The 69,858-nt window shown below is 47.4% G+C and overlaps 3 protein-coding genes across 4 annotated transcripts; 1 reads left to right on the forward strand and 2 right to left on the reverse strand.

Annotated features, from left to right (window-relative positions):
* The first annotated feature begins 3,965 nt into the window (after nt 1-3,965).
* On the forward strand, nt 3,966-35,530 carry KAT7 (lysine acetyltransferase 7). Of its 2 annotated transcripts, none has more exons than XM_061176774.1 (15): nt 3,966-4,149; nt 6,656-6,751; nt 9,326-9,502; nt 10,689-10,928; nt 16,425-16,507; nt 19,475-19,564; nt 20,993-21,091; nt 23,665-23,775; nt 25,393-25,584; nt 28,003-28,092; nt 28,388-28,528; nt 29,628-29,721; nt 32,269-32,415; nt 33,113-33,219; nt 33,851-35,530. In XM_061176774.1, exons 4-15 carry the CDS (start codon nt 10,817-10,819, stop codon nt 33,950-33,952), a joined length of 1,368 nt encoding a protein of 455 aa, XP_061032757.1. In that variant the 5' UTR covers nt 3,966-4,149; nt 6,656-6,751; nt 9,326-9,502; nt 10,689-10,816; the 3' UTR covers nt 33,953-35,530. The 2 variants fall into 2 exon arrangements, with proteins under 2 accessions (XP_061032757.1, XP_061032756.1); XM_061176773.1 differs by having other exon boundaries at nt 4,050-4,149; nt 6,604-6,751.
* An 8,775-nt stretch (nt 35,531-44,305) lies between these two features.
* On the reverse strand, nt 44,306-47,964 carry TAC4 (tachykinin precursor 4). Its single transcript, XM_061176346.1, has 2 exons — nt 47,866-47,964; nt 44,306-44,407 (listed from the first exon to the last, which is right to left on the reverse strand). The coding sequence occupies exons 1-2, from the start codon at nt 47,962-47,964 to the stop codon at nt 44,306-44,308; spliced, it is 201 nt and encodes a 66-aa protein (XP_061032329.1).
* A 2,747-nt stretch (nt 47,965-50,711) lies between these two features.
* On the reverse strand, nt 50,712-55,867 carry LOC133080809 (uncharacterized). Its single transcript, XM_061176909.1, has 3 exons — nt 55,732-55,867; nt 51,173-51,262; nt 50,712-51,019 (listed from the first exon to the last, which is right to left on the reverse strand). The coding sequence occupies exons 1-3, from the start codon at nt 55,865-55,867 to the stop codon at nt 50,712-50,714; spliced, it is 534 nt and encodes a 177-aa protein (XP_061032892.1).
* Between the last annotated feature and the right edge of the window lie 13,991 nt (nt 55,868-69,858).

Below are 69,858 nucleotides of genomic sequence, written 5' to 3' on the forward strand. Positions count from 1 at the left end.
CTCCCTGCCACTCTGATCAGTCCCCCTCACAGCTTTCAGAAAGAGATCTCTAAAGTTCAAGTCAATCGTGGGAATCCTCTGATTAAAGTCCTTCAGAGATTCCCCCTCACCTCCAGCCCAGGCTCCTCAGCAGTGCATTCAAGGCTCTGCATGAACTGGTTCCCCAAACCATTCCTGCCTCTTCTTATGTCAACCACTCCAAATCCAGTCATGCCCTTAGTCACCCACACACAGTACTGCGCCACACCTCTGTGCTTTTGCACATGCTGTTCCCTCTGCATAGAAAGCCCTTACTCTCCTTGTCCTCTGGCAAACTTATTCGTCCTATGAAGTTCTACTCGTTTCACCTCCTCTATGCATCTTTTCCTAAACCCTCCTGATAAAACCGTCCACTTCCTCCTCTGTACCACACTTCTGAACCTTGCTCATCTTTCTATTTTTCCATTAATACTCTTATAGTGTTTTGGAAAAACAAGCTTACTGGCCTGGGGAAACACGATGTTTTATCCATCCTGCTTTGACTCAATGCCTGATATATAATGCCTGGGTAATCATCTTGCTCAACAGACAAAAGCAAACAACCATCGAGACCATATAAAGCTATATTCACAAACATTAAGATGTTACTGCCATAACTAGGGTAACTGGAATAATAAATATCAGTAACAACAGCCATTTATTGCCAAAGTAAGAGCACTTACTCTGTCAGGAACTGTGCTAAGCTCTCTATAACAATCATTTCCTTTAATCCTTATAACAACCCTGTGAAGTGGCTATTCACATCTCCACTTCACAGATGAGAAAACTGAGGCACAGGTAAAATTTTATAACTTGTCGAAGAGCAATGCAGACAGAAAGTGACAGAGCTAAAATTCAAATCCAGATCTGACACCAAACCCTGTACTGGACGCTAGAAGAGCTGATGCATAAAACAAATAGGAGTTACGTTCCTCTTACTTTTTAGGGAAGGAGAGAGGGAAACAGAACATCTACCAAACTGTATAAGGAAAAGTACACATAAAGCAGTAAGTGCAAAATAACATAAATCACTATGCCCTAATACCTTAGGAAGAATAAATCAGGAAAGACCTTCTGAAGAAAGTAAATATTAAAGAAGGTTGCGAGATGCATCAAGGCAGGAAGAAAAGCCTGTGTGAAAGCATAAAAGCAGGAAGAGCAGTGGAGCTACCCATGTGAAGTCTGGCGGACGAGTATGGGCAGAGGGCAACTGGTAAAAGGCTTTGAAACGAACATCAGTTCCTGCTTTGAGCAATAACTGTATCATGATGAAAATAAAACTCAAAGTAAAGATTATGTTTGGTTCAAAAAAAGAAAGGAAGGGAGCAAAAAGCTTTTAGGATTTCCCCTTCCCCATTCTAAATATACCTAGCTAAAAAAAAAAAAGGGACTTCCCTGGTGGCGCAGTGGTTAAGAATCCGCCTGCCAATGCAGGGGACACAGGTTCAATCCCTGGTCCAGGAAGATTCCACATGCCAGGGAGCAACTGAGCCCGTGCGCCACAACTACTGAACTACTGAGCCCACGTGCTGCAACTACTGAAGCCCATGCACCTAGAGGCTGTGCTCTGCAAGAGAAGCCACCGCAATGAGAAGCCCACGCACCGCAACTAAGACCCAATGCAGCCAAAAAAAAAAAAAAAAAAAAAAAAAAAAAAAAATATATATATATATATATATATATATATATATATATATATATATATATACACCTAGCTGTTCGACTTTCATCTTCAGTACACACCTTTCTTACGATCACATTTCTACCTTCTTGGTGTTAGTTTTTTCATCTTTCTGCCAGAGGGTACACCTTCCCAGGACAAGAACCATGTCTAAAGGAAACTGTAAATCTTTTAATGCTACCTGCAGTGTTTGAAAGTTCGGTGTAAGGGATTAACTAATGTTGAACATCTGTAATGCTGGTGTTTGTATTTTGAATGGCTAAGTCAGGATTTTATTCTAAAACACTAATTTCTAGGGAGGGATACTTCACCATCTTTGAGTGCTATACATTCAGAGATTGTGAAACAGTAAACATATTCTGATTGACTAGCAAGAATTTACTGTACGTAGAGCATGGTCTGGGTACTATTTATTTATTATTTTTGGATGTGTTGGGTCTTCGTTGCTGCGCGCGGGCTTTTCTCTAGTTGCAGGAAGCCGCGGCTACTCTTCGCTGCGGTGCGAAGATTTCTCATTGCAGTGTCTTCTCTTGTTGCGGAGCACAGGCTCTAGGCGCACGGGTTTCAGTAGCTATGGCGCGTGGGCTCAGTACTTGTGGCTTGCGGGCTCTAGAGCACAGGCTGAGTAGTTGTGGCACACAGGCTTAGTTGCTCCGCGGCATGTGGGATCTTCCCGGAACAGGGCTCGAACCTGTGTCCTCTGCATTGGCACGTGGATTCTTAACCACTGTGCCACCAGGGAAGCCCAGCTCTGCGTAATATTAAGGATGGTATAAAAGAAATGAGATATGCTCTTAACATTAGAGCTCCTTACCAATAGTCGGGGAGCCACAACATCCAAGAGTAACCTCAGGAACACTCCAGTAAGTGCAAAATAACAGTAATAGTGTGAAATTAAACGCTTAAGTCCTGAGGGGATACAAAAGAAGAAACAGGAGCCCTTTCTAAATAAGCTCTTATGTGCAATTCAACCTAAGTAAGTTATTCAAAGGTATTTATAGTAAACACTAAATACTAAAAGCTGCCTGTGTTAACACCAGCCCAGGATATCTCAAAGGAGAGTACTAACCAAGGGTCTGGAACTTCAATTCTTCAGAGTCCTCTGTTCAGCACATTAATCAGATGTTTACCTTCTGCTGCTTTGTTCCTTAGCTCAGCTCCAGGGGGAAATCTCCATCTTAGCTAGCCTCAGGTGAAACTGGGGTCCAGGATCCTAACTTAATGACTGAGCTGGCCTGGATTCCACCCATGCGCTCTGGGCCAAGCCTTGGTCTTCTCAAGGCTTTTCTTCCAGCGAGGCTAAATCCTCAATGCCTGCTGTCCACTTCCCAGCCTTTTCTTATGACTCTTCTAGCCTTACATCTTCCACAACTTCTCCTTTCAAGGCGCTCTCACTATTATTTAAAAATCAACGCCTTTCTGAGCTCCAGCTTTACTAAAAATATTCCTTCCTCTTTCCCCTTCCCCCAACTCCTGGCTCAAGCATCTGCATTTCGAGAGGTCACTTGGGCTAACGGATTCAATGCTTCTCCGGCTCTGGTATGGCGCACACAAGCACCCACACTCTCACCCTGCGGGCCACCCAAGGCTCTCAAACCAATACAGAACGTGCTCACCACAGAACTAAAGTGGCAGTTCTTTGGAGCTACAGCTTCTGGAGAATGGTTCTGTCTCCTTTCGCGAGTGAACGGATTAATTTACTTGCTGTTCGCTAAGGGCAAGGACAATGTCTCCTCTACCAGACAAGAAACTTCCCGATGATAGACGCTACCCTTTCGTTCCTTTCACAAGCCCCCATTCTCACCACTCTGAGACACAGGATGGCTGTTAAAATATAGTTTCTTCCGCAAAATATCCCTTCCCAACTTTGAGTTTATGTCATAAACGGAAACGTCCTTTAGCCAATTCGGCGACGAAGGGGTTAAACCTCAGCAACCTGATGGATTCTGGGGCTTTCCTTCCTCGACTTCTGTAAATTAAAACAACCGAGAAGGGAAATGTTGCCCAAGGTAAAGATGAGAACCGTTAACTTCAACTGTCGGGCCTCTGCCCCGAACAGGAATGGCTACCCACGCCTACAAAGGGTGCCATTCCCCTAACTAAACACGGCTCACCCCGGTTTCCACCATCGGTGTCACTTCCTGACCAAGTCCAAAATGGCGCTCAGTAGCCTCACCAGAGGAACGAACCTCCCAGCATCCTCTCTGACCCGTAACGTCAGGTGACGGGAACCACAGCCGGAAGTAGAGGAAAAAGCGCCTCAGCCCGCGGCGCCTGCGCAGAAGGCTGTAGACGCTGTGAAGCAGGAGGCACTTGGGATCGTACGCAGGATTGGGACTGCTACAGAGGCCGCCACGGAGCCCGCCGGAGCCACCGTTCCTACTGCTGCTGCCGCCGCTGCCCGAATCGGAACCGTCGGGCCGCAGCCGCCGGCAATGCCGCGAAGGAAGGTGAGAGGAACGGGACAGGAGGGATGGCGGGTTTCTAAGGACAGTTTTTTGAGCAACGTGACGCAGTTGGCCACGCCTCACAGTGGTTGGTTTCCAACTTCCCGCTCCCCCGAACCTAGCTCAGCAACCCTCTCTTCTGTCCATACCCAACAGAAAAATGTGGGCCCGACCCTGGCCTCGGCCTATGCTTGCAACTATTCCCGCCCTCTGCTTGCCTGGCTCGGAGGCGTTCTTCTCGTTAATTGGTCGCTGAAACGTCTAGAAGCATATTGATTGGTTGGTGACACCGCCCATTTGGGCTCAACGGTCACCTCCCCGCGTGTGGGGGCGGTGTCTGGGCCCGGCCCCGCCGCTCTCCGATTGGCGGTAGAGAACGATCCCTTTTCTCTTGATTGGCTGGGCTTGGCAGTCTGTCCTGTGGGGGCGCGGTTTAGCGGGTCCGCGATTGGGTGGCACGAATCCCCCTCCCTTCCGTCTGGAGATGCTCATAGGAGGAGAGGCGGGGTTTTGGAGCATCCTTCCTTTCCCCGCGGGGGACACAACAAAGCAGAGGACTGGGTGGTGGAGAACCAGCGCCCACTCCTGAGCGATCTCGCTCTGGCCTTTTGCTCCTAAGCTGTAATTATTCCTTGTTTCCTTAGTTGGACAGCGCCTAGAAAATGCAGTTCGTAAAATCAGAAACTTTGTAGAATTAGATGGGACTTATGAGATCACCTAAGGACACTCCCATCCCTTCTTTTCTCAGCTAAACAGAGGCTTATTGGAGTGCCCCAAGCTCCTCAATTAGGCAATGGCAGAGCCAGGACTACAGAACAAATCTAATTCAGTTCAACAAATGTTTATTGACTACTTGCTACGCGCTGGTTGCTGGGGATTCAGAAATTAATTAGACGTGATCCCTGGCTGAAGGAAATCAGAGTCTGATGGGGAAAACAGACATATAAATAACTGTAGAAGGATCTAGTAAATTCTCTACTTGGCAGTAATATACAAAGCTTAATGTCAGGGAAGTCGGAGAGCAATTAAGTCTGTTCTGGAGTAAGATGGGAAGTAGATTGGTGAAAGCCAGAGAGAAGAACTGAGTTCCACGGTCAAGCCAGGAAGGGATGGTCAGAGAGGATCAGAGATTCAGATATCTGGGTAATTGGACTAGATGACCTTTAAGATTCCCCTTTTATCCTATCAATTTTCTGTGACCCTCTCTGGGGCCTCCACTCATTATCTGGGCAGATTAGACTTGAAATATTTGGAAAGTTGGGTGGTATTCTTGTTCATTTCTGCAGAAATGTTTCTCTTCACAGAGGCTTTCAAATATTTACACTTTTTAATGTCTCCTAAAATGATGTACATTGATAGGTGGTATTTATGTTAAGGCTCACCAAATGCAGGAATAGTACTGGTGCCTTGGAATAGGCCCACAGTCCCCTTTCTGCAATTCCCAAATACAAAGAGCTCTTGAAAATGTAAATTTTTTAGTAACTTATTTGGTGGCAAAACCTGTCCTAAACTGTCCTGAGTTTTCGTGTGTCTCATTTAGTGTGATTGTTTACATATTTTGCTGCAGAAAGGGTGTTATTTGCAGGATATATGCAAATTATTCCCTTTCCAAAAATCTAAAAAGTTATGAATTCTAAACACAGCTGGTCCTAAGGGTTTTGAATAAAGAATTGGGGACTTGTAATTTGAAACTTTGGTGTTTTTTAATTTTTTTAGCAAATACATTTCTTTTTCTGGTTTAGTAAAAGGTATAGTGTTAATGCTCAGTTGATAAAAGTTATCTTTATGGTTAATCATGCCTCAGGAGGCTAACAATTGACAATTATTAATTGAAAAGATGATTTTTTAAAACCTTTTGTTTTTGCATACCTATGAGTCTTCATGTGCAAGCCGCTCCCTCCCCCCCTTTCTTAAAGCACTTTTGCCATTCATGTGGAGAAACTTCAAAAGTAGATAAGAAAGAAGAATGTTACTCTTTTTCTTCTTAAGTTCTTTTGGGATCAGAGTTGTGGACCATGACATTTTGAATTAGTGTGTAGTTTTAAAAAAAGTAATAGCTGTTCATGGAGACTTTGTACAAAAGCTACTCTGAATTTCAATGGGGTCTAGTACTAACATTTTTCTCATTACCCTGGACTTTCTGTAAGGACATGGTTATGTCAACCAGACTATTTTGAGTAGAATACTTTCCAGTTTGTGGTACTGATCTCCAGATGGACTTGTTTCAGAATTAACGATAATACAGTAAGAATTCTCTTTCTGTGTTTATTTAATAAGGGTGCATTATTTGTAGGTTGTTTCATTTAAATGCTCTAAATAAAGGAAAGTTGGCTGTGGAATCCCTTCTTAGGTTTGAACTTGGTGTTTTCAGTATCACAGTTCGTTTTTTTTCCAGTGTTAATTCAAACCCACAGAGTAAATGTTTCTGTGCTAATGTTTGGATCTATGGTGTTACAGAGGAATGCAGGCAGTAGTTCAGATGGAACCGAAGATTCCGATTTTTCTACAGATCTCGAGCACACAGACAGTTCAGAGAGTGATGGCACATCCCGGCGATCTGCCCGAGTCACCCGCTCCTCAGCCCGACTAAGCCAGAGTTCCCAAGGTAAAAGGCGGCTTCCTTCTTCCTGACCACACCTCACAGCTGACTGGACATCACATTATGGTGCTAGTTACTGTGGAAACTGGTCCCATGTCTTGATGTTGATGACAGAATCTGGTAAAATGCAGAGTAAATGACTGCGAAGTATCAGGTTTTAAAAAATGGTTCTGTTGGGGGTACTGTCCAATTTGTAGACCCAAAGGAACTATGTCTGGTTTAATAGGTGTGTGACACATGTATGTCCTGAGTCATTTAATTTTTTATAGATTACAGTTTCCCTATCAGTAAAATGAGAATGCTGTCTTTTCACTTTCGTTAGAATGGTTTAGGCCTAGGGGCTTAAAATAGTCTCTTGAACTTGTTATTATAGGAGGCCCAATACTTTTAAAACTACGTTTAATTCTGTAATATAGTCAGGTACAGGTAATAAATATAAATAGTTGACCTAACTATCAATTGTAAATACCGAGAATTTTGCTTTGGTAGTAAAGAATAGAGAATCTTGGTGTCGGAAGGTTCTCTAGTGCAATTAGCTATCTGGGCTTAGATTTGGAGGGTACCCCTAAACCCTCTTGGCTCTGCTCTGGGATTCCCTGGGGAAGAAAGAAAGTTGTAATGAATACAGAAAGCTGATGATCAACAGGCGATAATAAATTAAGAGGGAAAAATTATATTTAGATTAATTATACTTAGAGCGCTTAAACAGTGTTGATTTGGTTAGTGCTTTGTATAAGCATTTTGCAAAATGAGAGAAAAACATCTCTTTTTTCAAGCAAGAAAGTGGGAACATTCTCAGCAACTGTTCCTTACTTTATTTATTTATTTTTAAAAATTTTTATTTATTTATTTATTTATGGCTGTGTTGGGTCTTCGTTTCTGTGCGAGGGCTTTCTCTAGTTGTGGAAAGTGGGGGCCACTCTTCATCGCGGTGCACGGGCCTCTCACTGTCGCGGCCTCTCTTGTTGCGGAGCACAGGCTCCAGACGCGCAGGCTCAGTAATTGTGGCTCACGGGCCTAGTTGCTCCGCGGCATGTGGGATCTTCCCAGACCAGGGCTCGAACCCGTGTCCCCTGCATTGGCAGGCAGATTCTCAACCACTGCGCCACCAGGGAAGCCCCTTACTTTATTTTTGAATCTAATATTTGAGCTGAAGTATAGATGTTGTCTCTTGATTTCTCAACTTTTAAGTTTTTATCTTTTGGCATAATGGGAATATTGATAAATGGCTACTATAATTCAGGTACTGTGCTATGTACTGGAATACCATGATAGAAAAATCATACTTCCTGCCCTCAAGGAGCTCACAGTTTAGTTCGGGATGTAAACTGGTATGGTAATGCATTGTGGAACGGGCTCTGAGAGAGGTTTGCATAGAGTACTGTGGAAGCCCAGATATGGAAATCTTACGGGATCCAGTAGGAATTTACAAGTTGAAAGATGGGAAAGTGTTATTATAGGAAGAGGGTACAGTATATGCAAAGGAATGGGCATAAGTGTTCTTAGAAAGTATAATTGGTCATGCCCTGGGCACCTGAAAGTTGTAAATATTCAAAATAGCGAGGAATTACATGAGCTCTGGGTCTCTTTCTAGTTATACTTTATGACCACTGAGTCGCACAACTCCATGGGGCACCGTTCACAGTGTGGTCCATGTAAGATGACCCTCTCTAAAGCAAAATGTAGACTATCAATACATTGTGAATGGAGCCCCCTGGAGGTATGCAAACTGAAAACCTAGCTGTGTGCTAACTTCTACACAAGAGTTTGAGAATTTCAGTTTTCTTCTTTGAAGAATCTGTAAGATATACATTTTAGGATTTTTTGTTGATTAAAATATGCTTTAATTTTAGCTCTGAATTTCTTTTATTCCTTTTTTGAGTGTCATCAGAGTGGAGATGAGAAAAGGCTACTGGGTGCTTCAGAATAGATTTCTCTATCCAAAAGAATTTAAAAAGTTGTAGTCTTGCCTTGCCCTTTACGAGTCTAATATTATTTTGCTTTAGGGTATCAGATAGGGTAATCAGGAAGAAAAAAAAGAGATCCTTAAGGAAAGGAAATATTCGTATATTGATATACCTTTAGTAGTAGAACATCTGTTTTCTGGTGGGTTAGAGTAAGGGAAGAAAGAGAGGACGTAGCTAATATTTATAAAGCACTAGATTTAGCTACCTAGGCATCGTGTTAGGTGCCTTACATGAATTATTCCACTTATTCTCACACAAAATGTATGAGGAATATGCTACTAGTTTTTCCCCATTTTTTATAGATCAGGAAACAGGCTTGGAGAGATTAACTTGCCCAAGATGCCACAGCTAGTTAGTATGATGAAGTGGAATTGAATCACGTTCAGTCTTGATTCCAGAGCCTAAACTATTAATTCCTTGCTGTATTGCATCCCTATACCTGATCTATTTTGCTTATATTTAGTTCAATAAAATGGATATTTTGAGGATTTGTTGGATTTTTTGAAATATGAAGAGGAGGGCCTATGTGCTAATAAGTCATACCGCTGGGAAATAAAACAGATTTCCTTCTTTTTTCTTTAATTGTTTTATTGTTTTTAAAAATCGGGATCAGATTCCAGTCCTGTTCGAAATTTGCAGTCTTTTGGCACTGAGGAGCCTGCTTATTCTACCAGGAGAGTGACGCGTAGTCAGCAGCAGCCTACCCCAGTGACTCCGAAAAAATACCCTCTTCGGCAGACTCGTTCATCTGGCTCAGAAACTGAGCAAGTGGTTGACTTTTCAGATAGAGGTGAGTGGGTATGGTATGATTTGGACCCATTACAGAGAGGGTCTAGTCAGTTTCCTCTTAAGGGAGGCTTGGAGCCACTGCAGGTAGATAGATGCCCAATACAAAATTCAGCTAGGTGAATGCTGTTTGTCTGATTCCTTTTTTGTGTCTTGCTGAGGTCAAGTTTGGTACTCTAGTACTCTTGAGGTCCAGAGTAGCTGGAGTATATTTGATTGGACCTGCAGTAGGCAAAAGGGACTGGGTACCTCTTACCCACAGTTGAAGAAGGCTTAAAGCAGATTTTCTTATAGCCATGCTATAAATAAATCTCTGAATTTCTGAAGAGGAGTGACCCATCAGTAATGGAGAATGGTAAGGTATTGAGGTTGTGATTCAGCAGCCCAAATCAGAGGCCTTAGACCAAAGGCTTTAGGCTTTTAGCCTGCCAACACCCCACGGCATGTGTAACTTCCCCAACCAGGGATGGAACCACCGGCCCCTGCAGTGGAAGCGCAGAGTCTTAACCACTAGACCACCAGGGAAGTCTGGTCAACAAAAAAGTTTTGTTGCCAGTATTTGAAAAAACAAAGATTTCATGTAAAAACCTGAGTTATTAGTTTCTTTTAAAAAATGGAAAGCTCTGGGAACATTAGGTGGCCATTCATCACAGTAATAATTGGCTGGAACTGAGTAGTAGTTGTCCCCTTGAGAGGGACAATCAGCTCTCAGTTTGGCCTTGCTCAGCCCCGGTAGGCATTTTGTTTGCAACCCCTGATTTAGAGTTAGTCAGGTCCATTCACACTCTCACACCAAGTCTGTTCAGTGTCATCCAGAAAGAACTATTTTCATTTATCTTCCATCCTGTGTATCTCCTGGAAGGAGAGTGGGGTGGTAATGTTTTTTAAAGATTTATTCCCATCCAGTTTTGATTACCCATGATTTGGGGCTTGGGAGAAACACAGATAAGTAAAATGCATTAGGTAAACTCCAAATGGAATTTTAGTCAGGATTTAAAGTTGCAAAAGAGGAATGATGTTATTAGTTTCTCTTCATTTTCTATTCAGTTTTATGGCAGATAAGTGGCTAAAAGATACTGGTTAAATCGTAGAAAGAGGATCTTGGAAAGCCTATAAGCTCTTCTGAATATAATAATCCTCTAAATAAAATAAACCCCATTCATGAGTTCTACCAATTGCTTTTACTTTAGAAACTAAAAATACAGCTGATCATGATGAGTCTCCACCTCGAACGCCAACTGGAAACGCCCCTTCTTCTGAGTCTGATATAGACATCTCCAGCCCCAACGTTTCTCACGATGAGAGCATTGCCAAGGACATGTCCTTGAAGGACTCGGGCAGTGATCTCTCTCATCGCCCCAAGCGCCGCCGCTTCCATGAAAGCTACAATTTCAATATGAAGTGTCCTACACCAGGCTGTAACTCCCTAGGTAAGTGTGCCCAAGCCTCATGACACCCTGTGATATGTGGTTCTCTCTCCCTCTGGAATTAGGATCACCCAGAAATGTTTAGTGTTCCATCGCGACTTAGCTTCTTAGGCTCTTCAGTGACCATGCCTCAGAATAACTCTGAATTGCCCGCTTGAATAAAAGCATCTCTGGGACTTCCCTAGTGGCGCAGTGGTTAAGAATCCGCCCGCCATTGCAGGGGACACGGGTTGCAGCCCTGGTCCGGGAAGATCCCACATGCCGCGGAGCACCTAAGCCCGTGCGCCACAACTACTGAGCCTGCGCTCTAGAGCCTGCGAGCCGCAACTGCCGAAGCCTGCATGCCTAGAGCCCGTGCTCCGCAACAAGAGAAGCCATTGCAATGAGAAGCCCGCGCACCACAACGAAGAGTAGCCCCCACTCTCTGCATCTAGAGAAAGCCCGCGCGAAGCAATGAAGACCCAATGCAGCCAAAAAAAAAAAAAAGCATCTCTGCTTCTTGGACTCTTATCCATAGTAACAGATTTGGTTACAAGGAAATTAACTGTGATGGGCCATTCAGTTTATTGAGAGCTTTTCCCAGAGAAAAATTCTCTCATTTTTCCAGCGAAAACAAAACAGAAAACCAGTTATCTCTAAATATCTCATTGTGCGGTGCATAGTTCAAGCTTACTGAGGACTAATAGACTGTAAGTTAGTGGTGAATAATGGTTGTATGGCTATAGCTATTAAGGAAATGAGAGAAACAGATTTTTTTTGGTCAAGAGGCTCTGAAGGTAAGGAGTACAGATGAGACCCTGGCCTTTTGTGACTTCTGTAGTTTTAGGTCTTGTGGCTTTGTGTGCTTTAGTAAGTATAAACTAGATAAGCATTTCTTCACAGATAGATGAATATTTCGTTGTTTTCTTATGACTTATTTTTCCCCCTTACTGAGGGATTCTAGTAATGGTTTAAAAACCTTATTTGTGCTCCTTAAGTGAGATTAGGTGCAAATGTTGGGCTAAGCTTTTGTCTAGAGTTGAAAGGTGCTGATTGGAAGATAAGGGGCCTCTCTATCTACAAATTTAGCCTTTGGGGACTTCCCTGGTGGCGCAGTGGTTAAGAATCCGCCTGCCAATTCAGGGGACACGGGTTTGAGCCCTGGTCCGGGAAGATCCCACATGCCGCAGAGCACCTAAGCCTGTGCTCCACAACTACTGAGCCTGCACTCCAGAGCCCGCGAGCCACAACTGCAGAGCCCATGTGCCACAACTACTGAAGCCCGCATGCCTACAGCCCGTGCTCCGCAGCAAGAGAAGCCGCCGCAATGAGAAGCACACACACGGCAACGAAGACCCAACACAGCCAAAAATAAATAAATAAATTTAAAAAAAAAATTTAGCCTTTGAATGTGGCCACCAGGTTCAGAAAAAAAGTAGAACGGAGTAAGTTGCTGCTTTGCAGACCACCAAGTACATTTTCCCTAGTATTTTATTTATTTGGATCCTTTCCTGTTCTTAGCAGCAGTTTCTTAGGTAATTTCAAGCCATCAAAATGCATAAATAAAGCAAAAGTTCCCCTGAACACTATACCAGTTGTTACTCAAGGTAGTTGTTTCAGGCCTAAATCAATTTCCTTGAGATAAATAATGAAAAACTAAGAATAGACAGTATATAAACACTAGTACAAGATATAGCTAATGTGCTTTCAGACGGTAAGAGGATCTCGTTGCCACACAGCAGAAGAAGGAATTTTCCTCAGCTCTGCTTGTTGCTATCCACGCATCCTTAGATTGTTACTTTTATTTTATGTACTATGTGTAACCAGTCATTCAATACTTATTGACTGTTTTAAATTCTGGGGGTGGAGTTGTGAACATGTCAAATTCCCTACACTCATGTAGCTTATAGTCTAACTGGGGAAGGCAAAACAGATGTGTAATACATCAACTGGAGATGTGTGCTGTGAAGGGTAGGATACCGCACATACACACAAGCGTGTGTGAGTTGGGAAAGCCACTCTGATACGCTGATATTTGAGCAGAAACCTGAGATAAGTGAGAGAGTGAACCATTTGAGTATCTGGGGGATAAGCATTATGGGTAGAGGGAACAGCAAGTGCACAGGGTCTGGGGCAGGAGAATGCTTAACCACTTTGAGGAGTATTTTTTTTTGGTGGGGTGGGGGGTGCTGCGCTGTGCAGCATGCAGGGTCTTAGTTTCCTGACCAGGGATCAACCCGTGCCCTCTGCACTGGGAGCACGGAGTCTTAACCACTGGACCGCCAGGGACGTCCCTTTGAGGAATACTTTAGGGGCCAATATGCCTGGAGCAGATAGACCAGAATGGGGAGGAGGAGACAGACCAGAATGAGGTTAGAGTGGGGGACTGATTCTGTGTTATTTATGCCCTGGACTCAGCACCCTTAATGTGGTAGACCAGAGGGTAAATATAAATCTGTTGCATCACAGGAAAGTTTACTTTGACTTTTGGTTTTAATGTATTGGCAAAGTTTGAAAAATATGAACCTGAGCTTCCAAAATTATTCTGGATCCTGTTCCACTCTTCATCTTAGGCAAAACAGTGTCGTTAATTTTTTTTTTTTTTGGTAATTTTGATATGAAAGTAGGATGTGCTTTTGAAAAATTAAAACCGTACAGGAGGTCTTGTGTGCTAAGTAAAAGTTCTCCTTCACTCATATCCCCAGAACCATGCCCTAGATATAAAACTACTATTGGTAGTTTTTTATGAATGCTGATAAGTTTCTATACATATATAGCACACGTGTATATGTACATGTATTTATTTTTTTGTTATTTATAAAAAGGAAAATATACAGTGGTTTGACATCTTAGATATTTTACTTATTGGCACTCACAGGTCCATCTGTTTAAAGGATATAGAGAATTCCATTATGTTGAAAGTTCAGAAATTATTTAAATTGCCCTGTATTGATTGACATTTATATTGTTTCTCATATTTTAACTTTTTTTTCTTAAAGCTATTTTGAACAGTACTGTAATTGATAGCCTTGTATGTATGTATTTTGGTGTCTTTCTAGAAAATCTGTTGGATAAATTCATAGCAGTGGAATTGCTAGGTCAACAGAACAGCTATCATTTTTAAACTTTTAATATAGACATATTGGTTGTAGTTTACATATTATAAAATAAAACAAACTTGAGTAATTTATTCAGAAGTTATAGATGCGTAGTATCTAAAAAGCTTGCTATAGCAGTGATACTTTACATTTTGTACATAGTGTTTGATCAGTGAGGGTAGTTTTTTGTGTCTAAGATAAATGTGTGGATCTCTAAGATTACGTTTTAAATAATATAGTCCTGGAGAAATGGCAGCCTGCATATCATATATTAACTCCCCTCTCCCCCAGTACTTGGACTGTTTTTACCCTTTATTTATTTATTTTTTGGCTGCGCTGCAAGGCTTGTGGGATCTTAGTTCCCCGACCAGAGATCAAACCCAGGCCCTTGGCAGTGAGAGCACGGAGCCCTGACCACTGGGCCACCAGGGAATTCCCTGTTTTTACCCTTTAAAGCTTACTCTGTAAATCTTGTATAATTTTTTTTTTTTTTTAATTTTTTTTTAAATTATTTAATTTATTTATTTATGGCTGTGTTGGGTCTTCGTTTCTGTGCGAGGGCTTTCCCCAGTTGCGGCGAGCGGGGGCCACTCTTCATCGCGGTGCGCGGGCCTCTCACTATCGCGGCCTCTCTTGTTGCGGAGCACAGGCTCCAGACGCGCAGGCTCAGTAGTTGTGGCTCACGGGCCTCGTTGCTCCGCGGCATGTGGGATCTTCCCAGACCAGGGCTCGAACCCGTGTCCCCTGCATTGGCAGGCAGATTCTCAACCACTGCGCCACCAGGGAAGCCTTGTATAATTTTTAAATCCCTTTTAAATGTCTCCTTTACCCCAAGAAAGATAAAGGTTTTTGTAGATTTGCAATTTAGCTTAGATAATTTATCTTTTTATCTCATTAGCCTTGGCTCACCATCCCTCTCAATCTTAGGTGTTTGATAAACCTTTTGATTGAAGGGACATATAAAAATGAAATAATCAATTCTCTGTGTATTTTCACAAACCACATGCGACATAGAAAAATGAAGAGATACCCCTTTAGATAAAATGAGCTTTCTGTATTGTTTTTCCTAATATCTTCATCTTCCCTTCTTAAGAGGGCCTTGTGCAAACTGCCTGTTTAAAAGTTTGATTATGTATTTTATAAATAAATGAATGAATGAATAATATAAAAGTTTGATTATAGAAGAAAGCTAAATCTTTAAACAAAACCAGCCACCCCTCCAAAAGAATGAATGTATTTAATCTGGTCCAAAATTATCAAGGTATGTTTCCTTATATGATAGAAAAGGCCACTTCCTTCTCCATTTTTCATAAGTTTCTTTTGATTTTTGAAAGAAGTTCAGGGGCTTCCCTGGTGGCGCAGTGGTTAAGAATCCGCCTGCCATTGCAGGGGACGCGGGTTCGAGCCCTGGTCCAGGAAGATCCCACATGCCGCGGAGCAACTAAGCCCGTGCGCCACATCTACTGAGCCTGTGCTCTAGAGCCCGCAAGTCACAACTACTGAGCCTTTGTGCCGCAACTGTTGAAGCCCGCACACCTAGAGCCTGTGCTCCACAACAAGAGAAGCCCGTGCACCGCAACGAAGAGTAGCCCCCACTTGCCACAACTAGAGAAAGCCCGTGCGCAGCAATGAAGACCCAACACAGCCAAAAAAAAAAAAAGTTCAATTCAGATTGGATAACATTGCATAACAGAAAGGAAAGTACTTACTATACATATGACTTGATCAATTTAGCATAGGAAAGTTAAATTCCACCAAAAGAAAATATTCTTGCTTGTAACTTTGTGCCTTTTATTTTTATTTATTTATTTAAATTTGTTTATTTTATTTATTTTTGGCTGCATTGGGTCTTCGTTGCTGCGCACGGGCTTTCTCTAGTTGCGGTGAGCAGGGGCTGCTCTTCGTTGTGGTATGCGAGCTTCTCATTGCAGTGGCTTCTCGTTGCGGAGCACAGGCTCTAGGTGCGTGGGCTTCAGTAGTTGTGGCACACGGGCTCAGTTGCTCTGCGGCATGTGGGATCTTCCTGGACCAGGGCTCGAACCCGCGTCCTCTGCATTGGCAGGCGGATTCTTAACCACTGCGCCACCAGGGAAGCCCAACTTTGTGCCTTTTAAATAAGTTTATGGGCTTAATGACATTTTGGAATTTGAGAAATAATTATCAGAAAAGAAGGAACTATAATTTATACTGAATATATGCAAATGTGTTCAAAGATGCTAGGTCCAGCCTGTGGAAGAAAATAATTTATTGTGGGTGCAAGTTATGACCCTAACAGTACTTACCTTTGATGGATTTAATCTGTAATCAGACATGTACGTGATAAAATGATACCGTAAAAAAAGGTAGAGGAAGGTAGAGAAAAATATGACTTTACAAGCTTAAATCTTTCATCTTGAGATTAAGTTTTTTCCTCCTTTAACAGGACACCTTACAGGAAAACACGAGAGACATTTCTCTATATCAGGATGCCCTCTTTATCATAACCTCTCAGCTGATGAATGCAAGGTAATTGTATTGTCATTTATTCAACATATACTTATTGAGTGCTTACCATTTGCCAGGCACTTTGCTAAACAGTAGGGATACAGTGTGAACAAAATGGGCAAGGTCCATGTTCTTACATTCTAGTGGAGGAAACATTATAAAAAACAACTGTGTTTAAAAAGAAAACAACAGACAAATGAATTATTCTACGTAATGAGTGTTTTGAGAGAAATTAACAATGAGATTATCTATGGAATATTTGGAACATCATCCTCTAAGTGCTTTGATATTTTCTGTTGAAAATTATCTTCAAAGATTGCTAGGGACCTTTTCCATAAGGAATAATTTGCATAAATATGTGATCTCAATATTTATGCATTAGTTTCTCTTCTTATAAATCTATGAGGACATTTTGCTTTTTAAAAGTTTTTCAAAATTCTTTTCCTCTTTCTTTGTCTGTTTCTGTGGAATACTTTTCGTTTTGTTACTCTCAATCACACCTACTCTTGGCTAATTCTTGTCTTACATTCTTGAAAAATATAGTTCTAAATAACCTTTGGGATTTGGAATAATGGATTTAGGAGTAGAGCCTAAGATCCTGTTTTGTATGTTTCTGTATGGGTTGTTGCTACCAAGGAGGAACCAAGAAACTAATTATGGGCCAGCAGGAGTTGAAAATGTTACTAATTAAATGCATTGCTCAGGTAGTATTTGGACAGGTCACCCAAGTTGGTTAGACCAAAGTATTAATTGTTGTTTTTGTGGTTGTTATTTTGCTAAGAAGGCCAGGATAACAGGTTTATTCCCGTTTGGGCCGGTTTCCTCCTGAGAAAAATGAGATTCCCCAGGTAACATTAATTCTCCCTGATTCAGGAATGTGTTCTCTTGTTTACAAGTAGACCACAGGAGGGAAAGTTTCGTTCTGTGTTGTGTTTAGTCTTTCAGCAAAGTAGCATACTTTCAATGCTTACGTGGATTTTGAGGTTGTGGATACTTACTCTTATCTTCCTTCATCCCAAATCTCTCATATAAGCAAGGCAGTTTCTTCTGCTCTCTGTAGAAGTGGTAGGTCTTCCCATTATCTTCCCATCAGTGTGAGACCAGAGCAAAACAGGAGCAGCTCTTCCAACATCTGCATCAGAAGCTGACAAGGCATTAGATGCTTCTTTCTCTGAAAATAACTGTGATCTCTGGTTTTTGAGACTTGTCCGTTATCACTTGTCTTTAAATATAACAATCTGATACTATGGATGGTTTTACATAAAAGTCTTCTTAAGGTATAACTTTTTAAATTGTTGGCTAATAGCAGTATGAACATGTTGCCTTAAGCAATTTATTTTTTAAAAAAGAAAAAAAATTTTCAGTGTGGGGAAGAAAATTCTGAAAAAAGGAACGCATTTCCTGAACTTTCCTCTTTTGTGCTCTTTTTTACAAGGGGAATCAGGCTCAGCATAATCCATCTTTACTACTGGACCATGTGCTTGTGAGGATCAGGAGAATTTCTGAAAGATACATGTTTTTATTACATTTAGAATCCCAAATGGAAAGATTAGGCTAATTCCTCACATTTACTAAAAACCCCAGAGTTTTTAAAGTACTTGCATGTACAGAATTACTCTTGAGTTTTCCAGTAAATGATTGCAATCAGTGATATTACCATTTTTATTCAGTCAAAAGACTGAATTCAATGAGTTTACATTTTCATGGGGGAAGGCAAAATCAACATATAAAATTAGTAAGCAATTAAGAATTTCGTGTAGTGGTAATGTTGTGAGAAATGAAAAGGCTAAACAGAGAGTGACTGTTTTGGGGGTGACAGGGTATGGCACTGCTTTTGCTTGGGCTGTGGAGAAAGACATTTTATCTGAGTCATGGGTGACGGCAAAGAGGCAGTTAGTTGTGTCTAGGTCCTGAGTAGAAGGATGGGCAAACACAAAGGCCGTGAGACGGGGATAAATGGTTGCATTTGAAGGGTGGAAAGTAGGCCAGTGTGGCTGGAACGTGATGGGAAATGAAGAAGCAGGATCCATATCATGAAGGACCTGTAGGCCTTGGCAAAAGGAGTATGCTTTTGTTCTGACGGCCGTGGGAGGCATTCGGAGGGCTTTAACAGAGGCGTGGTGTAATATCATAAACACTGTTTAAAAATCACAGCTTGCTGGTATGTGGAGAGTGGACTGGAGGGGGCAGGAGTTGACACAGGGTAGACAGGCTGTGTCTGAGGCTTAGGCAGTAGATGGTGGCCTGGTCTAGTGTCATTGTCAGTGGAGATGGTCAGAATTCGTTGGACTCAGGATATGTTTTGGAGGGGGGCAGCCTGATAGAGTTGCTGATGAATTCATTGTGAGGTGGGAGAGAAAGAGAACAATCAAGCACGACGTTCAAGTATTTGACCTGATCAGTTGTTTAGAAAGTGTTGCTATTTATTGCTACAGGGAAGATTTGGGGTGGAGCAGATTTGTGGGAGAGTGTCAGTCACTCTGTTTTGACCATGCTGAGTTTTAGTGTTGATGTAGAATAGGGAGTTGGATATGAGTCCTCACTGCCCAGAAGATGAATCTGAGACTTGGAGAGCTAATGTGATTTGTCGAAGGTCATAACTACAGAGTTAAGTTTCTCTATAGACTTGATCCCAAGTATCTAACCTTTTCTTTGTACTTCTTTACTCTGTTCTTGCACTTCCTCACACACACTGTTGCACAATGGAAAGAGTACAGAGGCTCAGAGTCATCAGACTTACTTAAAATCTTAGCTTTACCACCACCTAGCTGTAATTATTTCACTTCTCTGATTCTCGGATAATGGCTGAGAAAACAGAATGTGAAGCTTGCCTTATCTATTTCTTATAGAGATTGTGATAATAAATGTGAAGACCCTTTGAAAGTAAAAGTACAGTGTAAATTCAAGGGATTACTGTTGTATTCTTGCACTTTAAGTAAACATAGTCTTAGAGGCAGGTGGATTGATTGACGTTGTTGATGGTTGCAGGTGAGAGCACAGAGCCGGGATAAGCAGATAGAAGAAAGGATGCTGTCCCACAGGCAAGATGACAACAACAGGCATGCAACCAGGCACCAGGTACGGGCCTTGTTAAAGCTCTGGCCATTTACAGTTTGAGAGCCAAGTCTTGGATCTCCTCTGCCCTGTAATGGTCTTTAGGTATATCCATGCCTCGTTTTCTATGCTGTGTCTGGATAACTGGTCTTCGGTCATAAACTTAGAATCATACTTTTTCCAAATAGTGAATTTTCAAGAAAAAAACTTCTACCTCATAAAAGAAGGAATCATGCTACCTAGAATAATAATAATAATGGTAATAATAATATTAGTAATAATAGGTAATCTTGATTATTTGAAAGATTATACTTGCTGCTCTATTTCCTTATTTGCATCCACTTTCTAACCCATTATAATTTACTTTCAGGCCCCTCTGCTCTGGTGGTATGTTTCCAATGTCACCAGTGACTTCCTTAGCATTTGACGCTTGTTTATGTCAGTTTTCTTCTACTTCTCTTTTCTGTTGGATTCCAAGATGGTGCTTCACTCTAATCTTTCTGCCTCTCTGAACATTCATGCCCATTGATTACATTTAATTCCTTGTTCCCTGCTGAATGCCTTTGGTCTTTCTCTTGCTGTTTTTCTCCCTAGAACTCTATACTTATACCAAGAAGAGATTGTGTTTCTCCTTCAAGGCCTTGTGCAACTCTTAGCTGTTGTAGGAATTCTTCCCAAATCTTCTACCATTAATGAATTTCTTCCTCATGTATTCCTATTTGCAGTGTTCTCAGATTGTTAGTTTAGCCTTTGGCACATATTATATACACATAGCTCATCATATGGATGTCTGTTTCTGTGGTTAGATTATAAGTGGATAGCAGAGGAGGCACGGTGATGAGGGAGAAGTTTGACTTTGGAGCCAAACAGATCTGGATTTGAATACGGCGACTCTGTTACTCTAGCTGTGTGGTCTTGGGCAGGTCAGCTAACCTCACTAAACTTTATTTCCTTGAATAATACCTACCTGGCAGTGTAGTCAGCTAAATTATGCATGTAAAGTACCTGTTCCCAGTGCTTGGCAGGTGAAAGCACTTTACACTTGTGTTCATTGTCTATCTTGGATTCTAAATCAGTTTTTAAATTTTCATTCATTTTCGTATCAGTACTTGGAAAACTGTAAGCATTCAATAAATGCCTGTTGAATTGAAATGATCTTTTATTCCTGTTGCTTCCATCCTTAGTTTATATTCTGTTTGGATTAATATTAAAGTATTATACATTTCCTGAGCTCGTATTAACTGATAGGGTAGTGTTCTAGGTGATGAGGGAACCCCATTTGGAGTTTTAAAATTACCGCAGTATTCACAGGGTGCCCGTAACGCATCTGGCGTCCCACCCCGCCCCCCCCCGCCCCCCCCCCACCCCTTCTTTGGTGTATGTTACTTTCATTTAGAAACTTAATTGCATAATGAGTTTTCTAGCTAACCTCAATTTTCTCCTTCTTTTTAGGCACCAACAGAGAGGCAGTTGCGATATAAGGAAAAGGTTGCTGAACTCAGGAAGAAAAGAAATTCTGGGCTGAGCAAAGAACAGAAAGAGAAATATATGGTGAGAAAAAGTTAAATATTTAATTACCATGAACTCTTGCTATCACATTTGATTCCTTTTGGTTACTGAGATTCTGCTTTTCACATTTGCCATTTGGTGTGCTCTGTAAGTAACAGGACTCTTCGCTGGCAGTTAGAGTTCACTATATATACTTCCCCAATACGAGTGGAACTGGGAGTCCTCGAAAAACAAAATACTGTTAGAATTTAGATGAAAAAAAATTGAATCCTTTAGTTTGTAAACCTCACTTAAGGTTTAAAGGTTTAAATTTACCCGCTCGAACAAATTTCATGATGTTGGAGATGTCTGTGTAAGGAAGAATAGTCAAGCTAAGCAGTAGTGCATTTCCTTTAATGGAAGAATAAAACCTACATAATAAAAGGTATTAATTGGGTGATACATTGTATAATAAGTCTTTTTGTAGTATTTTAATTTATTTTTTTAGTTTTAAAAGTAGTGCACGTTTGTAATAAAAAATATAGAACAATTAAGGAAAGTATTCAGAAATAAACACTAATCCTATTACGTAAAAATAACCACAGCTAGCATTTTGGGATATAACTTTCTAGCTTTTTACAATGCCTTATTTACATAGTTTGGATATTACTATAAGTACAGCTTTTAATTCTGTGTTTTCATTTACCTATCTTAAGCTGATTTCCCCATTTTATTAAAAATTCTTCCAAAAAGTTTTTGCACAAAATATTAATTTTTAAGTAAAGATTTATTATAAATATCTTCATAGCATTTACTTTGAAAATACCAACTATAGGAAAGAAAAATTTTAAAAAAAAATCACCCTCCCAGATATAAACCACTGTTAACGTTTTGGCATCTTCTTCTGATGTGTATTTTTATTTTTCCATGGAATTGGACTCTTTGTTTATTTAGTCATTAGAATAGATTATTAAAAGTATGGTTTGTGAATACTTAGCATGGCTTCATTAAGACAGAAATATGCCCAACTATGTATTTGCTTTTGTGGTAGTCATCACTGTCTTAAAAATGATACCCTTACGAGTAAATGGAGATGGTCCAGTTTGAGATGTGTGGAGGCTGTGGGGTGAGTTTGTAGCTAAACACCTGCTCCAGACTGTGCTGGGTTTGTAGAGAGAGGGAAGGCTCTAGAAGTGGGCTGTGGGGGGGAAGTTGTATGCTTCCCCTCTGTCTTGTTCAGTTTTTTTATCTACAAGTTGGGTAGAGGTGTAATAATACGATAATACCATTTATTGAGTGCTTATGTGCTAGGTAGGCTCTGTGGTTATGTTGCTCCCATAATCTTTGTTACAAAGATGGATGGTATTTCATCTGTTTTATAGATGGGGAACTGAGATTTAGAGAGGTAATTTTCCCAGAATCATACAGGTAGAGAGAGTGTCTGAAGTAAAAGCTCCTGAAATTTACCTTACATTTGCTTTCCACTAGTTTAGGCTAGGTTATTTGGACTGAACCTTCCTGGTAAAAATGCTGGATAGGATTTTTTAAAGCTTTTTAAAAAAAATTCATGAAACTGGAAGAAATAACTTATACTTAAAACCCAAGTATTAGACAACAGCCCAAATTAAAAAAGATATCCATCAGATGGGCCCAGATTAAGCGGAAGAAATTTTAATAGGGGTAAAGACGCTGGTGAGTGGTTTCTTCATATGATAATATATGAGCGAAGTCTACAGAGTCCTTCCTGGGATGAGCCATCTGCTCCTCTAAACAACCATTATCTTCTATTCTCTGGGTAGGAGGTGGAGTCTAGGACAGAGTGGGAAGGGCTAGAATCAAAGGTTAAAAGCCAAGTTTCCCCTGTGGAATTTCTTGTGAAAGGATATTTGTGTAGTGACTGCCATGGTAAGATTTGTTACTTATTTAAAACTGGATTATTTCTATGATTCTAATTTTCTCTGTCTGTTCTGTCCCTTGTTCTTGCTTAATATTGAGTAAAACATTTCTCAGAGGCCAGCCTTTTTTCCAGTGCACTTGGGCTGGAGTTCTAAAGTGGGAGCATTATGGTACCTTTGGTGGATCATGTAGTGGTGGGTGCTGCAGCAGTTCAAGTGAAAGAGTTTACAAAAGACTGCTTAGTCCAACTGCCCTTTCCTACCTGCAGATTTTATTCAGTCTAAAATCTTAGACTCGAAGGCTTAGAGATTCTAGTTTTTATTTGGTTTTGTTTTTAAATGGGGAGTATCCACCAAGGTTCCTTCCAGATCTCAGGATTCTAGGAATTGGTAGTGCCTTTGGGTTTGTTATATTTTATTTCTTTGTATTGTCACGCACATTTTCAGAGAAAGAAATGGAAGCATAGAGTTCCAAAGAATGAAACTCACTTTTGGAGAGATTATAAGAGCATTTCCTTTCCAGGTTCACTAGGGTGGGTAGTGTGTGTCTTCTGGAATTAACCTGTCTGATAAATAGTTTATTTTGTACTCAATCCCTAGTGCCTAGTATAATGCCTAGCAAATAGTAGGCACTAAATAAATAGCTTATGGTTGTTCTTGGCCCTCTGGTTGGCATCCATTGAAATGCAATAGATTAAGTTCTTAGAAGCAGAGAGTATCACGCTCTGGTTATTTTCCTAGGAACACAGGCAGACCTATGGGAACACTCGGGAACCTCTTTTGGAAAACCTGACTAGCGAGTATGACTTGGATCTTTTCCGAAGAGCACAAGCCCGGGCTTCAGAGGATCTGGTGAGTAGTAAAACCTCCAAGCTGAGGACCACTTGGGAGGGGCACTTGGAACTGCCAAGAAAAATGATTAGCAGTCAGTTTGATGGGGATTAAATATACCTTGCTGGTTGACTCTTTCCCCTTCCCCCAGCCATCCTTATTTGAGACTTTCTTCCTTCCCATTCATATTTAAAATTAATTACCCCTCCTCCCTTCCCTTGTCCCTTAAAGTTTTTCCTCCCCACCTCAACTCCTGGAAGGACCTGTTTGGTGGAGGTGCTTAGCTGGGTAAAACAACAGGTATCCCTTTGTGTCAGGTGGGTAATTTGCAATTCCGAAAACCTGTAGACTGGGAGATAACCCCTCTCTGTTGTCCTCTTAACCGAAACAGGAACTCCCTTTTGCAGGGTTGCCTCAGCCCTTCATTACAGCTATAAAAGAATAAAAAGAACGGTGAAGAGGAATAATGGACACAGTTGTTGTCAGATATTTTAGAATTATTCTTTGACACAGCCTAGTTTCATGTATTAAGATGGTTTCCTCTTCTGATTTTTATTTATAGTTACCATTTAGTTTTGATTCCCTAGGCAGAATTTTCAACAATTTTGCTTTAAGAAAATTGTGATTGAGGGGTCTTCCCTGGTGATCTAGTGGTTAAGACTCTGTGCTTCCACTGCAGGGGGCATGGGTTTGATCCCTGGTCTGGGAACTAAGATCCCGCATGATGCACGGTGCGGCCAAAAAAAAGAAAATTGTGATTGAGTTTACCTCGGATTTAATGAATTAAATGTCTTCAAGGAAATTTAGCTTGTAAAGTGAATTTCATCTTCCTCTTTAAAAAAATTATATTGAATACTTTATTTAAAAATTCTCGAATAGACTTGTTGGAAGTTTTGTGGGAGACAGGGTTTGATAGCTGCCCTTGGCTAGGCTGGGTTGCTGCTGCTGGTTTTCTCTATCCTACCCTGGAACAGAGCATTTCCTAGGCCAGCTTTTCACAACTCTTTACCTGGTTATTCAAAATTATTTCTGTAGCCAACTCATAGCCGCTGAGTGGGGACAGGCATCCAAAAATATCTTCTACTTTCTAGCTTTAGATTCCAGAATTAAAGCATCATCCCTCTTTCAAAAATATTTTTTAAAGGACCTAAGTTGAGAAGATGGCTGCCATGGGTGTATGTCATGCAGATCCTCGCAGCTGTATAAAAGCTGCAGATATGTAAAGCACATTCTAGAGAATCTTTTGTTTAGTTTTAGAATGTTTCATAAAGGTGTAGGGAGTATTTGTCATAGATTGCCTTTTATAATTCAGTTTGGTTCTGGCTGGTAAAAATAAAATTTTACCGAGGACTTGTTCTGATGTTCAGGAGATGAGGCCCAAAGTGTGGTAGGGAGCAGAGAAAAGCCACTGTTGAGATCTGTGCTCTGGGCAGTGCAGGTAGTACATTTTCTATAAGCTTCGTGGTTCTGGTTATCTGTGCTCCTGTAGTTCTCTTCAGTGCAAGTTTCTCATGAGATAGAAGCCAAATGTGATTTTTTTTTTTTCTCATAGCCTAGCATGGTGGCGTGCACACAGCTTAAAACAACAGAAATGATCAATTCTAATCCTCCTTTGACTTAATTTCTTGTCTACAATAGGAGAAGTTAAGGCTGCAAGGCCAAATCACAGAGGGGAGCAACATGATTAAAACAATTGCTTTTGGTCGCTATGAGCTTGATACGTGGTACCATTCTCCCTATCCTGAGGAATATGCACGACTGGGACGTCTTTACATGTGTGAATTCTGTTTAAAATACATGAAGAGCCAAACAATACTCCGCCGACACATGGTAAGTTGTTTGGGGGTCCATGACCATGGTGGTGATAAGCTATGGGATCTCTAGATTTAGACATCTATCTAAGCATCTCTAAGTGGTCCACAGAAATGGGACGAAGGCACAGGAAATTGAAAGCCACATTTCAGAGTCGGGATATACAGCCTGTGGCAAGCCTGGGTGGCCCTTAACCACATCCTGTCCTACTCATCTCCCTGTCTTTTCTCTTGCTGCCTGCTCTTGTCTGTTTCTCCCTTGGGATATGAATTACCTCTGCCCACAGTTTTTCTATGTCTCAACTAGATGAAAATAAATGGACTTCATTAGATAGACCTTCATTAGACAGAACTGGGACGCGACTCACCTTTTGTATCCCTAGCAGCTAGCATGGGCAGTTAATGCCCCATAAATGTGTGTTAAATGAACACTTGCTTAAGAAAGACAAATTACGAAATTAACAGAATGGGTCCTTAGGTCAGCCTCTCCCTTGAGTTGCTTAGTGTTTTCTGGTTTCTGAACGGTCTTATTCCTGTGAAAATAGGAATAAACACTTGAATCTGATTTTATTGTTGACAAATCTGCTCACTAGGTATTTTGCAGTTTTAAGCCATTTTTCTTTCCCTAGTTATGGAATGAAAAGTCTTGTCTTAAAGGGAATTTCTGCCATGGAGCAGGGATGGGGAAGGGTCAGGGGTGGAGGTTAGTCTGTCAGGCGGGGAAACCTATCTTTTTTCTTATTTCCATAGTCACAATGTAATTGTGGCTCTTAGGCCTTTTAGGGTGTCTCTTTTCCCTTCCCCTTCCGTCTTTATTTCCCAGGATTTCCACATGCTGAGAATCTATAACCCAGACTTCCTGTGATTTCTGTCATAACACTCTTCTCCCCAGTTTGGTGATAACTGCTTTTTTGTGTTCCCAACTCTGGAGTACGTAGTGGCCCAGAACTGCCACTGCTAATTAAGCCCTCTAGACTCCAGCCCACTAGGCTCCCACTAGACTGGGTGGGGAAGGATGTGGGGAGGGGGGAGGGGAGGGAGGGCAGGTGGGTGATGAGTGAGGACTGGATTCCATGATTGAAGACCATGGAGATAACCTAATTTAGGGTTTGCTATGTGAAAGACTGGTATTTTTATTGATATGAACTGCTTACTATTTATGCCCTTTTTCTTTTTGTTTCTGTTTATTTAGTGGCACTAACCAATGAAGTAGCTAAAAGGCAAGAAATAGTAGGGGGAGAAAACAAAGGGCCTAGATAAATCTGAGGATCAAGTAAACATTCTGAATATTTGAGGTTCTCTACTGTATTATATGAGTTATAAAAATTGAATTTCAGGAAATAAAAACATTTTAATTCACACCTCTGAAGATTCCTATTGCTTTAGGCATAATCACAGAAATGGGCTTTCTTTGGCCATTTGGCCAACAGTTTGGCTTCTGTTTCTGAACAGATAATTGTTGTTAGTTTGCTTATTGTTGGGAAAAGCCAACATGAGTAAAAGGGTGGAGATAGGAACAAACTACAGGTGGAGCTTTCTTGAAACAAGACCAGTTACTGAATATGTGGCCTTACATGTGACAAATTGGGGCATGATTCTTGAGTTGACCAAAAGAGTCACAATAAAATTTAATAAAAAATATTCCATATACATATGCCTTTTAAATGATATTTTAAAAAGTATTTTACATAAAACCTTTTTAAAATTCACCTATTTACAGCAGTGGCTTCCCGGCTGCATTAAATCTATTAGCAATTGAGGGTGAGGAAAGGAGTACCTTGTGCCCCCTTGTGGCCAAGTCAGTGTCCGTTGTCCTGTCTTCCTCCGTCCTCCGCTCCGCCTGCTTCCTGCTGCTCAACCAGGCTTCCTTGCCTTTTTTTTTTAAGCCGCAGAAGGACATGCTCCTATTTCATTATAGTATAACAAAGTGAACACTTGGAGGAGGGGGGCATGGTTTTTATCACTGGATCTGTTTTCTAATCTGAAAAAAAGAAGACCATAATGGTTTAGGTGGTAATGAGAAGTTTCTGGTAAAGGTGAGAGTACCTTTACTTAGCAACTCTCAGCTGCTGGAAATAAGCTGCTTAAGAATTTCCTGTTGGCACAAGGCATTTTATAATAAGCTAGGGGTATTTTTTTTTTATTTATCTTGCTTTTACGTGGTAGATGATTTTAATCTCCTGGGTTAGAACAGTGCCAGAATATAATCCAGAAAACCTGTTCCAAACTGCTATAAAAATACCATAAATATATTGCCGTGACTTTAGAAGCCTTTATTTGTTTCACTAAAAAGAAAATCTGTTTTGCTGTACGTTCTCAAGTTTGTCCAACTGTCCATCTCAGCTGACTAAATTTGACCTGTGATTCCTTTTCCCTTTTGAGTGGCAGTCTTACTGGGAAGGTTTGTTTCTCTGATGTGAATTCCATTCTCTTGCAGGCTAAGTGTGTGTGGAAACACCCACCCGGAGATGAGATATATCGCAAAGGTTCAATCTCTGTGTTTGAAGTGGATGGCAAGAAAAACAAGGTAAAAAGTGCTGACATCAGAAAAAGGGGTGAAAGTGTTGTACATTCACAGGTTTCAGAAATTTGTTTTATGTGCTGACATCAGAAAAAGGGGTGAAAGTGTTGTACATTCACAGGTTTCAGAAATTTGTTTTATCTCCATCTCACCTTGTAAAGAAGATAGAACTCTTCTATTGGCCAAAATACACAATTTCTGCTTCATTAACAATAATGGTATGATCTTTAAATTTTAGGCCTTTATCTGATAAGTATAAGAATCACTGACCCACATATAAACGTTGTTTCTCTACTTCCAGATCTACTGCCAAAACCTGTGCCTGTTGGCCAAGCTTTTTCTGGACCACAAGACATTATATTATGATGTGGAGCCCTTCCTGTTCTATGTTATGACAGAAGCAGACAACACTGGTTGTCACCTGATTGGATATTTTTCCAAGGTCAGCAGGATCTGGAGATTAAGAAGCTGATGACCAGAGCAGGGTGATTGATGTTGGTATATGGTGACTCAGATCACTGACGGAAAGAGGCAGTTCCCTGGGCAATGATGACAGCCCTTCTCTTAAAGGGTGGCGGGGGGTGGGGTGGAAATACACGTATCAAAGATTATTCAATGAAAATGTGCAATTCTTTATTAAAAGCTTCTGATTTATTCATTTCTGGACTTGTGGATTGAAGCTGCCCATTAATTACTGGCCAGGGCCCTGCCTACTAACCCACGAGCCCACATCTTGTAGTCAAGCCAACCAACTCTCCTGGCTTTGCTCTCCTCTGTGTTATTAGCTTAAAACCAGGAATACGTTCCTTTTGCCTGGTTTTCTAGCTGGGCTCCTTCAGTTGATAACGCCACTGTGCCTTTAAAGACTCAAGGCCAGATTTTGCTTATGACTTTTTAATATAACAACTTTATTGAAATATAATTCCCCTACCATACAATTCACTCATTTAAAGTGTATGGTGTAGTGGTTTTTAGCATATTCACAGAGTTGTGCAACCACCTGGCAGTCACCACAATCAGTTTTTGTTACCCTAATAAGAAACCCCATACCCGTAAGTAGTCACTCCTCATTTCCACTCATTCCCTCCCAGCCCCACTGTCTCTATAAGTTTGCCTGTTCTGGACATTTCACATAAATGGAATCATGCAATATGTGATTTAATTGTGTTTTGACCCCTTTCCAGAATGGGGACTTACTGTTTGGATTCCCTCCCTTCTCCAGTAGGCAACAGTCTTTTGAAATACTGCTTTTAAAGAGGGCTGCTCTAGACTGACTCAGCGTTCTAAACCTTCTTGCCTTGCTCTGTGCCTGTAAGGAACCCATAGTCAGCCCCCTTAAGATGAGACTGGAAATCTTAGAGCTAGGGAAACCCTGGGATCATCATAAAGGGTGTGGATGTACCAGCTGTGAGCCTGACAGCCACTCCTCAGGACTAGTTAGCATATATTTTGCAAGCAACCTTGTTTTGTATCTGTGGGACTGCTGACACCTTTGGTTCCAGATTCTCATGACCCGCTCATCTGTTTGCTCTTGATTTTAGGAAAAGAATTCATTCCTCAACTACAATGTATCCTGTATCCTTACCATGCCTCAGTACATGAGACAGGGCTATGGCAAGATGCTCATTGATTTCAGTAAGTGAAACAGGAAAGTCATAAGTTCCACAAGCAGGGACCATGTGAATATTGTTGTTTGTCTTTTTGTCCTGTGATCTGTCTATACAATTCCTGGCACGTAGTGGAATTACACTGGTATTAAGTGAATGAGTAAGTGGAAGAAATCTGAACATTGTCAGTTGGCCTGATACACATTGAACACTCAAATGAATACAGGACCCTGAGTTGGTACTTAACGGTGGGAGATAATAGAGGATAGTAAAGTAAGCTCTTTAGGATTACCCCAGTTTGAGACTTATGAACAGCACATACATGCATAAGGCTTCAAATTTGTTCTTGGGTGTTAGGAATTTTAGTTTTGTAAGCTTTTGTCTAGAGGCAGTCGTCTTATTAATCATGGATTCTGTATTTGGGAATTTGCCTACTCGTTAAAATTTATTCAGAAGCCCAAAATCAACCAACATGCCCATGTCAGCCAAAAAAAAAAAAAGTCACCACGCATTCCCAGATGAGGTTAAACAAGGTGCCTTGTTCCGGCTCTCTGTGTTAAAGCAAGTGTCCTTTTCATGGTCTATTAGTACCATGTCATTCATATTTTTGTGCCTTTTTTTTTAATCTTTATTTATGTGGCTGCACCAGGTCTTAGTTGTGCGGGATCTTCGTTGCCTCGTGCGAGATCTTCGTTGTGGTGTGCGGGACCTTTAGTTGCGGCATGCATGCGGGATCTAGTTCCCTGACCAGGAATCAAACCTGGGCCCCCTGCATTGGGAGCGCGGAGTCTTAACCACTGGACCACCAGGGAAGTCCCCATATTTTTGTGCTTTTCGTTATTGATTTTCTTTTCTTTTTTTTTTTTTGGCCGCGCCGCACAGCGTGTGGGATCTTAGTTCCCCGATAAGGGATTGAACCTGGACCCTTGGCAGTGAAAGCGTGGAGTCCCAACTACTGGACCGCCAGGGAATTCACTGTTGCTGATTTTAAATGGTCCCTAAGCGTAGTGCTGAAGTACTGTCTAGGAAGGCTGTGATGTGCCTTACAGAGAAAGTGTGTTTTATAGATAGGTTTTATTCAGGCATACATTATTGTGCTGTTGGCTGTTAGTTCACTGTTAATGAATCAATGATATGTATTAAATAGATGTTTTTAAACAGAAGCACATAAAACGAGGTTATGTATTGATTGGTTGACAAAAATGTGACCAGCAGCCCACAGGAACCTAACCCTGTATCTCCCCTAAGAGCAGTGGTTCAATATTCGCTAATTCATTGTTCACTGTGACTTTGTAGAATATAACTACTGTAAATAATGAGATTCAACCATGTTTTATTCGCTATTCACTGTAACGTGACATATTTTAGTCAAATTAGAATTCTTAGAAACAGCTTTGTGATCCTTTTTTTTTTAAGCCATCTGGTAAGAGATGAATCAGGAAATGGCATAATCCACTAAGGGTGTGAGAGGATTGTGTATCTTTGAACAGGTAACACCTATTTTATAAACTTAACTTTGTGGAAATTTTCAAACATATACAAAAGTAGCATAATAGTATAATAAACTCCCCTGTAATGATTACCATTTTATGGCCAATCTTGTTTTACCTATAGTCCCACCCTCAACTATTTTGGTATCTCTAAAAGAATAAGGTCTGTTATACTTAAAAAATACCAAAAAACCAAAAAATTCCTTAATGTCGTAAATTATACTATTCAAATTTTCCTTATTTTGTGATTTTGTTCTTTTAAAAAAAAATTATTTTTACTCAAATCCAGATAGAACTGATATTGGGATTGATAGGTGTAGCTTATAAATCACTTTTAGTCTAAAAGTTCCTACTCCATCTCTTTCTTTTTTTTCTTTGCTATTTATTTGTTGAAGAAAGCAGGTTAATTATCCAGTAGAGTTTCCTGGGGTATGAATCTTGCTGACTGCATCCCCATGGTGTTGAAAGTTAGACGTTTAGATGTTAAAACTAGCGACTTAGTGAAATTCAGATAGTATCCATCCCCGTCCCCCTCCCCGCCCCCCACCAATGTTTCATAGGCAGTACTGAGATAACCCATTCTTAAAGTTCAAAAATTTGAAAAAGATTAATAGCTATATAGTGAAATGGCTTCCCAATCTCTGTTCCCATCTACCCTGTTTTTTGTTTTCGTTTTTGCTTTTGCTTTTCGGCTTTTTTTTTTTTTTGGCTGCACCACTCGGCTTGTGGGATCTTAGTTCCCCGACCAGGGATCGAACCCAGGCCCCAGGCAGTGAAAATGCTGAGTCCTAACCACTGGACTGCCAGGGATTTCCTCATCTACCGTGTTCTTAACACATACCTACAGATAACCATTGATAAGTTTCTAGTGAAGCCTTCCAGAGTTTTTTTAATGTCTATTATAAGTAAATGTAAATACACATTCATCCCCTTTTGTTTGTACAAAGGCAGCCAACATAGTATTGCATTAAATGACTGAACCCTAATTGATACTGCAAAGCAGACTCTGCTCCTTAAATCTTTTTCCACGTTGGTACATTGTTCTTACTAGGGTGAGACACAGTGTCTGTATTGTTCCCTGGCAGGTTATTTGCTTTCCAAAGTGGAAGAAAAAGTTGGCTCCCCAGAGCGTCCACTCTCAGATCTGGGGCTCATAAGCTACCGCAGTTACTGGAAAGAAGTGCTTCTTCGTTACCTGCATAATTTCCAAGGCAAAGAGATTTCTATCAAAGGTTGGTTTTTGACTCTTAGAAAATGGTTGTTACTCAAGATGTTAGCTCCACTGAATATTCTGACTTTTCTATTTGGCCCTGTTCATGCTTTGTAACCTGCAAAGAAAATGCCCCATTCTGTGTTTCATCTGAATATGAGAGCAGAAGACCCACTAACGTGGACCACTCACTAAAGGTGCCTAAGGATTCCAGAGTGTTTGGCCCTTGGGACTGGTTATATGATTTGGTTTCTTGGGACTGGTTATATGATTTGGTTTCTTACAGAGAAAATGTGTTTTATAGATAGGTTTTATTCAGGCATACGTTATTGCGTCTCAAATCTCAGGTTGCTGACACTTCAATTCTCAACAAAAGTCAAGAAAGAAGAAAAACTTCAAGTCTTTTGGCACACACAGGAACTTCTAACATCCCTGAATATTTGTGTGAGGATGGAAGAATTTAGTTTGGTCTGTCTTTGACCTTGATTTCTATAGGGGCCAAGTGGTTTCCTGCTGTAATATCTGTCTTCTGTAGTTATTTTAACTGGTCAAATGAATGCTTTGTAAATTTCTTCTGAACAGCTTGGGTCAAGTAGTGAAGATTCCAAACATTTGGAGTCTGCATCTAGATTTCCTCCAAGGGAAAGGGGACCTTGGTGTGGCGGGGCGGGGGTGGTGTCTGCATTTTGGCCAAGTTCTCAGTAGCTCTTCTGTTTCAGAAATTAGCCAGGAGACAGCTGTGAATCCTGTGGACATTGTCAGCACTCTGCAAGCCCTTCAGATGCTCAAATATTGGAAAGGAAAACACCTAGTTTTGAAGAGACAGGTAAAGTTACTATCAGCCTCTTGCTCATTGCTTAATGTCCCTTGAGGCCTAGCAGAGCAAAGTGGGGCCTTTACACCTTACAGGTAACCTTCCCTTCGTCAAGGAGTCTGACTCTATGCATCCTTTACTTGGTCTCATTGTTAGGCTTATCTTAAGCTCCTGTCTCAGATTTGAATGACAGACGTGTAAGCAGCTCCAGTTAAGCAGCTTTATGTTGCACAGTCGTACTTCTATCCTTTGATGATTTTCTTAGATCGGATGAAGAGTGCCTATCTGTGGAGGAGAATCTTCATAAACTCCAGGTCCTGTGGAAGTGGTTTTAAATTCCTTTAACAAATGCCATCTCAACTCATGCCAATTTAAAATTTTTTTAAGTTGACTTATAACGTTTAATGATGGAAGACGAATAATGATTTTCAGGTCTTACCGAGGGCATAGTAGGAAGAAATGGATTCGGTAGGAGAGCACTAGGTAAATCAAAAGATAATTTTTTTTTATATACCTGTCTCACACCTTAGTATATTATTAAATCTTTGGCCATTTCTTCTTTGCTAATAATCATTTTGGAATCCACTTATAAACATGTATAAGTTGAATGTATATAATAATTTTTCCCATTGTTCTCCCTCAGGACCTGATTGATGAGTGGATAGCCAAAGAGGCCAAAAGATCCAACTCCAATAAAACCATGGATCCAAGCTGTTTAAAATGGACCCCTCCCAAGGGCACTTAAAGTGACCGGTTACTCCGAGCCAGCGAACCCCAGCAGTAGGAATCCGTACCCTAGGGATCTGTCTGTCATTTCTGTTGCTCTTGTGATTGGCAAGTACAGTATCCTTTGGGAAGGCCATCCCCCTCAGGACTGTCCTGGCTCCGACCCTCGTGTACACTGCAGACGCTGGTTCTGAGGAACTGTTGTTTCGGCCTCAGTGAGGTTGCCTGGATGGGATCTGTATTAGACTTGCGTGCAGATCCCTCGTAGCACTGACCCAAGGTGTTCTGTTTTGGTACTGTACCTGTCCAGTCACTGGTTCTCTCCTCTGGCCCCATGAGGTTGTGTCGTGTCTTCTAAACTTTGTAATAGTGCTTCTTCTTGCCGCCCAGTCACCAGACCACCAACTACGGTTACCGCCACCAGGACCTTCCCAGTTACTCCTTACCTGTGTTCTTGGAGGGGCAGGGAAGAGGTAACACTTCTGAGTGTGTGTGTGTGCTGGGAGGGGTCCCTTCCCTTTGGGTTTCATCTCACTTTAAGTTTTTTCCTCCATTTTTACTGAAAGACCTGTTCTTGATCAGTATCAGGCTGACCAGAGCCAAATACTTTTGAAGACTCGCAGGGATTAGTCTTGGTTACAGCACATTATCTGAATGAGATGGAGAAAAGAATTGAGAAGTGGTGATTCTGTATTTGGATTTGAGTTCACCTGTGGGCAGTGGGCAACGTCTTGGTGGAAGGGAATGGAATACTACTTTTTGCCTCACCAGAAAGTGCCCAGTAGTAAACATTTTCTTCTCTTTACTCCCTGCCTGTCTTTACGTTTGCAGGTGCCAAAATAATTTCCAGTTCTCCCTTTCATGCTGCATGTTAAATGGTTAATTATACTGCAGAAACCTTTTCACCAGTATCAGTCTGATATAGCATACCTATACTTCCACATAAGTTACACTGCTTTTGTCTGAACATCCTTGGAGAAGTGATTGAAAATGACTTCCGTGTCTCAGCCCATGACTCAGCAAGGCAGAATGGCCACCCCTGCCAAGGTTTGCTTCCCTTTTCAACAGTGCCTCACCCTCCCTCTAAGACTAAAGTGCTTATGCCCTTCCAAGAACTCCTCCTCCATTTCCTTTTTGGGATTTACCACCATCTCCCCATTCTCTGGTCTCCTATTTTTGGTGTTGTTTAAGTGAAGGAAGAGATGCTCCCTCTAATTTCTCTCTAGCCCATTATAACCTGCTATCTTGGGGCAGCTTTTGATGTATGACATGTCACCCTTTCCAACTTGGTCTCCTACAACACCGCTGTCTTCATGTGGAACCCTCACCACAATCCCAACTCTGGTCATTTGTGCCTTTCTCTTGTCATCTTTGTACACTACTTATATTCACTGTGGGTTGGGGGGAGCTAATTTTAAGCATGTTCAGTGGCAGCTCCCTGCCAGTTTCAGTGTCACTGTTAAAATTTATCCAAAAGCAACTTCACTGGGGGTTTTCTTAAGGGGTAAAGGCCTTTTACAGAAGCTAATCCTTCCCCACATGTGGTAGAATGTGCTGTTCTATATCTACTCCTCAATAAAGCATGTTCTCTGCTCAAGTCTGTTTCACCCAGGAGCTCTCATTTGAGTACAGAATGGTGCCACTGGCCTGCTGCTAATAGATAATGCACTTGGGATTTATTTTCCTAGCAGTAAACTGACTGTTGAGGGATGTGGTTTGTGGCTGGGGAAGGTTGTTTCTTCCTCTGTGATGCAGGGTATCTGTGGAGGGAGTGCTTACTCTGAGCTTGTTTAGTTGATGGGAGAAACTCTCCCTGCCACACTCTGGTTCCAGATAATAGGTATGCATAGCAATAAGTAGTCTGTATTATCCATTCTTCCATTAAGTTCATTAAGTTCAAGGACAGAAAACCCAGCAGGAAGTTAGGATACGTGGGGTACAATCGATAGCTGTGGGAGGTGGGAAAAGGTGGGTCCCTTCTTGTCTCCAGGCTTATTTGCCAGTAGTGAGCAGTGCCACCTCTAATCATTGTCTCTCTCAGGTTGAGATGATTTCTTAAAGGAGCTGCATTTTCCTGTAGCATTTACCTAGAGCAGGAAGAGGGTGGCCGGGCACTTGGCTAGATGGTGGAGAGGAGGAGGGTGGAAATTGTACTTGCTGGGGTGGTTTTGCCCGCTGTGGCCGGCATGCTGAGAACTCCTCCTGGCAGACGAGCTAAGGGTCCTCCTCGCTAAGGTTAGAATCCAGTGTGTCACTTGACTGGGGGTAGGGGATGGGATGGAGAGAAGCTCAAGCTTATACAAAGACCCTTCTTACACATCTTAGAAAGATGTGCGCCCACATCTCCCTGTTCTAGGTATTCGCATCAAAGGGAAATTCTGCTCTCTCTCCCATTTTGAAAAAATTGAGGTAGGTAATATGGACCACGAGAATGGATGCTGAGAGGTCAAGGCACTTGAAGTTTTGTGCCCAGTGCGGATCCCAAGCCTCCACTGATTGCCACCCCCTTTCCCTCACCTAGAAATCAAAGGAAGATTTCTCTGGTTTAAATCCTTAGAGGTATGGGAACAGACCGTTCACTTCCTTGGCTACTTTGAGTCAGCCTGTCCCCTCTGACTCCTTTTTACCTGCACAAAAGAAGCTCAGCTGCTTAGGCTCCTTCATTAGAAGAGCAAAAGTCTGGAGTCATTCCTGGATCTAGCTCCTGGAACTCTCTAAATGGAAGCACCTCCTCTATTTCTGGAGGGAGGAAGAGAGCCCTAGCACGTGCTGGTTGCTTCCTGTCTGCTCAGCACTGTGCTGGGTACCTTCACACTGCCTTGTTTGACCCTCACGTTAGCTCAGTGCCATGGAAATTCACACCGGTTTTGCAGAAGGGAACCTAGAGCACAGGGTGACGCAGGAAGCGTTAAAGACAAATATTTTGGTCTGTCCAGCTTGAGAACCTATATCATTTGCTTTCTTGGCTTTTTTGATACCTTAATGATTTATCATCTCCCTTCTAGTTAGATTTCCTTGCTTCAACTGTAGACCCCCATGCTTCTAGTGGCTTCCATTGCCAGAAAAATGACAACACTGGTGAAAACTTTAAGATGAAAGAATTGATTTTAGTTGCTCCTATAGGCAGCATTTGGAGGCCAGAGACCTAAACCAGGAAACAAAGATGTGCTTCATTCTGGCTCTGCTTCCGATTTAGGAATAAACTGTTTAGCAAGCACTGTCTGTCCCTTTACTTACATGGTTTCCTTCAGTCCTTACCACGCCACCACTGTAAGGTGAGTATTGTAGCCCTTTTCCACATGAGAAAATGCGAGGCTCAGAGGTCTTGCTGCTGGGTTATAGAAACAGAATGAGAGCCTTGCTCCTCTGATTCCAAATCCCATGCTTCTGACAACGCTATTGTGAGTCATCTGATGCCTCTGTGCCTGCTTTCCCATTTCTTACAGGGGGAACAGTGAGTCATATTAAGTAACTTTTAAGAATATGGTGTGCCCTTTATAGGGAAGATGATGCTTTTGACGTGTCCTCAGCTTTGGTTTGTCCTTGTAGTTCTGGGCAGGTTGCCTCGCTGGGGTTAGGAATGGCCTCTAATGGAGTTCATGTGAAGCCAGTATAGAAAAATACCACAGCTTGCTTACAGCACACATTCCTTCTGGAATATGAAACCAATGAAAAGCAGCTTTTTGAATGTATATTAGTAACTGTAGTCATAAACATGGCTGCCTTTTCCTCCTCTGAAGAGCAATTGATATGCCAAACATTGAAGAAGCGAAGTTTGTATGAAAGGTGCTAGGATCAAGCAGTGTAGCTCTCAGTGATCCTTACCCTTTTTACTTTCCTTCTGACCTTTTGAGAATCTAATCAAAGCATCAAGTCTTTTTTAAAAAATGTACATAAATGCAAATATGCACACATTTGTCTACAGTTCAGGAAATTGAGCCTTTGAAGTCCATTTCTGAACTGGGGTTAATACATAAGAAACCCTGGTTTGAGAAAGCTCCAGTGAAAAGGCAGGAACCCCACCTACCTGCCTTCACTCCCAGCCCACGACTAGTTCTTTGTGTAAGATGACAGGTCCCGTTAAGTGAGGTACAGTGATGACAGAGGGAGAAGGCCTGGCTCACTGGCTCAGCGTTAGGATCCTCACAGGTGCGCATATATACACAGTGCTATACAGGGTTTTGCATGTTCAGAGAATAAGGTGAAAACTCTTTTGCTAAATATATATGATGTATGCTAGGAATTCTAGAAACTACTTTTTGCTATTCGTTGATATGGAATTGTAGAATTGGACCTCCTCTGGGTTTGCTCCAGCACTTTCTGCTATAAACTTGTATGACTGTCTCTTCCAGACTGTCTCCTGCTGATGGGGGCAGTTTAATTGCCCACTTCCTTTGTGGTATCTTCAACAAAATGCCAATGAATGTCACTAAGAAGAAAAAAAAAAAGACTGCCCAGTGGTGAAAAATGCCCCTTGCTGGAATATCAGTTTGTCTCTTCCGTCTTGTGCAACACGTGTAGATGCAGGTCATGCTGCTACCATTTTGGGGTTTGGGGGGTTGTTTATTTGTGCCCAAGAGTGGAGAAAATAACCTGTGCTGTTGCACAACTTTGGCTCCATTGCTCCTCCCAGATGTTCTATGTGAGATGTAAACACCTTTATCCTTGATAAGTCATGTCCATTCCAAGAAGTCAGTCTTTCTCAACTGGGTATTTGTTTCTGGAAACCACTCGCCTTATGTTTAATCAGTTCCAAAGTTTTTAGGAACCTATACCCTTATCTGACAAAAAAGGTGTGGTAGATCACCTCCAGAGATGGCCACCAACAATTTCTCCCATCTCTGGATGTGTGTGCTGCTCCTTCCAGTAAGAGCCAATTTTCCTTTGGAGTGTGAGCTGGACTTTTTTTGGGGCGGGTGCTGGACCCTGGGAGGCCTGCTGTCAGGAGAAGGCTTGCATCGCCCCCTACTCCCATATTTCTGGACACGGGTAAGGTGTGAGAATGAGGAAGAGAGACGCCTCATGATGAACAGTCAGTCTTGAGATGGAGACTATTTCACTACAGGTCAAACAGAAGAATCTTACTGGTTGTGCAGACCGTCTGGCCTCTCAGGGCCTCTGCTGTCACTAAAACCTTCCCTGGCACCCAGATGAAGGGCCTGGCCTCTCCACCAATGCCTTCTTCCCCTCCTTTTAAACAGCCTAACCACCCCACCCCCAAAGAATCAGGCGCCCCCCCAAGCCCCTAACCCATTTTCTTTTTGGAAAGAGGGACACAGAGAAGCTGAATGTTATGCAGCCCAGTGAATTAATGAATCGCCCTTTACCGCTGAACCCACACAACTCCCAGCTCAGTCTTTTGTTCACCTTTATGCTTATTACCTAGGTTTGGCCCCTAGGATTTCATTCTAGCTCTTTCTAAGCATCCTGGGGTCCTTTGTGTCCCACCTGCCTATGAACCACTGGGGCAGGACAATGGTCTCCCCATCAGAAGCGGGGGCGGGGGGGGGCGGTGGCGGCTCCCTGAGGTGGGACCTGTTTCCTTCCTCTAGAGCTCTTCCCAGTGCTGGGAGCATGACTAGCTGCCTGTGTCCCCAAAGCAGAGCAGTCAGTTGATGGGCCACCTCATACACAAGAATTGATGAAGGACCTGGGACCCAATTCTCCTTGAGGTTATGATGGTGGGTAGGGAGCGGGTGTCTGCTTTCAGGCAGGGGCTGTCACCTTTACCTGTGTCCCAAGCCTGTTTTCCCACCTCGGGTGGGGAGCACGACTGTTTAGTATTTCCCTTTACGACTCTGGAAAAGGTCTCCCAACTGCTGACATGCCAGGCCACTGGGCAGGGTGCAGAGCCCAGGCCATCCCTGCCCTCTGCCCTGCACCGGAGAAGAAACCATCCACTGTTCATTGGTTTATTGAGCCCCTGCTGTGTTCTGGGCACAGGAGATAGAGGAGCGGGGGAGACTCATCCTGCTGTGCAGTGAGGTCCAAGTGAGGGGGGGGTGCGGGCAGGGTCACTAGCTCACAATGGTGACAATAGTGCACTTATGCACGACTGCTGCTTGAGACCGAGAGTCCTGGGAGGAGACCCAGTGAGTTCAGTGAGGGCCTGGTGGGAGGGACATGCCGGCGATGAGCACAGGAGACACGGAGGCTGGCTGGTTGGCTGTCACGTCCAGGTGGGGAGAAGGGGTTTCATCCTCTGGGAAGCACGTGGCGGGGGCTCTCACTCTGACCAGTGGTCCTCATCCTCTCGGCCTGGGAAGAGTGCTGCACGTGGCCGGTGGTTAGGGGAGACTGGTCTGCCTCCTCCACCCTTGGAGGCCTTCCCTAGTCATCCACCCAAGGCCCTCCGCATCCCTAACTCGCGTTTCTCCAGCTGCAGATATCTAAGGCAAATTACAGGTTCATCTGGCATAGCTTCCATTTTTCAACCATAAACGCCTCCAGAGCATGGACGAGCCAACCCTCACTAATCCTCTCTAAAGAAAGGGAGTGGTAATCCACCACTCAAAATTCCAAAGGCCCTCCTGGGGCCACGGGAAGTGCCCTGGCCTAGGGAGCAGGAGACACAGTGTTTAGTCCTGGCTCTGTTACCAGTTCAGTGTGTGACTTTGGGCAAATTGTTTCCATCCCTGAAAAATGATTTCGAAGGCTCCTGCCGACACTCTGCATGGAGGGACATTCATTTCCATATTGGCATTGGGTTGGGTTGACTTCCATGGCCCTTCAAGTGGAATGGCTCAAACACTTAGGAAAAACTCTTGGGGGAACATAGAGGACTTTCCCATCTTTATTCCCAAGAGCCTATGTTGGAAGGAGTAGGTATCAGGGAAGCTAGCGAGGGGTCCACAGGTCTGCAGCTCTGGGGGGAGAGGTCAGGATTAGGAAAGCAGACTTGAGGTTGGCGTCTTTGATCAGCTGCGACACCCCCTGCCCTTCCTCTTGAGCTGACTGGCTTGAACTATGGATCCTTCCCCAGCTCGATTTACTTATCTACTTTCATGCCTGTTCATTTATTGAGCGTCCCCTTGAACCCCTTTGGGGTTGTGGTCCCTGCCAGAAGGCGTTAGCTGATAACTACTTAGGGTGTTACCCCTCCCAGGGCGATTTGCCTTTATTTATAATTGTTGAAGACAGAAAATACCTTAAGACTTTCTAACAACGATTAGTAAGGGAATAAGGGGGATGTTCCAGGGTCTGAAAAACCACACACTACTCTGTAGCTTCAACTGGCCCTGAGAGCGGGGAGCAGAGTGTGCCTGGGTGTGTTGGGGGTGGAGAGGGTGCAGCTTCAGGGCTACGGCTGTTACAGGCCTGGATCATCAAAGGGATCATGATCTCCCTGCACCTCGACTGCTCTCTTCCATGGGGCCTCTGCCTAATAGCTTGTGGGGAGCCTGTTCTGTCTGGCCAGCTGCCTGGCCCCCACCGTGGAGACTGGCAGCAAAGTGTCTGGTCACTTTCTCATTATGCCCTTGCAATCCAGTAGAAGCTCTCATCTACCTTCTGTAGATGGTCCTCCCCTGCGCAGGTGGCCCTGGACTACTGGTCCTCGCTGATACCCTGGTGGTGAAGAGAGGAGATAGAGAAGAAAAAGAGAGAGTGCAGCAGAGGAAGGCTGTCTTGGGAACCAAGAAAGACAGGGCCAGAGCTGGGGCCTCATGAATGGAGTCATTTCTCAATCAACCTAGGAGCTGAGGTTCATTCATTCACTGATTCATTCACTGATTCCTTCCTCTTTCTCCTCCATTCTCCCTCCCTTCTCCCCTTCCTTCCACAAACACCTCGTGGGCACCTCTAATAGAAACTGTGGGGACAGAGGAGATGGCAGACCTCTACCTGCCTGTGGGGTAGTTCCCGCTCTGGGGACACCAGCCATGTGACCCAGCAGAACAGTACAAGGCAGTGTGCCAAGGAGGGCACCGTGCCCAGGCTATGGAGACAAGCTCTGGGTAAGGCAGGCAGGCAGGGAAGGAGAGGAGCTAGGAGTTCTGTCAGTGAGGACGCCCGGGAGGATGTGGTGAGTCTTAGGGCGTTAGGTGTGCTCCTGAGAGCACTGAAGGGTGGTGGGTAAAGGTTGGTTTGTTTTCTTTTGATATTGTTTTTCCCTTTTCACCAAAAGGACAGCTTTTCACTTTTAAGGTCCTTCTGGATTGATTAGTTTCTCCAACTCCAGGCTTTAGACCCAAGGTAATTTTGGACCTTTGGCGGAACTAGATTCATCCCTGTCTTTTCCATATCCCTGCAGCTACTCCCCAGGTATGCACAGACCGCCTCTCTAAGGAAACAACCAGGGAGCCTAGCATGCGGCCAAACCATGCTGCCCCGGTCCTCCACAATGCCAGCCTGGTGCGCCCTGGCCAGAGCATCTCTCCCGCCTCCCTGGACAACTCGGTTCTCCCCAGGGAGCATGCTGGGGGAAGGTCTGGACAACACTTACCTGTTCTCTCTGGCTGGATGGGAGGTATTCCTGGGGGAAAGAGAGAGAAGGAATGAGGGCTGCACCGCTTCCCTGGGGGCCCAGTGAGGTGAAAGGGCTCATGGCTCTTTGGGATCCCGCACCTTTGGTGGGTCTTCAGTGGAACTCCAGTCCCTCCCTGTGGTCCTCGTGTGGCTGGGCCGCACAAGGTACACTCTGGGTAAGAGGCAGTGTGGGGTAGTAGGAAGTGCGCATACTTTGGAGTCATTGCGCCTGGCACCAGCTGGGCATCCTTGGGAAAGTATTTAGCCTATCTGAGCTTTAGCTTCCCTGCTGGTGGTAAAGCGGATATTGTGAGATTTAATCACATGCGAGCACAGTGTTCAATAAAATTTTTTTTTTTTTTTTTGGCCGCGCCACGCATCACGCGGGATCTTAGTTCCCCGACCAGGGATCAAACCTGTGCCCCCTGCAGTGGGAGCACGGAGTCCTAACCACTGGACTGCCAGGGAAGTCCTCAGTAAATATTTCTCTTATAATCCCTTCCCCTGCTTCCTCATGGGTTGCTGGATTTGGAAGAGAGCTCTGAAATGGCCCAGTCCACTTGTGCTTCCACTGCAGCGGGCACGGGTTCGATCCCTGGTCGATCCCATGCCATGTGGCACGCCCCCCCCCCCACAAAAAAGAAAAGAATAAAAAAGCAGTCTCTGAAAAAATGCCCACTATAAAATGGTAATGTAGAGGATAGTGTAGTAAAAGTCCCTCTTAGCTCTCTCCCTCACCTCCACTTCCCATCCTAGGCATAAACACTGTTGACAGTTTGATATTTATCCTTCTGGAACTCTCCCTATGTTTTCATATATGTATCTGTGTAAGTATGTAGTGTTTCTTTTTAAACAGGTAAACTCCTCTCTTACATATTGTTATATAACTTGCTTTTTCCACTTAACCAGTGTCTTGGAGATCTTTCTCTATCTTTCCACAGATCTGCCTTATCCATTTTAATGGCCATAAAGGGTATGGATGTGCCCAATATATATATATATATATATTTTTTTTTAATATAAATTTATTTATTTATTTATTTTTGGCTGCGTTGGGTCTTTGTTGCTGTGAGCAGGCTTTCTGTACTTGCGGCGAGCGGGGGCTACTCTTCGTTGCAGTGCGCGGGCTTCTCATTGCGGTGGCTTCTCTTGTTGCGGAGCATGGGCTCTAGGCGCGCGGGCTTCAGTAGTTGTGGCACACAGGCTCTAGAGCACAGGCTCAGTAGTTGTGGCACACGGGCTTAGCTGCTCTGTGGCATGTGGGATCTTCCCGGGCCAGGGCTCAAACCCGTGTCCCCTGCATTGGCAGGTGGATGCTTAACCACTGCGCCACCAGGGAAGCCCAAAGTGCCAGTTCTTTCATATCCTCACCAACACTACTTTAAAAAATATACAATATTGGCAATAAGAAAAAGAAAACGGCTCTCTGTTCAGACTGTTTTCTCCTTGTCCCCCCAGGACATGAATCACGCGTCAAGCGTGCCCTCAGGGAACATAGGTTCATTTTAATAATTCTATTTGAGCCAAACAGAATCAACTAGAAAGCTTAGCCCATGCCTTTACTCACATCTAGAGGCTGATCTTGAGCACCACCACCTCTCTCCACAGTCATCCATTGTATTGAAGGAAGCATACCAGCAGGATGCAAAGCATTTGTCCCCACCCTTAGGGTGACTGCACTCCCCGGATGCTGGAGACAGCCCTGGTTTGCACCTGTTGCCTGGCATAATTACCACTCTCTGAAGTATCCTGGTTTGGATGATAATTGACATGGACACTCTATCCCATCCCATCACGTGAGCGACCCCTACTGGACTGGAGTAAGAGCTGCTGTAAGCTAGGGTCTCTGCTTGGTGTAACAGAACCCACCCAGAAGCCCTCCTCACTGGGCACCCGCCCACTTTTGTCACTCACCTCCCACCTGCTTCCCCATCAGTCCAAAGAACTGGCTCGCTTTGCCCCTCTTCACTTCCCAGAGCTGGAGCTGAATGCTGGGGACAACATCTTCCTGAAGAAGCAGAGAGTTCCTTAGAGTTCGGGCAAGGAGACAGCCTGAGCAATAACAATCTCAATAACACGAGCTCTGTGCTGGCACTCAGCTCTTTTGCACATTTTACACAATACTGTAAATAATAATAATTAATAGCTAACATTTTACCATGTTCCTAAGCACTTGCATATATTAATTCACTTAATCCTCGCCAAAACCACATGAAGTAAGTACTACTACTGTCACCATTTTACAGATGGAAACACTGAAGCACAGAGCAATTACCAGCAAGGATGCGAGATGAAGCCAGAACTCAAATCCATGTCATCTGGCTCAAAGCTCAAACACTCCGGTCATAATCTCATTTACTCTTCACAACAACCATATGAAGTAGGGACGGTGGTTTATCCCTGTTTTACAGGTAGGGAAACTGAGACTTTTGGAGGTTAAGTGACTTGTTCAAGGTCACACAGGAAGTGGTAGAGCCAGTAGAGCCAGTAGAGCCACTCAGGAAGTCTGACTCCAGAGCACAGGTTCTGCTCCATCTTGGGAAATGTCTCCAATATAGACAAGGAGGGGGCAGCTGATGAACTTGGGGTGGGCACCCAGTTGGCGAGATGAGACTGCTTCCCCTCCAACCACCTCTCTAACTCCTGTTTTCCTCTCTTCCCCCGGCACTACCACCACTGTCCTGGATTTATCCTGACCTAGAACCTGGGTCTCCCATGAGGATCATGGCATGTGGCCTGGGGTGGAGGCCACTCCCCTGGGCAAAGACATTTGCATCCTTGAGCTGATGGGGTGAAAGTTCTGGACCAAGGACTATAGATTTAAGTTCTCATTCCTCCATTAACCTTTGTGACCTTGGCCGAAGTCCTCTCCTTCTCTGGCCTTAACTGCAGCCTCTGATGAAGGCCCTGCTTAGCTCTGCTGAGAGGGAGAGATGCTCACTAGTGGAGGAATGACAGTGGGTGACGTTCATTAGACCGTCTTCACATCTCTGTATCCCCAGTACCTGGCACAGTGCCTGGTACACACAGCAGCTCAGCATGTGTGGGATACAGGATGCTGAATGAAAGGCCCTTTCTCTGATAGTCTGGGAATAGGGAAGAGGATGGGGTCTCCTTTTCCAGGAAGGCTGAGACAGGTGAACAGAGCCCTAGAGTAACACAAGCCACCTGCCAGGAGGCTGGCAGCTGGGGTTGGGTCAGGGACTTGCTCTTCCATTCCCAGTTTCCCCAGGGGCAGAACTGGAGCTTCGGGGACCAGCAGGGACCTGGCTGGGGTGCAGTGGAGACCCCTTCGCTTCTCACAGTTCATCCCAACTTTTGGGATCAGGAGTGAATTGTTTTCTAAGCTTTTGACGAATTCAGTCACTTCCAATCTGTCTCCTCCCCAGGACATCAATGCCTGGGGCCGCTGTCTCGGCCTGGAGTCGCCTAGCCTGGCCAGGAACCGGAAAAGTGTCTTTGGACCCATTTCTGAAAATCTTATGAAAAGCACTTTGCCTTGGTAAAAGGCAGTCTTCAAATGCAGGCTGGAGAGAATGGCTTTTCATGAATTAAATAAGACTCACCTTTCTCCCACCCACTGGGTTTCTGGGGGGCCTTTAGGAGGCATCTTTCACTCAGGAAGGACTCTTGCCCTCACTGGAAGCCCTCCTTATCCATTTAACCCAAATCCCCAGCTCCAGGGCTAACTGCAGGCCAGGAGACCTGAGAGCTAGGGAGGCGGTCGGATCATCCCTGACAGAGGCACTGTTCCTCCCGTCACCTCACTTGGATTAATGGTTCCTGTATCCCAAGCCCTGTGTCTCTGGAAGCAGAGGGATGTTAAATGAGAGTGAGCAGAGAAGAAGCATTAGCCCCAGCTGCAGGGTGAGGTGCTTGCAGGTGCCCAGCAATACTAGTTGAAGTTGATGATGATGTTTCCCATGTGGCCATGTAGAGAGGCCACCATCACACAGCTTCCCTGGGCCTGGGCACAGACTCCATGTCAAAGCTGGAAAAAAAACCTTGGGGATCATCTTCTCCCCCTTGCCCCCATTTTACAAGTGAGGAAACTGATGTGACCTTCCCCAGTTCGCACAGAGTCAGTGGAGAAGCTGAGACTTGAACCTGGGTCTCTCCAGCCTGCTGTCTTCTCAATGGCACACACTTCCACATTCAGACAAACCAGGAAGGAAACCTGCCATGAAGGAAACCCACCAGGAATGGCTGTTATTCGATGGCTCGTCCTGTGGCCCCAGTGTCCTCACCATCCCAGGACTTGGAGGAGCCAGGCCCAGCCCAGTCCCATCTGCCCTCCTGGAGGCCTTCCCTGAGCACTGGGCCTGTTTGTCTCTGATCCACTGGCCTTGCTCCCCTGTCTGACTGGAACTCCCCAAGGTCAGGATCTTTGTCTCCCTGACCAGACAGGGTGGGGCGCAGATGCTGTGTCTCTAACTTTGAGATTTATTCCCAGTGACAGCACTCAGGTCAGTTTAGTAGGAGAGACTGGCAATCAAAGCAGTACTTGTCAGGAAATAGGAGTTTCTACATGTGAGACAAAACAGTGATCCCGCCCCAAGCTGACCCCCTTGAAACGAAATGCTGGACAATGTCCTCTGAGGCACAAATACACAGAATCAGACCTTGGGCAAGGTGTACAGTTGTGTCTTTTTTTAAAAAATTAATTAATTAATTAATTTATTCTTGGCTGCGTTGGGTCTTTGTTGCTGCGTGTGGCTTTCTCTAATTGCTGTGAGCGGGGGCTATACTTCGTTGCGGTGCGTGGGTTTCTCATTGCGGTGGCTTCTCTTGTTGTGGAGCACGGGCTCTAGGCGTGCGGGCTTCAGGAGTTGTGGCACGTAGGCTCAGGAGTTGTGGCTCACGGGCTCTAGAACGCAGACTCAGTAGTTGCGGCGCATGGGTTTAGTGGCTCCGCGGAATGTGGGATCTTCCCGGACCAGGGCTCGAACCTGTGTCCCCTGCATTGGCAGGCAGATTCTTAACCACTGCGCCACCAGGGAAGTCCCTGTACAGTTGTGCTTTTGAAGCTGCATAACCTTGGACAAACTGCTTGACCTTTCTGTGCCTCAGTTTCCTTATCTGTGAAATGGGGATAGTAATGGTACCATCCCCACCAGCTGATATGAGGATTACATGGGTTAATATTTATGAAGCATTTAGGACAGTGCCAGGAACATAATATATGTTAAATAAGTGTTTGTTAAATGAAGCGTGAGTGCGTGCGCGCACGCGCGCACACACACACACACACACACACACTGTTGCTTCCATATGCATGCCCCTCTTTGGAGGTCTGCCAGGCCAGGGGCCATGACCTTGAACCTGCCCAGAGAGGGGAGGCAGACACCCTGCCTTGCAGTGTACAACCTGCTCTCCTGGCAGCCATAAAGGGGATCTTCTGCCCCCTCCACCATGTATCATCCCCTGCTTCTCCCCAAAGGTACCTACCTCCAGGGTCACGGTCACCCAGGACCCAGCTTCAGCATCAAGTGCCAGTTCCTCGTCACCTGCCACAGTGCAAGCAGACAGCCCCATCAGGAGAAGCAGGGTGAGGCAGAGCAGCATGGTGAGCACCGCTCTGTCCTGGGACCCTCGGGGAGCCCCTCTCAGTCCACAGACCGTCACTAGCAGGCTCCGTCCTCTCTCTCTGGCTCCTCTCGGCAGGTGGGGGAAACTCCACCTGTTCTGTCCTCCCAGCTACTCGGCTTCTTTCTTCAGCTTATCTGACCCCCCGGGCCATTTCCTGTGACTCCCCCCCACCCCCACCAGCTGGAAAAGCCAATGATACCACGAGCTGCCCAGAGAAGGGACCAGGTCTCCTCCACTGCCGCCCCCCAGCAGTTGATCTCTGTTGCAACACCGCCTCACCGTTGGCTGCATTCCCCTTGGGAGGCAGGTGCACAATGAAGCAGTGTGTGGGGCCTGGTGCTTCCGGCTTCCTGACTGGAAGCCCCGAGCCGGGCCACGTCGTCTTGGAAATGGGAAGGGGGAACTGCCTGGCTTCTCCCTTGCCCTGTAAGAGAGGCCTCTCCCCAGAGCTTAGTATTCTACCACTAGTCTCCCCTTCTGGTCACTGCACCCCGTCCTCGGCATTCCCCGCCATCAGTAGTCCTCGTGTGAACATGGTAGCACACGTCTTGCCCTAAGAGGTAAGGCAATACCTAAAGAAATAAGGCTCCTCACAGGCAGGAATTGGGATTTGCCAGAAAAATGGCCTCCTGCTCAAGTGTCATCAGCTCTAAAATATCTTCCCACTGCTGGGATCTTTTCAAAGCCCTAACCTGACCTATCTCTCCCTGCTTACAACCTTCCAGTGTCTCCCCACTGCCCGTGGCGTAAAGTTCAAGCTCCCTGGCATGGCATTCAGGGCGCTTCTCCACTTAGTTCCTCCCTGTCTCCCATCCATCCATCTGTCCATCTGTTAGTGTAGAACAAGGGTCCTGTGGTCAGAGAGCCCTGAATTCCATTCCTAGCTCCCCCACTAAATAGCTATGTGAACTTAGGCATGTTACTTAACCTTTCTAAACCTTGGAATCCTCATCAGTAAAATGAGATTATTAATAGCACTTATTTCCAAAGTTGAGGATGAAATGGGATAATGCATGTGGAGCACTTAGCACAGTACATGATGGTAAATATTTAATACCCATTAACTATCATTCCTGTTACTATTATTGACACTGGGTGAGGCACTGGGCCACAGAAGATGAATAAGACACTGTCCCTGTCCCTGTCCTACAGCATCTCACAGTCTCTAGGAAAGGAGACCTCTGGTTGGCAGATAAGCTGTGTTCAGTTTGCTCTGTGCTGGCACAGAGGTGGGGGCAGGAGAAGGCCGTGCCCCCCCCCCGCTTCCTAGTCTGCCCATTTCCTGCCCCCAGACAGCTTCACCACCTGCTCCCAGACAGGACAAGTTTCCCTGCTTCTATGCTTTGTCCTCAGCTGTTGCCTCTGCCTAGACTTCCTTTTCTACCTGGTGAACTCCCACTCATCCTTAAAGGTCTGCTTAACGATCACCCCCAGTAGAGTTTCTCTGTCTCTTTTCTGACTCCAGCAAGAATTAGTTGGCTCCTTTCCTAGGCTTTCCCAATATCTCCTACTCATATCTCTTGCAGCTCTGCACAGGCTGTGGTCAGAGGCTGTGCAGGTTGTGTCCTGCACAGAGGAGGCTGCCGACGGGGGAGTGAAGGTGGAAACCTGCCCTCGCTCTGCTCACTGCGCCACACAGCCTGGCGAGAGGATTCACTCCCTGCAAGAAGGTGCCTGGCTCCATTTCTGCCAGAGGGGCCAGCTGGGCTGAGGACAGCCCTGCTAGGCTGCCGTATTATGTCACAAATGCTTTGAGAGCGGGGCTGTGATATATGTGTGCTTAGCACACAGTGGGTCCTTAAGAAACGTGCAATTACTCTTGAGTCCAGGCCAGTGAAGGCAGAGATGAATAAGGACAAGTGTGGAGGTTTGGGGGAGGACAGCTTCATACACACCACGTCCACTCCTTTCCAGGAATCTCTTTGGTGAATCCCGACCTGATGGTTTCAGAATACCTGCATTTGCTAAAATGCAGGTTCCCCAGCTCAGCCCTTTTTGACACAGCCAACCCTAGTCTGTGGGTCTGAATCTACACAGCCCCTGGCTGAACTTTCCCAAGGGCAGGGCACTTAATAGCTCACAATCCACTTTGTTTTTCCACGGTTGTTAACAAGTTCTTCCTTACAGGGATGAACGGCCCCTTCACTTTACAGATGTGGAAACTGGCACTGGGTTTCACAAGCCAGCAGGTTGGGCTTGCTCTAGGTTACACTGAGAATTTGTGGCGGACTAGCATCCTGGGTCCCCAGTCAGCTGCTTCCCACTTTCCCACAAGGGCAAGCAGCACATGGGTGGAGGCAGAGTAACAGCATGGCCCTCTGGATAGGGGTGATGCCTTCCCATTCTGCAGATCCAAACCAGGTGACCTTAGGAGCCAAGGACCCTCTCTGAGCCTCAGTTTCTCCATCTGGAAGTTGGAGCCACCCCTTATCTGGTGGTGGTAAAGGTTTCATAAATGCCCACCCTTAAAGAGCTCAGCAAAGTGCCTGGCACATAGTATGTGCTCAATTAATCCGAACTTAAGTTTTGTGATTATTCGACCTCTGGAACCCTGGACCTCAGCGCTGGTCTCCTGGCCCCAGCTGCGCGGGACAAGGTGTGGGGGGTGCACAGCGGGGAGGGGGCGGGGCCACGGGGCAGAGGAGAGGGCGGCGGGAAGGGAGAGAAAATCCCAAAGGCCCGGAAGGCCGGGAGGGAGGCCGGGCACCGGCTGGAAACCGCGGCTATTTGCAGCTTTGCCCTTGGGCTGAGGTCGGGCTGGCGCTCGCGGGCCCGGCTGCCGAGCCCGCCGCCCCGCCCTGTGCCCTCGGCCACCCGGGCTCGGCCTTGGCCGGCGGGTCCGGCCTCGCCCGGTCCTCGAGGCCCGGCGGGGTGTCGGGACGCCGCAGCCGAGCGGTGACAAGGCCGCGGGAGCGGATGGCGCGCGGGGCTGGGGCGCGGGCGGCGGGCGGGCCGCAGGGTGAGTCGCGGCCGCGGCGAGGCTGCCCGGGCGCCGGGTGGGCGCGCACGATTGCTAAAGGCTGCGGTTTGGCTAAGATTGCGGAGCCGAGAGGAGAAAGGGCGCAGGAGGGAGGAGAGCGGGGAAGAGGGAAACACAAGCCGAGGGCGGGATGAGGGCGGGAAGCTGACGTTTCCTGAGCGCCGACTGCGTCCAAAGGAGGTGGGATGACTGGCCCCACTTTACCGGCCGGCTCGGGGAGGCTGGGTGCCTCGGACGAGGCGTCCAGCTGTGAAGTAGCAGAGTCGGGAGCCTGATCAGCCTCTTTCCCCACGACTGAGAACGCAAACGCGAGCGGGGGAGGGGCGGGGCGGGCCGGAGCCGGAAGGGGAGCCGGGGGCGCTGGCCTTCTGGGTTTCCCCGCCCCAGGTGACGCCGCGGGGACCCTGCGTCCGTCTTCCCCGCGCCCTTCCAGCGCCCCCGTGCGGAAGCTCCTTCTGAAGCCCCATCTACCCCGCCCTCCCCGCCTCTGCGCGCCCCTTCCTAGAACTCGGAGTTGGCTGACCCGGGAGGGGCAAGAGCGGGGTCCGGTCTCACGGCCTGCCCCTTGGATAGAGACCGGAGGTAAAGGGGAGTCTGGGCCCCCAGAGGAGGTGAGCCTCCTTCGGGTGGGCAACGCGGTCCTTCCAACGGAGGGGGCAGGGTGGTGGGTAAAAGTAGCTCGGAGTGTGTAAGTGGGGCAATAGTCTTTGCACCCTGTGCTAGGACCCTTTCGGTGGCAATGGCTTAATTCTACTGCGAATCTTTGAGGTTACATTCATGCATTCATTCATTGATTCTGGATTTGCTGAGACCTTACAACATGGGAGTTGCCCCAGAACACAGGTGAAAGAAACAGACAAACATTATAACACTTTTAATAGTGTGGAAAGTGCCATGGCGGGGGTATCTGGGGAGAGAAGAAGAATCCTGGGCCCCCTTTACCCACATTTACAGTGTGGGTACACTTCAGACACTTGTCCTAGACAGAACACTTTGGGTTGGAAAAGTGGGTCTCTACACACAGATTGCAGATGGAGCAAACGGAGCCGTAATCCTCTGTGCCCACAGGTTGTGTAGGTATGGCAGACAATTTGGCTCAAGCCTGCCTTGCTTTTGGCATTTCTAGCCTCTTAATAATATCCCAAGTATCTCTGGGAGGGCCTGAAGACATAGGTAGCCCAGTTTCAGAAATTCTCAGAGTCCTGAGGATGATTCCAAACAGTCCCTGTCCTTGCCCTTTTCATCGGGCCCCTCCCCCCCCACCAAAGGTGCATCTTGTCCCAGGCCTATGGCCCTAGGAGGTTCTCACGCCATCTCCCTTCCTTCTCCATCACCTTTCTTCCCAGGGCCCTGGCCCCCACCTACCTACATCCTTTTTGCAGTTAGATTCTATAAGGAAAGACAAATGTGCATGGTGGGGGGTTGTTTGTCCATAAGAAGGATTTAAGTCAAGAGTAGAAGCAAAGTGTAGTGTCTAAAGGTAAGACTCTAGGTTCGAATTCTGACCCCACCACTTACCAGTGTGTGACCTCAGGCACCTAACCTTTCTGATTTTCACCATAAGATAGGGATAATAATATACTTTCTTAAAAAGGTTGTTGAGACGTTTAAATGAGATAATGCATAAAAGAACTTCATGCGGCCTCAGGCACATTGTAGGTCTTAGTAAATGGTAGCAATTATTATTGCTGTTAATAATATAATTAAACAATAACACTCATCCCTATTTTACAGGAAAGCCAGATTAAGAAAAATCATTTTCGGCATTCCCTGATATTTTGTCATCAGGTGAAGAGTTTCCTAAGGACAAGAACTGGGTCTCTCCCATCAGACTAGGAGCTCCCTGCAGCCAGGTCTCTCAGACAAGGTTCAGTGAGCCCAACCTTAAAGTTAGGGTTCAGAAGCTTCAGGCCTGGGTGCTGAGGGAGGCCTGTGGAGCCCCCCTTGTTAAGGGGATGTGGGTTCTGTCCGGCCCTTGCCTCATGTGTGGCGGTGAAGTCTCGCCTGTGTGCCTGTGTCTCCCAGAGCCTCTGTGCAATAAAGGCCGCCAGAGTCTGACCCCATTAGTGGGAGAGGTGAAGCTCATGATTCCAATCAGCCTTTTCTTCCTGGATCTTGGTTAGCGAGTGTGGCAGAAAAGTGAATGACTAATTGAAAATATAGTTATAAGGCACTGTCCTTTGTCTACCAAGTGGTGCCTCCAGACCCCACTGTCTGAAGAATAGTTTGTTTCTCAAGTCAGGGAGGACACCAGAGCCGGCCACTCAGAGATGGAGATGGTACCCACGGGTGGGGTAACTTGGCTGGTGGGGGCAGGGCACGAGACTCAGCATTGACTCCTGTCCTGCTCTCCCTGACTGTGGTCTGGAACACCTGGGCTCTCAGAGGATTGCTGAGTTCAGTGAGACTCTGTACAGGCTGACTGGGGACTGGAGAACAAAGAGATGAGGCCTTGAATGCCAGGCTGGGGAGTGTGGCTTTTACCCGGCAGACACTGGGGAGTCACTGAAGGTTTTAGAACAAAGGCGTTATGTGGGATTCTGTTTTTTTCCCTTCATGGGTTCCCAAATCCTCCTTACCTCAAACATGTGTATGTTAACGCCTAGAAAAAGGGCTGGCAGAATACACATAGGTGGTTGTGGTGCTAACTTTTGAGGTGGACAAGTAAGTAAAGGGAGGTGTCCATCATCTATTCAGTACCCTATATGAGTTGAATATTTTACGATAAGAATATACCTTTACAATCTAAAACAAGATGAGAAATAATCTAAATGTCCGTTAACAGGAAAATGGATAAGTCCATTGTGGCAGTGGAATACTACACAGCAGTGAAAACGAATGAATTAGAGTGTGTCTATCAACGTGGATAAAACTCATAGAATGTCGAGCTAATAAAAGCAAGTTGCAGCAGGATTCCTAGAGTATGAGTCCATCTATGTAGAATTGAAAAACATGAAAAACATATATCCATATTATAAATGGGTATATACACGTAGTGAAAATATACATGGGGAGGAGGTTGGGGAGAGAACACAGGTGGCTTCAATTTTCTCTGTAATGATTCCTCTCTTAAACTAGATAGTGGGCTTCCCTGGTGGCGCAGTGGTTGAGAGTCTGCCTGCCAATGCAGGGGACACGGGTTCGGGCCCTGGTCTGGGAGAATCCCACATGCCGCGGAGCAACTGAGCCCGTGAGCCACGACTACTGAGCCTGCGCGTCTGGAGCCTGTGCTCCGCAGCAAGAGAGGCCGCGATAGTGAGAGGCCCGTGCACCGCGATGAAGAGTGGCCCCCGCTCGCCGCAACTAGAGAAAGCCCTCGCACAGAAAAGAAGACCCAACACAGCCATAAATAAATAAATTAAAAAAAACAAAAAACAAAACAAAACCAAAAAACAGTTGCTAAGTTACTTAACTTGGTTTTAAAAAAAACAAAAAACAAAAAAAAACTAGGTAGTGAGGGAATTCCCTGGTAGTCCAGTGGTTAGGACTCTGCGCTCTCACTGCCAAGGGCTGGGTTTAATCCCTGGTCGGGGAACTAAGATCCCACAAGCCACGCAGCCAAACAAACAAAAAAACTAGGTAATGAGCATTCAGGTTTGCTGTAGTATTATGTATACATTTTTATGTTCCTGATATAATTAACACATTTTGAAAAAGGCAGATTAGAAGAGAAATATAAAAATATGGGGAGAGGGGTTATAAGAAAGAGGGAAGGGTCAACAGTATGAAATGCAGAGCAAGTCCTGCAGTGAAAGAGTTGGGGGCAGAGCCTGGACTGGCCTGAGGTAGGCAAGCTCCCACCAGTGTTTTGGGCCCGTAGGCTCAGGGTCTGCTTTCGGTTTCCTGTTAAGAGTCCTGACAAGAGGGACCTGAAGCCCATCGTCAGCCAGTGGTCCACCTGGGGACTTCCCACTGTGGTCTCAGCCCTGCCGCCTCTGGGACACACGAGGAGCCTTCGATGTTGCTGCTGACGATACAGTGAAGCTGTCCTCGTCTCTTACCCAAGAGTAAATGGAGTCATCACTCTGGGAGAGATTTGTTTGAGGACCCAAAGGGGTGACAGTGGCCAGGCCAGGCAGTTCTGCTGGAGGTGTAGGTTGGCCCCGAGGCAGGGGGATGACCATGCTGACTTTGGCAGGAGTCAGCAAGTCTCTGGTGCCCAGTGGGTGGGGGGGTGAGGATAGTGTTGAGGCCTGAAGGTTTGGGGAGGCAAAAGCCAAATCCTGGTGCCCAGGCATGGAGAGCGGGCGATGCCCAGGCTTGGCAGACAGCAGGCTGAAAGATGCCATGCCAAGCTGGGGCTAGGGGCTGCCAGGGTTGGAGATCAGAGGAGCGGATGGGGGAGGGCCGGGGCGCTGTCGGGGCTTGAAGCAGGAGGCCGCCAGGGGCAGGGTGGCAGTGGGTGGAGTGTGGAGATCAGTGAAGACAGAGGGTCACCGGGGGGAAGTGGGCAGTGCCAAAGGAGCAATGGGAAAGGGTCAGTGCCAACTTGGGGCTGGGGGGCAGGGGGAGGGAGCCCTCAAACTTATTCTTTCCCCAGGTCTCATTCACTTTGCAATAAAAACAGAGGCCTTTATTGGTGAGTTATAAACCCTAGAGTTCAGGTTCAGAGGGGCCTCTGGGGTCATCTTTTCCAATTCGTTCTTTGTACAGATGGGGACAGCGATGCCCACAGTGGGGCACTGGCCTTTCTAGGACTACCCAGTGAGTCTAGAGACATGAACTGGACGGAACCTGCCTGTGTGTCCAAGTCTGTGCCACACCTGTGTGGTGTAGGGTGGGGAGCTGGAAGGTGAGGGGTGCCGAGAGTGAAGGGCTCCAGTCTTGACCAAGGAGACCAGTGGTCCTTGGGGAGATGAGGCCAAACACATCCAAACCCAGGCAGCAGAGGAAGGCCATGTGCGCCTCTGGGGAAATGTTCTGGGTCAATAGTGGAGCACACCTCCTGTGAGCTGGGACCTTTGGGAGGGATTCCATGGAAATTGTAGTTTTGGTGGAACTCCAAAAAATAGGGAGGTATTTAAAACCATTAGGAATTTATGTTCAATGGAGCTCAAATATCCCACAGTACTAGAAAGGATTTTACAAGACAAAAATACATCGTGAAGGTGAGTGCTAAGTACCTGGAGCTGACCTTGGTTACTCTGCTGTCCAGGGGGGCCAGGCTGTGGGTCCCTCCTATTGGCAGATAATCCCAAGGCCTGCAGGTCTGTTGGGGGACAGAGCTGAGGGCTGTGTCATTAGCTGGAGGCCCAGGAACACGTACTGCAGGCCAAGGCTGAGGTCAGTTGGGAAGTGCCCCTGGGTGACATTGATCCCCCTCCTCTCATTTCACAGTGGAGCAGACTGAGGTCCAGGAAGAAGTAACATATTCTCCAGCATGACCATTTTTGCAACATTCCATTTATTTCTGAGATGTGTTTGGGAGTGCTTGGCATTCTGGGAGGGCGTTGGCCTGAACCAGGATGCCCCAGAGGACGGCGCTGCTCCTGGATGGGTGCTCAGAGGACTGGGCCTGGCTAGGCAGAGATGGAGGGGGCCATCTGCCCTGTTGTCCTCTGGTCAGGGGAGGGGCCGGTTGGGGCCTGAACCTCAGGATCCACCACCCCTCCCCCCATCCTGTTTGCCTGGGAGTGCCTGATTGCTTTGGAAGGGCAGCCCACCGTCGGGGGTAGGGTGGGGCTTCCAGCAGCTCCTGAGGGCTGCAGGATCGGACCCGTTTAGCCTCCGCAGTCATCTGACCCCCATGACTCAGGCCTGGCCCTGCCCTTGGAGGGCAATGGGCCAGTCTGAGCTCATCACCACTGCCCGGAGCAGAAGTGGTAAACAAGTTTGCCCTCTGCCTCCCACCCCTGAGAGGAAGCAAGGAAGAGGGTGAGGTGGGGGCCCACAAGCACTCCACCAGGCCCAAGCCATCTGCATAACACAGGTGCGTGTCATGGGTGTCCGCGGGGCCTGTAGGATGTGTGCTGGGCTCTTGCATGTGGGCGACATGTACAGAAGCTTGTTTGCTTTCACATGCGTCCTTGGGGGAGCTGTGGCCAACCTTTTCCAGGGACCAAGTTGGCCACGGAGCAAGGGACCTTTCACCCCATCCCTGGTGTCTGGGGGCCAACAGCTGAAGGCTCATGAGGCTAGGCCTTAGAACTGGGGGTCCCTGTGGAGTAACACCTCGTTTGACCTACTGGTTCTCAGCCTCCTGACTTTCAGGTCTCATGGATCAGACTCAGGTGCTGGGGGTGGAGCTGGGGCTCTATGGCCCCTGGGAGCCTCTGAGAGACTGCAAATCTTCTTGGGCTGCTGTTCTGGGCTGCCGGAGCCCACGGCAACATCTGAGAGTCCTTGGCGTCCCCCCTCTTGCTGTGGGCCCCTGGCCCCATCTTCTCTCCTTCCATCTCAGTCCCTCCTCCCCTCTCTCTCCCTGATGCCTGTCTCTGTCTCCCTCCTTTCCTTTTACACCCACTTTTCTGCCCTCCCGTCCCTCCTCCCTCTCTTCTCTCAACCCAGTAACTAGCATTGCTATTTGTAGCCACCAGATGGCACCAGTGCACCATGTGTCCCATCCTAGATGAGAGTACCACTCCCCCCTCCCCCCAGCCCAGGGTGATTAAACACCCTTAACCCTTCACAACATCCACACCCTGCCCAACGCCTTCCTGGGGCTTTAAACGTGGAGGAAAACAGATGCAACAAAATATGGGCAGGGCCAGGGTGGGGGCCCAGAGCTGGAGAGGCTCTAATGCCCCTCAGGGTAACACATACCTCACAAAGGGTGTTCGCACACATCACAGCATTTCTACCTCAAACCCGTGAGGTCCTGGGTAGTGTGCACTGTGCACATGAAGAGAGTGAAACCCAAAGGAATGAAGTCAGTCGCCCAGGGTGGGACATCAAATGTGTAGTGGGAGGGAACTTGAACCCCAGCTTTGCAGGTTCCCAAAACCTGGGGTTCTTGGGCTGGCAGGAGTGGGTGGAAATGGATGGTGCGAGGGTCCCCAGAGCAGGTGAGGCCCTTGAGCACTTTCTCCCATGCTAAGGCCCCGTTACTGTCCCTTTAGTGTCTCTTGGTTTGTTTCTTTCAAACCTGACACAGAATGATCCTTCACCCAGGGAAGTGCCTGCTATTATCTTAGCCTCTGGGTCTTCTCAGAATTGAGGCATCTTTACACTAACCATTTTCTCCTTTTCCTTTTTGTCTCTCTATGTATATTCATGCTCTGTCTTTTCTAATAAGGCTGAAATGTAGAAGAGGCAGCCCCTCTCTGCCTTCTGGGGAGCCCCCAGGATAGTGGGAAACACAACCCTGCCCCAGAAGCCTATTGAAAGGGGGACACAGAGGTGTAGCTTTCTGGGAGCCCCTACTGGTATAGAGCCAGAGCCAGGTGAAGGTATTCAAGGGAGACTTCCTGGAAGAAGCAGGGGCCAGGACTAGGGAAAGGTAGGCTGAGTGAGGGCAATGCCCTCCATGGCAGCTGCTGAGTGATCCTCATGTATGGGGAGCAGAGGGGGTGGGCTGTCACAGCCCTGGAGTCAGGGGAAGGGCCCACGTTGGCCCTAACTTGGGCTAAACTCCCCGACTGGCCCATCCCCCCGCCCCACCCCTCACCCCCTGTCCCACTGGGAGGCCTGCTGTGGGCTGGGACAGGAGGCCCAGGGTGGGGTCCCTTCCCCAGGGCCGGAGCAGGATCCTGGGCCGGCTGTGGCAGTGCCCAGGAGCCAGAGAGGAGCCGCCGCCCCCCACCCCCTTGGGCCCCTCTGTAATTAGGGCTATTTTTAGCCCCCTCTTCCTTCCTATTTCAGGCCTCTGGACTGGGCCGGAGAGTGGGCTGTCCTGGGGCCGAGGGCTGGAGCCGCTAAACTGGGCCTCAGCGTGGGAGCTGCAGCCACAGCACAGACCACAGCCTGGGGCGGAGTCCTGGCAGGGGGAGGGGAACGGGGACGTGGCCAGGCCTGGGGCAGGGCCCGGTGGGGGCGTGTCCTTGGGTCATCTGACCCCTCCCTGGGCCCCTCACTGATCTGCCCCCTGGGCCCATCCCTCTGCACCCTCCCTGTAGCGCTGCTGATTTGAGGCAGTTAGCCCTGGGCCTGCATCTGTGTGTGTCCAAGAAGGTGCGGCCAGAGCACCTTCAGGACAGTGTCGTCCCAGAGGGGTGCCCAGAGTGTTTATAACCATTTATTAAGTGCTTACTGTGCCAGGTACCGACCCAGCACTTTACCTGTATTAATTCATTTACTGTGTACAATGACACTACGAGGTCCGTGCTATTTTATCCCTATTTCACAAATAGAAAAACTGAGGCTTGGAAGGAGCCCATTTTTCGTGTGCCAGGCTCAGGGAGCATCCTGATCTTTTCCGATGGTGGTTTGGGGGCGGGGTGCTGAGAGACACGGCTTTCTTCTTCATCTACTTCCAGGCTCCACTCCTTGGATCCCAACACTCTATCCGGTGTGGCTCCTGGGCAGCAGCCTGTCAATCTGCCTGTCCCTGGTCTGATGGCCCATGGCCTGTCCTGCAGGCGGAAGGGTGGGTCTTGCCCAGCTGGTTCCAGTTAGGCACAAGAAAGCTGGCGAGGGGTATATTTAGCCCTGGTTTCTGGAGGAGCCAGAGGTCTTTCATTGTCGGAGGCGCTGGCCACAGCCGGACTCAGCTTGCCAACGCTGGGCTCTTGGGCTGCAGGGCAGACAGGCTTCGGGCAGGGAGTGGGGTCAGGGAGGAGAAGGGGCAAATGTGGCCGTGCCCAGCTTTGGGGCTGGGGTCGGGGGAGTGTCAACGCCAGTCAGGACCACTCAGTTCTGAATGCCACGCTCAGGATGTGTCTGTAGGTTTGAAGGCTCCTACAGGCATTGGAGGGCAGGCCTGGGAGAAGACCTGCTGCCTGCCCCGGTGAGCCCAGGCCCAGCCGAGGCCTAGCGTGTCTGTGGCACGGGGCTTAGCTGGGCCTGGGAGTCTGGGGGCCTGTTCTTAATCAGGGAGGTGGGCAGGGGGCAGAGTTCCAGGGACAGGAAGGCGGTGGCCTTTCCATTCTCTCTAAGGAGACTGACATGTTTGGGCATCAATGTTTGGAGAAGGTGAGGGTGGGGGGCAGGGATACTGTGCAAGAGGGAAAGAGAGGCGCACAGAGAGGCAGCCTCCTGGTGCCAAGTGGTGCTGGGTGCTGGGGGTGCTGGGCGTGCGGAAGGCACACAGGTGTTTGCCTCATTGCTGCGGGTTTCAGGGTGGTGGGCACTCACTGTGTGCTGGGGTCGGTGGGCTGGGACCCGTGTGGTGTGGGTGCCTGCATGGCTGGGCTCTGGTGGCACATGGGTGTGAGACGACCCACTGGTGGCTATGGCATTGCTCCACTGTAGGTGACTAGGACAGCATGTGACCCCATCATGATGTTTCTGTGGGGCAGCCTAGGAGTATGGCGGTAGATGAGGGACTAGGGCTGTTTTAAACTGTCCAGCTCTGATCTTGTGGGGCTGTGTAATTATCCCCCTGGATGTTGGTCTCTGTGTGTGAGCCTGGGAGTAAACGCATGTGTGGATGCAGAGTTTGGGACTCAGGCTGTGTGTGTGTGCGTGCGTGTGTGTATTGTTATTCTGGGTGTGACTGGGTATGTGAATGTGCAGCGGGGCTACCAGTCAGTCACCCGCCAGCTTCCCACTGCAAATGAGTCCTGTTCCCACTGAGGGTCATGCCCCACTGCCCTTCTGGGGACTCCTACCCCAAAGCCACAGGCCCTCTGGGCCTGAGGGAGGGAACCCTACAAGTCGTAAGCGCCTGTCTCTCTCCTAATCCTCTCACCCCCCGCTCCCTCCGACCATCCCCACAGACGGCAGGCTTCTACCTGCCCCCGGGCGTGAGGCAGGGGAGAGAAAGAGGAGCCAGCCCGCCTGCCCGCCGCCCCTCTGTCGTCTCTGCATTCAGACAAAGAGCTCACCCTGGTCTCTGTGGGCGTCTGGGAGACGCTGGGGGGATTAGCTGCCCGCGCCGCCCTCTCCCCACCTCATGCCAGCCCACCCGGCTGGCACCGACACCTCTGAGCCCAGGGGCGGTGCCCTCACCGCAGCCTCTCCAGCCCCGGAGGGTGTGTGTGTGTGTCCGTCCCCTGCCCCCACACCTTGGTGCCCCCATGAGAAGTGGGTCCTGGGGTACACACACTGCTGGCGGGGCCGTGTCTCCCCTGGGTTTCTACTTCTCTGTCACTCAGCACGTGCTCGGCAGGCCTACATGTGTGTCGGCACCCCTCTGTCTTTGAACCTCTCATTCCTGGTCCTTGCACCCCTCCCCCACAGTTGACTGCAGCTCCGACCTCCCATCCTTCCCCTTGCATTCCTGGGGGAAGGCGTGATCCGGCCAGCAAGCACTGCGAGCGAGAGAAGGCAGTGGGCGCCCCTCTGGTGAGGGCTCGGCGCACCCTAGCGAGGCGAAGCTGTCTGTTTCGGTGTGGGGTCAAAGGAGCTCGATGCAGGAGACTTGGGAATGACATCGGGTCTCGTGCTTCTGTGGCTTCTCCATCGGGAGCGTGACTAGTCTGTTAGTCGTGCCTCCTGACGTTGAGGCTTTAAGTCTAGCCTTTTCTTTGTATTGTGCAAAACCAGAAGTGATTTTCAAAGTTCTTTCACGTTTACTCCCATGGATTTTCTCAACAGGTGGGGCAGGTATTGCTATGTTTCCTATTTCAGAGGTGTTTAGATCAAGGCTCTGAGAAGTTAAAGAATTTACTCAAAATCACACAACTGGTGAGCAACAGAGCCAGGACGGAGCCCAGGGTCTTGCTCTGTAAGTGTCAAGGGAGACCCTTTGGACCCCTCCTAATCCCCATGGCTGGGCCTCTGCCTCCTCAGTACCCTGTCCCTGCCACCCTCGAAGAGTCTGCTGTTTCAGGAAACTATGGAATGGAGACAGGCCAGTGGGAGCTGGGTGAGATGACCTGGCCCCGCCTTGAGTCACACCCCATCCTGAAGCAATCAGGGCCCCATGGCATGGACAGTCCTTGCATCCATCCTGTGTTTTTGCAGGTATTTATGGATGCTCTATCAAAATATTATTCTGAGGTTTAGTCCCCTCCTGTCTCCTTTTATTTGGTCTTCAGTGGAGGCAATGAGGCACCAACCCCATTCCTTCCATTGAAGGGAAGCTGCCAAGCATGCCAAGAAGGAAGCTGGGCTTTCCCAATGACTGGGAAAGGGCATGGAGGTTAGGGATCTGGCTCCGTGCCTTCGGTATAAGAGATGATCAATATACGAAGATGGACATATAGTGGTGAGCGGGTGGATGAATATATAGAAGAGGGTGAATGCACAGGTGAGTTGGGTGGGGGATGCATGTGTCAGCTGGCAGGTGAATGGATGGATGGATAAATGAGCAGGTGGAATATGTGGATGGGTGAGTGGGTGGTGTTAGGATGGATGGGTGGGTGGGTATTTAGATAAATGGATATATGAGTGAATGGTTGAACGGATGGATTATTAGGTGTGTGGAGGATGTTGGATGGATAGATGGATGGAAGAGTAGGTGAATGGATGGATGCATGGAAGGATGGATAAATGGATGGAAGATTGAATGGATGGATGGACAGATGGATAGATGGATGTATGGAAGGGTAGAGATGGGAAAGTGGGTAGATAGGTGTGTGAGTGGATTTGTGGTAGAGATTTGGGAGCCTGGAGGAGCCTTTGAAAGACAGGCTATACACAGGGAATGAATTTTTCACAAGTATCTTGGTTTTGGTCAGCCCTCAATTCATCTGAACTGATGGAGAGAAACCATGTTATGGAAAAATCTAGAAGATGCTGGTTGGTTGCAACCTGATTTATATCACACTCAGGGGTGGGTTTTGGCTCTCCCCTATGAAGTCTGAGGGTCTGAACATTGTGTATGACGTGTCAGTCATACGCATAGGTATGGCTCATCTTGGGAGTCCAGCTCCTGCTTTCCTCTCAGCCTGCCATCATCTTTCTCCCTCCCATGCTGGGCAGGACGGCGTCTCCTCTCAGACAGTTACAGAGTGCAGTCAGTGTGCTGTGATTCTCCTGTAGCTCTCTGGTGGGCTCACTCCTTCTCTAGGGTCAGGGACAGTGGCTGGACTTCCTGAGGGTCTAGGGCTGTTCCTTCAGGTTTCTCTGAGGCTTAGTCAGCACTGGAGGAGTCCAGGACCACAGAGATTAGCCTGGCATCGGCCAGGTGGTGGGATGCTGACATAAACTTGATAGCGGCAGTGCTGCCCTGACAACAGAAAGTGGACACTGACCTGCTTTCCCGAATGAGAGGAGGCAAACGGAAGCTGTAACAAGACACATGGAGGTTAAATGCCAGGAGGGGGTGTGCTTGGCTGGGACATGGGGGGGGTGGGCTGTGGAATCATTTCTCTGTCTCCTCCCAGGTATCAGGCCTATTCTTGGCTTTAAGAGGAGTCTCTTTTGCCCTTCTCTTGGGGAAAATCTTCCCTTGGGGACTCTGGATGGCCTGGCTTCCATGACAATTATAGGAGCCTCACGCATTGAGAACCTGCTGGATGCCAGGCACTTTACATACATCATCATGTTTAATTCTCACAATATCCTTTCAAGGCAGGGCATATTTCTCCCATTTTACAGATGAGGAAACTGAGGCCCAGAATGATTAAAGAATGTGCCTGGTATTACCCATCAAGGAGGTCATAAAATCAGGATTCCTATTCAAGTCGACCTGACTTCTCTGCCACATGCCATCTCTCATGTCTGAGCCCACCACCCCTTCCCTGCAGTCTGGTCCAGCTGGTTAGAACGGGTTCAAGGAGCAGCAGTTGGAAGGACACACCAGAGGGATGTAGGTGTGGCCCTCAGAGAATGAGAAGGCTCGAGACCAAGGAGATGGGCTATAGCCAAGGACCTTTAAGTGTTTCTAGGGCTCTTGTACACAGACCTGCTGGCCTCTATTTGAAATAAGAGGCAGCATGAAGGATTTGGGTGAGACTACCAGCAGGACTTTCTGGCCTAGAGGGCTGTAGAACTCTGAAAAAGGCAGAAGAGGAAGGGCAGAAAAATACATTCTTTGGAGAAGGTGACCTATGGTGGTTCCAGCGCAGCTGATTTGCTGATTGAGACAAGGGGTGGCCAGAAGTCCTCTTGGGACATCCTCTTGCAGCCAAAAGAGGCCAAAATGGCCTGGGTGGGAGTTGGGAGTCTTGAGAGCTGACGCTTTCCGGATCCAAGGAAAGACCAATCATGGGGACTGGTGCTGGGATGCTGAAGCTGGAGCAGTTCAGAGCCCACCTCAGGATCCCAAAAGTGGGAACTGGGAGATGCCAGGACATATTTCTGGGGAGACAGGAAGGGGGTAGCTGCAGGAACCAGAAGGGAAGCCTGCCCCTCCCCAAGCCAGGCAGTCCCTGAGGCCAGAGGCCTGCCCTGCCCCTGGGGATGCTGAGAAGGCAGCAGGGATTCGTGGGAGCCTGAGCTCCAGGCCGGTGACCAGGTGACCAGACCTCTGGCCAGTCCCGAGCAGCTGGGTGGAGGGGAGCTGGCGGCTGGGGCAGGGAAGGGTGGAGACTGGGAGGTCCAGGTGGGCCGTGGCAGAGGGTGGCCCCTCCTGTGTCTCCCCTCGCCTGCTGGCCTCCCCCTTCTCCCTTTGATGCTTCTCACCACAGACTTCAAACAGGCTGCCCTCTGCTTCTGCCCGCCCGCCCATAATTAGAGCCTGGCTCAGGCTGCCTCTCACCCTCACTCCCTTCCCTGCTGTGGATCTGGCTCAGGCTCTCTGTCTTGCCTCTATCTCTCTACTTTCTCTCTCTTTCTCCAGCTCTCTCTTTCCTTCTCCTCCTGGTTCTCTGGCTCTCTGTGTCTCTGATCCTCTGTCTAGATCAGGGCCCAGCTCTAGTCTGGGCCCCAGGCTGCAGTTGCCATGGATGCACGCTCTCTCCCCCACATCCTCCCCTCCTCTGTCTCCTTCTGTGTGTTCGCACTCTGACTGGAGACTTGACTTCTCGGTCTTTATTGCCATACCTTCTCTCCATCTCTCCCAAGCTCTGTCTCCATCTCTCTCCTTTTTTTCTCCCTTATTTCTAATGTGATCTGCATCCCCTCGCCACCCTGAAGGTTGTCCTCATCTGTGCCTTTCCCACCCAGAACCTAGGGCTCAGGCCCCACGCCCTCCCTGGTGGAGACTGCCCCAGTGCAAGCCCGCAGGGCCGTGAGCTGGGCCAGCTCCAGGCTGTCCGCCTCCTCCCTGGTTGGTGCCCTCAGCTCCCAGCACAGCCCCTGTGACTCCTGCCCCTCCCTGGACTTCTTTCAGGCCCTTCCCACGTCTGGTTTTTCTGGCCAGGCTGACCTCCCACCCAGCGGGCCCCCTTTGTGGCCCTATGGCAGGCAGTGCCATGTCCATTCTCTTTCCCGGGAGAGGGCGGGGCTTGCTAGGAGCCTCTCCATGGCCTAATATGGGAAATGGGGGATTAAGAACCCTACACATCCCCTCCCCTCCAAGGCACTGGGGCTTGGGCTGCACCTTGACCCCTGCCGGGGCCCAGGTATCTCTAGCAGCATCTGCCCATCAGGTGTAAGGGCTTCATCCCCATCAGAGAAGAGGCTCACACTCCTCTCACTGTTAACCCCAGGGCACCTGGTGCCACAGACCCAGGTCCTCTTGGAGAGACTGGCCTTGAGGGGCAAGGCTTGGGCAGTGAGTGGTCTTGGTGTGGATAGACCCCCAGGGCTGACAGAGCCCTCCCTTGACGCTGCAGTTCTGGACTAGCCCCGGGGCCTCCCTGGGCCTGTTTCGCAAGGATGCCATGAGGAGGGGTGATACTAAGAAAGACATGACTAACCCCTAGGTTGGACTCCACGTTTTCCAGCTGACAGTGCCCTTTCCTGGTCATGTGGGAGCCTCGTGACCCCTGACAGGGGTGTGGAATGAGGTGGCCCCATCTTTCTACAGATGAGGACACTGAGGCACAGGGATGCCACGTGCCCTATCCAGGACCCCTCCTCAGGGGGAAGGCAAGCTGGCTGGACTGGGGGCTCAGGGCCCCGTGGGAGTCCAGGCTCCAGACAGTGGGGGCCAGGCAGGACACATGGCCCTGGCTGGGGCCTCACGTCCCTCAGGCCTGGGTAGTTCTGGCCAGTTCTAGGTTCTAGGCAAAGATGGGCGCCCACTGGGTGGCTGCGAACTCATGAGTCAAGGGGCTTCAGCAGGGACCCCGATTTGGGGCATTTCTGGACAGGACCCAGGAGAGGCCATGCCTGGGGGATGCTCAGGTGATCAGGAGCTCGAGAGGCTGGGGGAACACCCGCTCTGAATTGGCAGCCCAAGCATGCGTGACTGTGTGTGTGAGTGTGTGTGTGTGCACGGCTGTGAGGGAGTGTGTGATTCTGGGTGCGAGTGTGAGAGTGTGTACACGAGCATGAGTGACTGTGCGTGTGCGTGCACACGCTGTGTGCCTGGGAGCGAGGGTTCATGACTCCATAGATAAGGGTGTGAGAGGCTGTGGTTCGTGAGTGCCTGCAATCCTGTGAGGTCATTTCAAATGTGAATGAGTGAGAGGGTTGTGTCGGCGTGAGTCCTGAGTATGCGTGACGCGTGTGTGTGTGTATGTTTGTGTGTGGGAATTGACTTGGGTCTCTGATGCGGGAGGATCTATGTACACAGGTTTATATATAAACGTGAGCAAGAGCAGGAGGGCACAGATAGGTGTGGGTCCGTGTGCACGTGTGTGTGCATGCGTGTGCGGCTGTGTGAGCGGCGTGACGCCCAGGCTTTCTCCTCATCTTTAGGGTCAGCAGCATCACCCCCTCCCTCCCTCCTCTGTCCTCCCTCCCTGTCCCCTTCTTTCTCCCTTCCCTGCTCAGCCACCCTTTGGGGATCAAGTGCCAGGACCACTCCCCAATTCCAGAGGCACCCTGGGGACACTTTTTTCTCCCTTTGCCGGCAGGAAGGGGTCCTCAGAGCCGGGGTCGGGGGGGTTGGTTCGGGACTCTGAGGCCTGGGTCGGAGGAGGAGTGAAGTGCCTCCTGGCCTCTTTCTCCCCTCACCATCCTGAGGCCCAGGGTGGGAGTGGGATGACAGTGACTGTCCAGCGTCAGTGTCTGGGTCCCATTGGTCAGGGAGGCGGCTCCCAGGCCCGGGCGCTGGCTCCAGCCTCTGCCCTGCCAGCCTCTGCCTGAGCATCGCCGGCCCCTGCCTCTCCGGGCCTCAGTTCCTCACCTGTGAAGCTTCTCCTCCTGCTGCCTGGGTCTCAGCCTCCCCCCCAGCTGCCAACTTGGCAGGGCCCCCAGTCTGAGGTCCTTGGCAGGGGAGAAGCATGGAAGAGTGAGGGAGGGTTTTCTTTGCCTTTAGAAACTGGAGATTTGGGCTAGGGTGGGTGTGCTCTCCCCAGATGGACTTGTCCTAGCACACCTCTGCTGCAAGGGGGGATGGATCCCCGGGCTGGCCGTCTGAGGGAGACATTGCAGCACTGGTTCTGTGGAGCCCCAGTCTGAAGGCGGAGGAGTAGCTGTGGCCCAGGGAACCCCTCAGTTTGATGGGAGTGATGCGACACACTGGATACCCAGAGAGCTGGATCCACACAGCGAAATAAGCACACAATTCCCAGCCAGCCAGAACCACAAGATCCACAGTACTTACCGAGGGCTGGGCTGAAGACAGCTACTCAATTCTTTGAATAAATGAAAGGAAAAAAAGGAATGAAAGGAGGGAGGGAGGGAGGGAGGAAGGAAGGAAGGAAGGAAGGGAGAAAGGAAGGGAGGGAGGGAGGGAGGAAGGAGGGAAGGGTGGGTAGAGGGAGGACATCAGAGCGGGAAGGGACGGAGGGGACAGACGGAATTGAGCTGGGAGGCCCTGGGCAGCTTCCTGAAGGCAACTGGGATGCAGGGACAGCTGAGTCTTCACCCTGAAACTCTGGATGTTTGAGGCCTCTGGCATTTATTTTGAGCATCGAGGCCTCTCCAGGACCCTGGAGCCCTGCGTAGTTCGTTTCTCTTTCTGCCTCAGTCTCCCACTAATATTTTGGGGAGACCCCCTCCTGGAAGCCCAGAGGGCTGTGAAGGGTCCCCTTTCTGCCCCTCCTAGGAGAGGAAGCAGTGCCCTCAGCAGGGGGTGGTGGGGCCAGCCTGGGTTCCCTACCTTCTCAACAGCCACTCACTCCCCTGGGCCCACTCCCTCCCTCCCTCCCAGACCCAGGAAATCTTGGGGCAGGCACCTGCTCCCTGACACTGTCCAGCGGGTCCAGCCAGGGAGGCAAGGAGGTGAATGCCAGTGGAAAGGGCCCCTTGGTCATCCCTGTAGGGGGTCCTGTTGGGGAGCTCAGAAGGACAGGAGCCCCTGGGGGTGTCTGGCACCCACTCATTCCCAGGTAGCCTGCTTGGCTGCAGCCTCAAAACCAGGCTCAGAGAACTCCAGAGGTGAGTGGGAGGGTGGAAAGCAGATTCCAGGCCACTGCCCGCCCCCTGAACCATCCCAACCCCCACGTGGACCTGCTTTGCCTCCCTGTGCCCTGCTCTATGCCCTGGGCCTTGTCTCCAGATGGTGGGAGCGGGTCCTGAGACCTGAGGCTGGTCTTCCCCCATCAGCTGAGAAGCTCTGGAAGCAGGGAATGTGTGCCCCCCTCTGACTGGTTCCAGGAAGGGGAGGCATGTGTGACCAAGGATAGGCAGATCTAGAATTAAATCCTGATGGTAGATCAGCCCATTCCCTTCTTAGTAGAAGATCAAGGTTCTGGAGGGCTGAGTGTGGGCTGCCCCTTTGCCAGGTGTGGAAAGCTCATCTGATCCAAACCAGCTTGTATAGCAGTAGCTCCAATAGCTATATTTGCAATTGATTGATGCAACACATCTCAAGTAGGAACTACTTCAGTTTGTGATCACTTCACAGTTTGCACATTCACACACCCAACCTCATTTTGAGCCCCTGGCAGTCCTGAGACGCAGGCAGGAGTGGGGCCGTGCCCCCATCTGCAGGTGAGGAAATGGAGGAGGCCTTCTCGTTCAGGAAGTGTGCCAGGTTCTGGGATCTCAGGCCCCCTCTTCCCCACTCTCTTATTATTTATCACATTCGGGAAATAATTCGGTTTGGTCCTCGGAGCCAGGAAGGCCTTGGGTCCCTCGTGGGTAGGCTGTGCGTCTGGTTTAGACCAGGGGGACAGGGCCAGGGAAGAGCGGATGGGCTCACCTCAGCTGAGTGCAGACCCCTTCCCATTCCAGCACAGCCGTTCGCCCCTCAGGGCTGGGGCCACGGCAGTCTCAGGACTCAGGACCCCTTCTGAGGAAGTTCTGCATGCTTGCTGCCCTCTCTCCTCCAGGGACAGGGCCTGGTGGCCCCGGCCAGCATCTTGTGGGCTGCATCCTGCCTCTGGGGCTTGCTGGGGCTGGTGGGAGGTGTGGGGTCCAGGTCTGGCCCCAGACTCGGTGGGCTGCCCCTCCATGGGTGAGTGGGAGACGGGATCGGGTGCCATCTTACCCTGGAGGCTGAGTGCCAATGTGGCCCCCTGCTGGTGACTGGCCAGGCCACTGCAGAGCACATTTTTCTCTGGGTGACAGCCTCCTTCCCTCCCTGCCCCTGGCAAGAGACCCCTCCTCTTCAGGCCCACCCGACAACCCAGCCACCTCAACTCACCACCTCAGAGCTCTCCCTCCTCCTTCTCCCTTCCTGCTCTGTATTGAGCTGATACCAATGCCTGGCACCTAATAGGTACTTTACCCAGGTGATCTCATTAACTCTGCGGAGAAGAGGTATCATTAGCTCCCATTTTAGGGATGAGGAGCTGAGGCCCAAGAAGGTAGAGTGACTCACCCAAGGTCACACAGCTAGGTTGCTGGCAGAGGTGGGATTCAGTCTGTCAAGCTCCACGGAGGGTGTAGGTGGAAGAAATGCTGCAGAGGGAGCTTGGAGCTTGGGAAGGGCTTTGACTACTTCGATGAGAAGCCTCAGCTTGATT

This window comes from Eubalaena glacialis, chromosome 19, assembly GCF_028564815.1.
Source record: "Eubalaena glacialis isolate mEubGla1 chromosome 19, mEubGla1.1.hap2.+ XY, whole genome shotgun sequence".
In the NCBI taxonomy this organism is placed as follows: Eukaryota; Metazoa; Chordata; class Mammalia; order Artiodactyla; family Balaenidae; genus Eubalaena; species Eubalaena glacialis.

What these genes read in the sequence shown, in the direction of transcription:
- TAC4 (XM_061176346.1), bottom strand. Translation starts at nt 47,964, where the DNA reads ATGCTGCTCTGCCTCACCCTGCTTCTCCTGATGGGGCTGTCTGCTTGC. An exon ending in ATGCTGAAGCTGGGTCCTGG is followed by an intron (nt 44,408 to 47,865) that starts GTGACCGTGACC and finishes CTGCTTCTTCAG; the next exon opens with GAAGATGTTGTCCCCAGCAT.
- KAT7 (XM_061176773.1), top strand. An exon ending in CAATACTCCGCCGACACATG is followed by an intron (nt 25,585 to 28,002) that starts GTAAGTTGTTTG and finishes ATTCTCTTGCAG; the next exon opens with GCTAAGTGTGTGTGGAAACA. An exon ending in ACCTAGTTTTGAAGAGACAG is followed by an intron (nt 33,220 to 33,850) that starts GTAAAGTTACTA and finishes GTTCTCCCTCAG; the next exon opens with GACCTGATTGATGAGTGGAT.
- LOC133080809 (XM_061176909.1), bottom strand. Translation starts at nt 55,867, where the DNA reads ATGGCCTTCCTCTGCTGCCTGGGTTTGGATGTGTTTGGCCTCATCTCC. An exon ending in CCCCACCCTACACCACACAG is followed by an intron (nt 51,263 to 55,731) that starts GTGTGGCACAGA and finishes TTGCGTTCTCAG; the next exon opens with TCGTGGGGAAAGAGGCTGAT. An exon ending in CAGCCTCCCCGAGCCGGCCG is followed by an intron (nt 51,020 to 51,172) that starts GTAAAGTGGGGC and finishes CCGCAATCTTAG; the next exon opens with CCAAACCGCAGCCTTTAGCA.